At 47.3% G+C, this 60,948-nt stretch overlaps 2 protein-coding genes across 3 annotated transcripts; both read right to left on the bottom strand.

The window, feature by feature from the left end:
- Nucleotides 1–767: 767 nt before the first annotated feature.
- On the bottom strand, nucleotides 768–27,665 carry KDSR (3-ketodihydrosphingosine reductase). The gene is made up of 10 exons (XM_066579156.1): nucleotides 27,402–27,665; nucleotides 20,547–20,636; nucleotides 16,370–16,426; nucleotides 14,776–14,841; nucleotides 13,389–13,484; nucleotides 11,771–11,962; nucleotides 11,025–11,108; nucleotides 9,424–9,507; nucleotides 7,734–7,835; nucleotides 768–5,351 (listed from the first exon to the last, which is right to left on the bottom strand). The coding sequence occupies exons 1-10, from the start codon at nucleotides 27,507–27,509 to the stop codon at nucleotides 5,232–5,234; spliced, it is 999 nt and encodes a 332-aa protein (XP_066435253.1). The 5' UTR covers nucleotides 27,510–27,665; the 3' UTR covers nucleotides 768–5,231.
- An 18,781-nt stretch (nucleotides 27,666–46,446) lies between these two features.
- On the bottom strand, nucleotides 46,447–55,146 carry LOC136578943 (another transcription unit protein-like). 2 transcript variants are annotated; one of them, XM_066579155.1, is made up of 3 exons: nucleotides 54,221–55,146; nucleotides 48,010–48,549; nucleotides 46,447–46,682 (listed from the first exon to the last, which is right to left on the bottom strand). In XM_066579155.1, exons 1-3 carry the CDS (start codon nucleotides 54,864–54,866, stop codon nucleotides 46,627–46,629), a joined length of 1,242 nt encoding a protein of 413 aa, XP_066435252.1. In that variant the 5' UTR covers nucleotides 54,867–55,146; the 3' UTR covers nucleotides 46,447–46,626. The 2 variants fall into 2 exon arrangements, with proteins under 2 accessions (XP_066435252.1, XP_066435250.1); XM_066579153.1 differs by lacking the exon at nucleotides 46,447–46,682 and having other exon boundaries at nucleotides 46,691–48,549.
- Nucleotides 55,147–60,948: the final 5,802 nt, after the last annotated feature.

The raw sequence follows: 60,948 nt of genomic DNA, 5'->3' as shown, positions 1-60,948 counted from the left end.
TGTGCTCACAAGTCGTACACAATTGTACAGCAAAACTAAAGGCCCATTTAGACAACGATTATCGCTCAATAATCGCTCAAAGCCGTCTTTTGAGCGATAATCGTTGTGTCTAACTGCATAGACATTGTGCAGTTTTTGTTAAACAATCGCTCATCGATGTCTTTCAGCATGCTGGAAGACAATGATGAGCATTATCATCAGGGATTCACAGCGGGATACAGCTGATACTATTGTTTCAGCTGTATCCCGCTCCCTGAGGACAGGTGGGGTATGAAGAACAGAGCGGTCCAGCTGCGTTCTCCATACCCCGCACGGAGCACGCGGGGATACCCGGCTTGTCTTCCGCATCCTCCGCTCCGAGCCGCTCCCCCAGCAGGCAGAAATAGTACAACCTGTAGCTAATGCAGTACTGAAACCTCATGAGACCGATGTAAAAGTAAGAAGCAAAAACTCACTCTCAAGCTGGGGCCTGATAAGTATCAAACAGGGGGCTGCACTGCATGAAAGTGTGTGCATTGCACAGAAGAGACTTCCAGTGTGTGACAGGCAAGAATGGAAACATTGGTTTTTGCCAGAGTGTCCCTTTAGTATTTGGTTGTTTCTTTAATCACCTTCTTATAACTTGCTCCAGTATAAGATCTGTACTTCTTTTTGTGAAGAATACAAACACCTTTCCTTCTGCCCCATTTAAAAGTGAAAAAAAAAATCCCACATAACAACGAGAGCGGGCTTAAAATAATGCCAGTGAATCATGCAGACGCCAAACGTAGGGTGCAAAGCATTTATATAGTCTTTGGCATAAGAAAAGGGTTTCAACAATAAAAGCAGCAAAGATTATTTACTCCAATATTCCTGCATTATAAGTTTATGGAGCGGAAACAGGATGCGACTAGGTGACTGCTAGGTGGTCACGGCGGATGACAGCCGCCTATAGGAAGGAGGCAGCCACCTCTCCCACATCCCATAAATGTATAAAGCGGGGAGCATCATTAATAGGTTGTTACTGAATGATCTGTACAGTGATGTGAAATGAGAAAGGAGGAAAATGTACAACAAAAAATGAAGATGTCTATGTCAGCGCATCATTTCACATACAGAAGGATCCTGCATTAGACTCATGAAAGTCATTAAAAATACCAAGGGAATCCTGGGATGGAAAGCTACAACATAAACCCAAAGACTGTGAGAGAAGCCTTCCAGTGATGGTCCGGCACAGGCAAGTGGTGCACAACAAGTCATCAGTCTGTCATAATCCTATATACTCAAGGTGTTTGCTAGGAAAGTAAACTGAAATTAACATTTAGTACATTAAATCATGCAGATGGAAGCCATTAGTATTGGTAAAGTGGATTCCTTATAGAGATGCAGATTTCTTCTCCAGCATGTGTCGGGCTCATCGAACACATTACGGTAATCAATGTAAATACTAGAACCCCACATAGGATTAAGTATAGTTACTTGGCGGGATGAACTGCAGAGATGGACAACGTCTACTGAAGTACATAAACGGATTTGCCTTTAAAGGCCAACTACATTGATAGTGAGAATTATAAAAGCCTTCTCCAAACAGTTACAATAGAAACTATGTACCTAAAAAGGAAGGTTATTAAACACCTACCTTTCCGGAGGCCTCAGTCCTTCAGCAGACGTGTACTTACCGAGATTACTGGATACAGAAGATGCAGTGCAAAAACAAACATGGCAGCAGGCCAGAGAATGGAAGAAGATCAGCAAGGCTCGCTTTGCAGTACCATATTAAGCCTCTAGGGTGGTCCCGGCATGCAGCTATTCCCGCAATTCAAATAACAGAAACCCCAACTTGCCGTTCAAAAATGTACAAAAGGTCCATCTGTGGCCATTTAGGTTAACCTAGCTGTGCAGTAACTAATAAAGGGAAACCAAATCAGTAGTATGCGCAGAGCCTACGGGCTCCTTCACATGGGCATATTTATGCACCCAATACGCAGAGAATAGAACCCATTCATTTCATTGGGTTTGTTCACATATGTATTTGCCCTGCACATCTTTAGTCGCACAAAAAAAAAAAAAAAAAACTAAAAAAAAAAAGGCTGCGCGCTCTATTTTGGTGCACAAAAAGGGTTTCCATAGAAGACAATGGGGTGTGAGCAAATGTGCGCAGACTACACAAGGAGATGCCCGAAACACTGAGTAATTCCGCTGAAAAAAAAAAAAACAACAAATCTGGAACTCTGACTAATTAGCCATTTAAATCAGTGGTGCTTCTTTGTTTGCCACATGCAAATGAGCGTGCCTTGCAGGCGCAAAATCTAGAGCAAATTACACCAATGCACAAAAAAATATATATGCATACACCTGTGTGAAGGAGCGCCAAGGCTGGACTTACATCCAGTTTAATTCTGTGGCAAGTTTGATGCACATTTCACTCACTGCGGTCCGATAAACTGCTACCAGAGAGGGGAAGAACAAACAACTACATGGAGGCCAGGCTGGGGATCTGAGAACCCATAGAACCCCCATTATCTGCTGAACACCATCTACTCTATTCACTTGCATTGTATTGGCGGTACAGAAGTAGTTAGACCATTATTAATGCAATACAAGTACAAAACCAGCTCAATTACAAGAAATGGGAATACAAATTAAGCCTTCAGAAAGTACATCTAGTGTTTGTTTTCGACAATGATCAGCCGTTGCACCCTGAAGTTCGATGAAGGCCTGCAGAGGGGCCACATGTTTGCAGGCATCCCTACACATCTGAACTGGAAGGTTATTGAATTCCTCAGCGATCGCAAACTTCAACTCATTGACTGTTGAAACGGGACGAGTTGGGGTAGTACTATCATTTTTTTAATGTGATGCAACTATGAAACAAGTTCACCAACCGTGCTCTCGATACGTTGCAATAAAATAGTTCATGTTTAGAGTTTCGACTAGTTTATGCATCTGGCAACACAATCAGTAATGCAGAAACAAAATGGTGGGTGACCGATTGCTTCTGCGGCAGCGTGTGCAATATATTCCGCCTCCTAAAGAAGGGAGGACTGGAGGGACTCCTACGGATGTGACCCAGATAGTGAACAGTGTTTCTAAAGTAGTCAGTAGGGTTAGGGCAAGATACAATCAAGGCCACAACCAACATGTCAATCGCAGAACTGAAAGAAGTGTTGAAAGACAGGAATGCATGGAGAACATTGATCCATAGAGTGACGGAAGGTCGGAAGCGAATGAACGGATAATCATCACAGGGTGCTGCCAAGTCCAATTACAGTCATTAGGGGTTAACGGGGGCAAGGAAATGCTTAATTGTAAAAAGGAGAAAATAATGGCCTATGGGTTTAACCCTTATGATGTAAAGCACATTCAGACATGAAGAATTGGGTTAAATCCTTTTATGTGCTGACTATCAATCAATAAACGTGTTTCGGGAGGCACAGTCCATTCTTTAGAAACGGCTGGATGGCATTCAGTGATGCCCCTGGATAATTATACTTTGTACTCCAAGGACAGAAGAAGTGGCTAGTTAGACGAGATATTTCCAATGCTGGAAAGAGACATGGCCCAGTGGATGGTCCGGCTCACTTCCAAAGTAAAAAGTGAAGTGGGGTATCTTCTTAACGTATACACGTACCCCATGTCAACAGTCCTTGCCATCACTGAGGAATTCACTAACATTCCAGTTCAAACATGTAGGGATGTATGCAATCATCTGGCTTACCGTCTCCAAGCCTGCATGGATTCTCAGGATGCAATGGTTGGTCATGATGTCGAAAACAGATGAATTTTCTGAATCTTTACATTTTCGTTTCTTACCATTTATGTTCTTGAACTGGTTTTGTACTTGCATTAAACATGACTACTCCTCCTGCACCACCCTGTAGGAGGTTGTGGAACATCCATTGAAATATTGCATCAGATACCGTATGTGTTCGAACTACTTTAGCAAGCTAGTTCACTGTAGCAGCATTAATCACACTGGGTTAAATGGTGAAATACCAAACACAATCCAGTAACTTATCTGTAGAACCTCCAAAGCACATTTTCTGTACTTGCGCAAAACATCCCTACACAACGTCACATTTCATAGAAAATGAAATCTCTCTGCTTATACAGTATAGATGGAGCGTTCGTAGGCATACTAGGTTACATTCACAATAATTCTCCACTTCAGACATTAAGACCGGAAGCTGCATGTTTTATTGCCCTAACATGTTAGATTGGTAAAGAAAACCACCCAATAGCAGCCATTACTGCGCTCCAGTATCCATCAGAAATACTGATTACAGTTGGACTTTAAAATGAAAACAACTGCTATATTACTAGTCTACCAGGCTTGGAATTATCAAAGCAACCCATCTTATAGCCTTACCCTCCATGGTCATTAATCCAATGAAGTCCGACAGTCCGGGGTACCGCTTTAGTATGCCGAGGATGCATAGAGGTTGAAAGCAAACTAAGAGGTTAATACGAACACAGAACGTGAACATACAGGCCTAGAACAAAGAAAGGAGTTTCTGACCTACTCAAACTACAGCAGATCTTAAAGGGGTTTTCCAGTGAAATACTATGGATGACCTATCCTGATGATAGTGTATCACTGGAAAACCCCTTTAAGAACCTGAAATGCATCAATTCTTCTGAAATTGTATGAAACCAAGATTTCCTGTAGTGCTATTTTATGCATATACATGGTTAGTATTTTTATAAGTATTCGACTAATATCAAGTGAAGACGACCATCTCTGCGACAGATTACCACAGCAAAGAAAAACGGGCACTGGGAAGATGTGATCCATAGTCATCTTGGAGGCACGTGTGGGGGCACAGACCACGCCGTCTTAGTTTCTGTACCATAAATTTAGACTAAAACCAATTGTCTGGTCTACAAGACACAAAGTTGGCTACTGCGTTAGATCAGGACAACTTACTCTTCACAAGAAAAACAGTATATTCATAAATTGGAAGAATGCAGGGTAAGGGGGAATTAGATGAAGTGGCGCAGTACGCACCACCTCCGGGTCATTCATTTTCCTTCTGAAACAAAAGTCACTTGAAAAAAAAGTTTAGGCCTTTCAAGACAGTTTGCATAGTATGGTGCTGGTTGCCAGCAAAGAGTTATCAAAAACGCACTTTCTTGATCTTTTGTATACATAAGTGCCGTGTTGGGTAAAAGTAGATGAAGTGAAGGTTTGGGTTTTCATCGGGTCATGTGCTCTCTAGCAGCAAGCCTATTGAGTTCGTGGCCTTTGAACGTCAGTCCGTTTTCCCCTCTTTCTGACAGCGCTCCCTTTGCATCATGCAGCGACGAACAATGCTGTCAAAACTGCCAAGGTAAAACAAGGCAATCGTTCGAAAGAGTCCCATCGTGACAACCTGGAATGAAAGAGCAACTCAATGAGAAAATCAGCGTACACTACATGTAAACATACAGTGAAAAAACAATCGCGCCCCTAGAAGTTGTCATTTTGCTGCAAAGCTTGGCATGCAGTTCCATCTTAGATATACAAATCATGAAGGTTGTGGTGATTAGATGAACGGTCTTGTCACCTGAGGCCCTAAAAGTGGTTTCACCCTCATAAAGAGGCTCTCGGAGGCTCCTTGTGACCTCTTCCTCTGCTTGTGTAGAGCTTGTTGACCACTAGACGTCTCTACGATGCAGAGAAGAGATTTCACCCCGTTACCAGAGGCTGAGCGGGGCGCATTGTTAGGATGTGAGAAACTGGATGGCGCCATCGTTACAGGCCTCAGCGTCTGTTGGCACTATTTCCAGACACTTGGCATTTGGTGTCACAGCACCCATTACGTCTACGGCCTTTGACATCCACCCGTTGTTGTTTCCATTTGCAGTGGTGTCATGCACAACAAAACTGTACTGCTACAGAATGGAACAGAGTTGCCTTTAGTGATGAATCCAGGTTTTGCTTGGGCACTGATGCCGGATGTGTTCATGCCTGGGGACCTAGGTGTGAGCACCTCAATCCTGCCTTTGCTGTTGAGCGGCACACTGCCCCCTGCTGGTGCGATTGTCTGGGTGGCCATCGCATACAACAGTCTTTCACCCCTAGTAGTGGTACGAGGGACAATGACAGCTCAGTGATATATTCAGGACATCCTGCAGCTACGTGTTCCTCTCATGGCGGCTTCCAGCAGGATAATGCTCGGCCACACACACAGGAAGCCCCCCCAACATGGTCACACTTCTGTAGCAGCACTATTGGCGCGCCCCTTAAAGTAAAACATAACAATGCAGCCCTCAAACCAAGAATGACCCTGGCCTCCTGTTACAGGGTGTTGATGGGTCACCATGCCCTACGATTGCAGCTTAAAGTCCACTAATGTTAGTTAATAGTCACTTGGGGTAACTTAGATGTACTTAAGCAAGAATTGAATGGGTCAAGACTAAACACAAGGGGATGAAATTGGCTATATTTAAGGGGTAAACAAGGGTGATGAGATCTAGGCTGGTAACCTACATATAAACAGACGTGCCTCACAAGTCTGTACAATAATTAAACTGGAAATTATTTAAACAAATAATTAGAACAAAGCGTGTGCGCTCCAACGGGGTCAAGACCAGAAACGTATTGGAACGTACTTGGGGAGGAGGAGATCCCCCTTCATTAGAATAGGGTAAATCTCCTCTCCGGGATCCCAAAGTGACCGTTAAGGAAGAAATCCAGGTTCTCCTGAGATGGATGGTTTTCTCAGAAACATTAATCCACACACATTGGCGAGGAATCACAGCATGCAAACAATACAGGAACGTGCAACGCGTTTCGGAGCTGAAACAAGCACTAATCTGTGAGTAGTTGCTGGCTGCTGGAGTGATTCCCTAATGAAGGGGGATCTCCTCCTCCCCAAATTCCAATACATTTCTGACCCCATTGCAGCAGACACACTTTGTTCTAATTGCTTTCGTACCCCCACTTATTGGGGAGGGGTTCTTTTTGTTATGCATATGCTGCTCTCCACCATTGTGGATTTCATGAGAAGTTAAGAACCCATTAAGGAGCTTCCCCTTAGGAACTTCTTCGTTACAAATCCAAGGCGCTCTCCATTCCTCCTCTTATTTAAACAAATAAGGTAAGTGGGATGTGAGGCACTGCTGCATTTCCTTTAGCATCCTAAGGACTGGACTCTTCAGAGTATATGGAAAAGAAAGGCATAAGCCAAAAATGTAATGCCTACACAATTACTAAACATCTGCCAGTCCCGCAGTGGGGGAAGCATCTACGGACTCCAATGTTAAGTCTTTCTTCTAATTGTGAGTGAACCGTTTAGTGAGAATGACCACCACTCCATCCACCTCTATGGGACTCCGGGAGAGAGCCGAGCGCTCCACTTGGCTAGCTCCGTAGACAGTAAGTAGAGCAGTGAGCACACATCCACAGCGCCACTAAAGTCAATCCCCGGGTATGCGGCCAGTGGTCAGACTCCCAGCAGTCACACTGCTCATCTAACCAGCAAATAGGTGACAGAGGTTTCTGTGGGAATAACCTCTTTAAACATTAGGAGGGAAGATTAAAAATGCACATTTCTAGTGTAGATTGTACATAAGGTGTTGGTCCGGGTGGCTGTGCCCCATTTTTGGGAAAGTGGCTTACATGACAAAAAGCTGCAACATTAATTTGCGACTTTATTCCACTCCATTTCATTTGATAAATCTCCCCATTTAGCGACACGGATAGTTTATGTTCATTACTACTCAGGTCATCTAGGTCTTACAAATAGAGGGAAATGCCCAAGCCTTGTTACCTGCTGCAGGCCCTCCGTTATAGTGGTGACAGGCGACATACCGCACGTCAGTGATGACAGCATGTAGCCATCTGAACCAACAGAACTGTTGAAGTTACCTTGCTGCAAAAGAGAAAGTAAAATCATTACAAATGTTACACTTAGGCTACATTCATGCAGGTGGGTGTGATATCAGGCAGAGAAACCCAGCCAGCGACTGCGCTCGTCAATGTGTGTTTTACTTGCGGATGAGAGGACTACTTCTTGTAGGAGCACCTAACATTACTTCTGGGGAAATTGCAATCTTCCAGAGCTTGTTCACACGCGCAGGAGGATTGCCAAGTGTTTCCCATTGATTTCAATGGCAAACATGACCTCACACGGCATGCAATGTGTTTGACTGTCCCATTGAAGACAATGGGCAATATATTTCGAGGGAAGCAAAGCCCCCCCCCCCCAAAAAAAAACAGCTCATATGTATGACTCCATACAAAATAATGAGTGAAGTTCATACTTGCGTTATTTTCACGCTCGTGTGAATGTAGTCTTCAAATAATATTTTTTTTTTTACAAAACGTAACATGAAAAATCGTATATAATGTCTCAAGGCATATATTAATGAAAAAAAGTGAAGATTAAAACAAACGCTGGCAATCTTTTCCTTGTGCTATTTTGTGCAGCTTCCTTGTAAGGCTGCCTGTCCACGGTTGTCGCAGTATCCGCGGACGATCGTTGCCGCGGGAGCCGCTGCCCAAGGACAGGCACCCTAAGAGTACTTTCACACAGGCGAGCGCAATATAGGGCCGTTAATCCAGCTCCCATATTTCCCTCCTCACCACGTGAATTCCGCCGTTCTCATTGAAAACAATGGGCGCTGCGATGCGAGAGCACGCAGCAAGATGGAAGATGATGGCATTTGTTTCCCACATTGCAGGAAAACATCACTAATGTGCATGATCACATTCAAAAGAATGGGCTTCATATTTGTGCACCTCGCAGCGCACAAATCTCTTGCATGCGGATTTGATTTACGGACCGTTTAGTTCAGAAAACAAGTTGCAACATGTTCCATTTCGTTGAGGATTTCGTGTGGACGGCTCAATGGAAGTCAATGTGTGCCGACGATCCACAGGGCATCCACGAATACAATTGCAGATTCACTGAGGATTTGATGGTTGAAATCAGTTAGGGAGGTTGGCCGAGGGCTGGGAGGTGGGGTTGCGGATTGTTTTCTGCACAGATGATCCGCAGTGCATCCGCGTAGAAAAACCATTACATCCGCAATCTCCCGCAAATGGTTTGCGCAGGTCTCCCTCTGAGGAAATCCGCATGCGGAATGTGGACATGAGGCCTAAGGTAGTAGGAGTAAACAAGGCCCTGCAGCCACCACTTCTAGTGTAGTAGCACTTGCACCAGGTCTACCCACATTTGACAGTTCATATAGAGATGGACGGGCCTGCTGTAATGCCAGCTGCACTCTGAAGGCGTCAGACATGGTTTAGTATGTAAGAGTCGGTCACCAAAGAAACTGTAATATTTAGGCAAGTAAAACAGAGTTAAAGCTACATGAAACTGGCAAAAATTGGAATTTAAATGCGTTTCCCATGAGTTTCACTTTTACATATAAACACAAAAACAGTTTTAAAGGCACGTTTATTGAATGCTTTCAATTGGGTAACATGTGAGCCCATCTTCACCCCAACATACTTACTACAGCATCCTTAACAATTACTTTGGCCACTTGGTCTGCTTGACAAAGGCTTGAGGTCTCAGAGATTAGCTTGGTCTCCAACGGCTAGGGAAAGGAGACAGACACGGTAGACTTCTTCACATAAACCTTAACATTGAGATCAGTAAATCAAAAGCTGACAGGTCATTGTAAGCATTCACTGACTTGTATTCGTAACATACTAGCCCCACGCCATCACAGACCCTTCCTAACAGGAGGCACGCTACTTGTCTGCCTACAACAAACTTTCAGGAAAGCATGTGTGAAAAGATGTATGTGTACTAGAGATGAGCGAGCATACTTAAGGACAATTGCTCGAGCGAGCGTTGTCCTTAGCGAGTACCTGCCCGCTCGGAAGAAAAGGTTCGGGTGCCGGCTGGGGAGAGCAGGGGGGAACGGAGGGGAGATCTCTCTCCTGCTCTCCACCCCGCAACTTACCGCTCACCCGCGCCGGCACCCGAACCTTTTCTTCCAAGGTACTCGCTAAGGACAATGCTCGCTTGAGCAATTGTCCTTAGCGAGTATGCTCGCTCATCTCTAATGTGTACATCATGGGATATTACGGTCCCATGATGTACACATACACAATGGGTGGGAAGGGGTTCCCGTGGAATGCTGTACATTTGCGGCATATGAATGGCTGAGCCCGTGCTATATACCATCACTGAACCACGTGGCACAGATGGGTAAATGGAGTGCCTGACATGTAGGCAGCGGCTGCTACACAGATACACAAGCAGAAAAAACCCCAAAAGAATAGACTTACAATAAGTTACATGTGAAGATGCCTATAAGCTCTGCCTGCCACTATCACAGTAACTATAATCTCTACGGCCGCACAGCCCTCCTTTAGTACATCTGTCTGGAGAGAGCAAAGCAATTCCGTTATAAAGTAGAGTATTTCACAATAGGGCAGCTTCTAGTTAGCAGAAGCTGAACACAAGATGTGACCCTTTACTTGCTGTAACCGATGAATGCAGCCTTGTGTTCCTGAGATTAGAGACATTTGCCTCTCAGACAGTCAATAGGCAGATCAGCACTCCCGGGTTTGCTTGAAAAAGATCCATATAGGATCGCAATGTTGCAGTTTTTTACGCTGAGGAATAAAGGTATTTTACTATAAAAACCCGGGAGTGCTGATCTGCCTATTGACTGTCTGAGAAGCTTTACTTGGATCTTCAGGTCCGGATCTACTTTTAGAGCGTTCACTTTTGGCTGATTTATGCCTTTGTGAATATTTTGCTGCGCTCCATCTCATCATATAAACATCTGTCTGTCATTTAGGTCTCCTCTTCAGGAAGCTCTGGATTCTGTAGCTAGGTGTTATTCCACATCAGCTCAGTAGAAAGCATCCCCAACAGGCTACACCAGGAAGGGGAGTAATTTACCAGTAATTTCTAAGTTGTAACCGCAGGCTAGAGCAATGTGCAGCAGTCTGCCATAAAGCAGACTACATTGGGAGGGGTAGTGGAAGCTTCCGCATGTGTCTTGTCAGCAGAAGGGAGGAGTTCAATCATTTCTATTCCCCTACATGGAGTTTTCGTCGTTCATACCGGCTGAGGGTACATGTACATTGTGCGTACCTTAGATTTATTTTCCTCTGCAAACCCAGGCGTGTCTGTATCTGGAGGATAAGCAACAGTCACATAAACATTATATGGCTTTACCTAGAGAAAGAAAAGAAATGTTACACTCAAACTGGTGATGAAGGTAGGAGCCAATGCCATGTATGCAACAAGTCCCATTAGAATAGCTGTACATCAACCAGGTTTACATTTAGAGGGGCTATTGAGGCTTTACAAATGGATGGCCTAACCCTAGGAGGGACTCTGCACCCGTCCAATCAGCAGTGTGGAGGGCCCAGTGCACTTGTGCGAGCGCCAGAGCCTCTTTAGTGTTACATCCGCTATTTTTCGTAGCGGCTGTTCCAAGTATTGCAACTTTGTCCCAGTGAGATGACTGGGGTTGAGAAACAATACCACATACAACCTGCGGACTGGTGTTGCTCTGTTTCAGGGAGGAAGCTGCAATAGTTATCTTATACAAGCCTTTTAAAAAGCTGCAAAACTCCTTTAAGTCTTTGCAATATTAAAAGGTGGTAATGAGATTTGCAAAACATGGCTGCCTTCTTCCAGAAAGAAGCTCCCCTCAGTATCTGGCATTGCAGCTCAACCCCCAATTCACTTGAATGAGGCTGAAATGCAATACAGGATAAAAGAAGAAATGTCAATAGTACAACCATCTTCTGGAAACCATTAGATGAGGAAATCACGAGCTTTATTAGTGCAACATAAGATGGTTTATACATGATTTGCTGCCCTTACTATACCTCCATTTGTAGCGCTTCTGCAAGGCCTCGGAGTGCAAACTTTGTTGGAGAGTAGGCAGTGTAACCGAACAAGCCCAACTGTCCCGCCTGCGATGAAACAAATACAATCCTCCCCATCCGCCTCTCCTTCATAGTGGAGATCACGGCACGACTGGGGTATACACTGCCCAGATAATTCACTTCCATCAGTCTCTAAAGGATTAAAGACCAACAATCAATGCATTGGTAGAAGAGATCTAGTAGTATGGTAGAATGGGTTCAGATACAATAGACACACAAACTAGAAGTTACATCTATGGCACCAATAAAAACTTTCATATTAACCACAACTTTTAACCTGTTAATATGCCCCCCCCCCCCCCCGCCCATTTTCATTTTTTCTCCCACCCCCCCCTCCTTTAAAAAATTAAATAAATAAATAAATAGTAATTCCTTTAGTTATCCATCGATGTTGCTGTCTGAGGGATTGTATTTTGCGGGACAAGTTGTATTTTTCAATGGTACCATTTAATATATCAAATAATGTACTGAAAAATGTTTAAAAAAATTCTAAGTGGAGAGAAATGGGAAAAAAAACCCGACATTCTGCCATCTTTTTCTATGAGACAGTACGATTACTACGGTACCAAACATTTATTTTTTTTTTGCTATACTACTTTAAATTTTTTTAAATTATTTTTGCCGCCATCTTTTGTGTGCAATAACTTTTTTTTACATTTTTTCTGGGAAATAGGGTGACCAAAAAAAAGTGCATTTCTGGTGTTCTTTTTTTTCCGTACAACGTTCACTGTGTGCGGTAAATGTGTTACTTTGATAGATTGGACTTTTACGGATGCAGCAATACCAAATATTTATTTTTGTCTTATTTAGATTTTTTTACTATAAACACGGCAATTTTTTTTTTTATATTTAGTAGAACTTTATTGTTCATAGCGCATCTGTTTGCAGCTATTGCCAGCTGGTATCAGCTGTAATAAACAGCCCGCGGTGTATGGAGAGGTCGTCCCGCGCTCTTTCTTCATACATACCCCGACCCAGCAGGATGTAACTGTACATCCTACTCCACCACATTACATTTTTTTACCTATATAAAGCAGCATAGGCAATGATTAAAGAGTAATGTTGAAGCTCTTGTGCAGAAGAGATTTTGTTCATGTGCCCTTTATAAATTGGGCCCTTGTGATTCCTTCTTCCCCTCCGATATGGTTCTCCTAACAACTTAAATGTAGACTGTATTTAGTTTGGGTGGTTTCACATTTGCGTTGGGGATTCTGCTTCCCTACTCCGTTCAGGTAGCAGGAAAGAGGAATCCCCGCAGCCGAATGGTTCTGTCTCTGGACGAAACCGAACAGCGCCAGATAGACCCCATTGACTATGGAAGGGAGCAGCGCTTTTTCTTCTGGTAGTCTCAGCTGGTGACAGAGCCTCCACCCGGATTTCCAGACGCTGATGTGATTGATGATGCGGTTGCCCATATCCACTCACACAGGGAAGTTTTTCTAGAACTTTCAATAATTCAAAACCATACCATTCTTACAGGAGTTTCTTGCTGTGGAGTTTGATTTTTGCTGCACCATTAATGACTTGTGAGTAAAGACCTCAAAAGAGCCAAACTTACTTGGAAACGATCGATTTCTATCTCTTCAAAGTTTCCTGCAATGGATGTCCCCGCACAATTCACCAACATGTCCACTGGGCCGAGCTTCTCCTGAGCCTACAATAATGTAACTGAATGTTACTAGGCTGCAGAGATACAACAAGGCATCAGATGTGAAGCAGATCCTAACAGCCTTTTTGATAGAAACACCACTACAGTTTTTGACTCCGTTTGAGCAAAACCAATAATAAGATGCAACAAGTACAAGTCCTTCCTTTAGATTTACTGTTCCTTTCCAATCCACTTCTGCATTTAAGACTACAGAAAAGAAATCCATGAAAAAGTGCCACAAAAATGCTTTGCGTGAAAGCGCTAATAGCGCCGTCCTTTATTTTGTACAACACTACTGCCTTCAGGTTGGGTTGGCCCCCGTCCGGTACAATCTGCACCTAAATCTATTTGGTGCACACCTAGACATGGATGTTACTGCAGATTCTTCTACTGTGGAAAATCCGCAGCAAATTCACCAGGTTTGTGAATATATTATATATATATATCTATATCTATCTATCTAAGAAACACTAAATGATATCTACGTCTGCATAAGATGAACAGTGAACAATTTACCGTTTGTTGCTCGATCAATGGCTGCATTTGAACGATAATGGTTCCATGTACAAGGGCCTGAAGACGCTACATGCCGCTCATCTGACTGGCCAGCAACGCTCATATGGGCAGCAATGTTTCACAACGTGCATCAGGTAGTCGGAGAAGCTGGTGTGGCCATCTTTGTCTCTCTAGGCCGGAGGGTGACTATAGGCCCAATGCCCACGGATGGACTATCACTGTGGAATCCGCGGGTTAGACACCCGCTGTGAATTCCGCAGCAATGACTGTCCATAGACATGCTGTGGTAAATGATTCTCCCCTGCCCACGAGCGGAAATCAACTGCGATTTTCCGCTCGCAGGTGAGAATCACAGCATGCTTTATTCTGTGTGGAAAATTGCGCCAATGGCTTCCATCGTAGTGATACTGCCGCGGTGTGCACTTTGGAAGTATCACAAGAATCCGCGTCACTGCCAATGCGTCATTGCGCTGCACTGTGCATGCGCACCAGCTCGCCGGGCACACACAGATTTGCTCACAGAAAAGGGCCAAAGTGATGTGCGAATCCGCAGCCAATAATCGGCTGACAGTTTTTAGAGGTGAAATACACGCAGAAACATCCGAGTCGGATTCCGCGGTCTGAACAGCCTTAACCCTTCATGAAACAATCCAAAATTGGATCTAAAAGTGGTTTTCTGTCCCAAAGAAGACGAGTCACAACAAGCCGGGTCTGCACAAAGGCGTTGTCATCTCAAAGAGGTGGACCTATGGAAAGGTTTCACTGTACATAAGTATCTTACCTGTTTTATAACATTCTCTACTTGTCTGTAGTCTTTGGACACGTCAACAGATATACACAGCACTACCTAGGGAGAAAGAATATATATTTATGTACACATGTAAGCATTTAACTAAAAATGTGTGCGGATATAAAAAAAAATTAATAAATAAAGAGGCGCAAGTGAAAATGATCCATACATCAATCAGCCATAGCATTGAACTCCCCCACCCCAATCCAGGCCAAAACAGCTCTAACCCACTCAACACAAGATCTCTTATGGTGTCCGGCACCAAGACATTAGATCTCCATTATGTTGACAATCACCTTCCGCAGGGCACATTACTGAGAAAGGTCATCACAGAATTCTGTTAACATAGTAACCTAGTATGTAAGGCCGAATGAAGACTATGTCCATCTAGTTCAGCCTGTTTCAACCTCCTTGTTGATCCAGAGGAAGGAAAAAACCCCAAGAGGCAGAAGGCAATTACCCCATTACTAAACATTTGAAGGACATATATTCTCACGTTGCGCTATTACTGAACAATGCATGATTCTTAAATGTTTGTCTAAGCCAATGAGATTAATGCCGTGACTAATGACGCATTCCTTTCCTGTATTAGAACTATACTAAGTCAATAAACGCTCAGAGTACGTACGCCTTAAGCAGAGTGAGCTGTATACTTGCCGGGGCTCTCTCTACGTATCTGAGGAGAACTGGAAACCGACTCTGTGTGGTTCTTGGCCTCCTTGGTGTACCAGATACGAATTGATTTGGAACCCAAGCCTGAAAGGTTAATGTGACCGTGCAGCGGTCCTTAACACCCCTAGACTTATGTATAATTTTGTGTCATCTGCAAATATTGATATTTTATTGTGCAGCCCCTCTATCAGGTTGTTAATAAATATATCAATATATCAATGCTGCCATGAAGGCACTTACTATAATGTTTAAGTCTGTTGGACTGGTGAAGAAAACATCCACATGAACTCCAGGACCCCAGATTTATTAGCAGAGCATTACCTGAAGGGTCATTTACACAGGATGATTATCGCTCAAAATTCGTTCAAACGAAAATGAGGGATAATTACGTCTAAATGTACAGAAGCGGCGATTTTAAACATTTTTCAATAGCTTGATAAAGCGTGCTCCCTCTGTGACGTCATCGGACCTCCGCGACGTAATTGCAGTGGGTCAGTTGCCATGGTAACAGGGCGACAGATAGCAGTGTCTCGGCTTGCCATGGTCCACGATCGCCATTACAAGTAATAAGGCATTGTAGTACAGAAGTCCTGTAATGCCTTACCTTAGCGATCATAGCTGCTATTGTTCACATTCCCTACAGGGATATAAAGAGTGTAACAAACCCCCGAAATTCTGCCCTCTTGTTTCTATGGTGTACACATATAACACAACTTTATTGTAAGAAACAGCCGACACCCACATTGTGAGGAGTGGGTCATGTGAACTGGAGGCTAGAAGTGCAGAATACACAGCCTGGAGGGGGCGAGCTACAGAACGGGAGTCTTCACAGCACAGATCAGTGATATTGCGATGATTCCTCATGGAAGTAACAGTATGGCAGATCGATGCACTTCTCTAATACAATCCTTACCTGTTTGTCGTTTATTGCATACTTCTCAATTTCTTTTTTCGCCTGAACTAGTTTGCTCTGGAAAAAAAAAAAAAAAAAAACACCAGTCAGAAAGACAAATTACTTCTGGAATGTTTGGTCCGGTGTCGGTCAGATAAGAGTTGTACTTAGATAATATAGGCTGAAGTTCAGCCAGCAGCACTTTGTCCGTACTGACAATGTCCTCTATTGGGGCTACAGAGATCCCATCTCTAACACAGAGAACACGCATTCATGCTCTATGAAAATGATATTCTAGGCGATCCTGGACATTGTGTTTCCTCAGCTGAGTGGCTTCACATAAACCAATGACCTTATGTAAAGGAATCATTTTAAAGGGCTTGCCTGACGTTCATCCAGAAAGTGAGCCAGACTTGTCCATGAGCCGTGGGGGGGGCACTGTAGTCAGCCGTGCTCACCTGCATGGGGATGGGCACAATACCAGACACGGCCTGGGGACTAACTGAGGGGCTTTGTACTAACCATAAGCACAATGTAGTCTTACATGTTGGCAGCGGACGTGACGGTAGAATGTGTAACGGTATTTAGACTTGTGAAGGCAGCTGGAATATTACTAAATGCAACAGAATCCAATCTCAATATACATTGAAAGGTTTGGAGATCATGACTTGTACCACATTTAGACACTGTCTAGAGCTCACTAGACAAGGTGGCATGGCTTACAGAAAAGGGACATGGCTTTCAATGAGAAAGCGTGTACTAAAATTCTGACAATATTTTTCCAATACCCATCTGAGGGCCCGGTACAGTGCCAGATGCATTGCCCCCTTCCTATAACAGTACCAAGTTATTCATAAGTAGCCATGAGCACACTTTCCAAACTTCTGTTTGGTTCACTGAACGTGGGCAAAAAGTTCAGTTCTGTCCAAATTAGTTCAAAACAAGATAACTTACAGGTAATAGACTTTCCATGAGCTCATAACAGCACCCATGAGAGACCACCTCGCACATCTCTTTAAAGGCTACCCTATGGGTTTAGGTATAAATATATGAAGAATAGAAAAAAAGGCCTCAAATAGTCCATGGAGTCTTGTAAAAGAACTGAGGAGGTGAAGGGTGTTCCTACCTACCTAAAGCGATCTAGGAGGTTCCCATTTCATTTCAGATGGGTGCAGTCATGGCTTCAAGGAAAATACATTACTAGTAAGAAATCTTGTTGTTATTTCCCTTACGCCCATGACAGCACCTGTAAGAGATCACACTAGATTACTAACTGGGTGAAGGTTATAGGCTGAAGTACTGCACTACTGGTGGCTTCTAGCTGGTTGGGTTGGAGAATCCCCCAATAGAGTACTAGCGAAACTCCAAAGCTGGCTCATAGTATTCATATGCTTGCCTAATGTTGAAACCATGCCACACAACCAAGAGGACATCCCAATTCCACGAGCCCTACGGAAAGCACATAATCACAGACCATGAACCCTGGGCAAAGCTTAGAGGCTATTAGTATGTAAGCTACGCTCAGAGCCAAACAGGCTTTAGGCAAAACACCAAGGTAAGTGCACATATGTCATTAGCCAAAGCCCAAGGCCTAGTTTAGGCAGAGTACATACACTACTAGCCAAAGCCCAAGGCCTAGTTTAGGCAGAGTACATACACTACTAGCCAAAGCCCAAAGCCTAGTTTAGGCAGAGTACATACACTACTAGCCAAAGCCCAAGGCCTAGTTTAGGCAGAGTACATACACTACTAGCCAAAGCCCAAGGCCTAGTTTAGGCAGAGTACATACACTACTAGCCAAAGCCCAAGGCCTAGTTTAGGCAGAGTACATACACTACTAGCCAAAGCCCAAGGCCTAGTTTAGGCAGAGTACATACACTACTAGCCAAAGCCCAAGGCCTAGTTTAGGCAGAGTACATACACTACTAGCCAAAGCCCAAGGCCTAGTTTAGGCAGAGTACATACACTACTAGCCAAAGCCCAAGGCCTAGTTTAGGCAGAGTACATACACTACTAGCCAAAGCCCAAGGCCTAGTTTAGGCAGAGTACATACACTACTAGCCAAAGCCCAAGGCCTAGTTTAGGCAGAGTACATACACTACTAGCCAAAGCCCAAGGCCTAGTTTAGGCAGAGTACATACACTACTAGCCAAAGCCCAAGGCCTAGTTTAGGCAGAGTACATACACTACTAGCCAAAGCCCAAGGCCTAGTTTAGGCAGAGTACATACACTACTAGCCAAAGCCCAAGGCCTAGTTTAGGCAGAGTACATACACTACTAGCCAAAGCCCAAGGCCTAGTTTAGGCAGAGTACATACACTACTAGCCAAAGCCCAAGGCTTAGTTTAGGCAGAGTACATACACTACTAGCCAAAGCCCAAGGCCTAGTTTAGGCAGAGTACATACACTACTAGCCAAAGCCCAAGGCTTAGTTTAGGCAGAGTACATACACTACTAGCCAAAGCCCAAGGCTTAGTTTAGGCAGAGTACATACACTACTAGCCAAAGCCCAAGGCTTAGTTTAGGCACAGTACATACACTACTAGCCAAATCCCAAGGCTTAGTTCAGGCAGAGTACATACACTACTAGCCAAATCCCAAGGCTTAGTTCAGGCAGAGTACATACACTACTAGCCAAAGCCCAAGGATTAGTTTAGGCAGAGTACAAGGGCTCTTAAGCCAAACAAAAAGGCTATTTGACAAAAACACAAGATGCCTATAAATAAAGCCCAAAGGCATATAGGCAAAGTATGAGGCTAGGTTCACACAGGGCGGATTTGCCACGTAATGCCGATGCGGCAAAACCGCCTGCGGCGGCTAATCCCGGGATTAGCTAGCCATGTGGAAGAGATTTGTCAAAAATCTCGTCAACACAGGGCGAACAATTTCTTGCGGCAAAGCCGGTGCTGTGGCGCAGATTCCCCGGACGCAGCATGTCAATTCTTTATTTTTTTTTCAGTTGCGGCCTCGCTCCTCTCCATGGGAGAGCCAGCCGCAACAGTAAAGCATGCGGTGAACCGCTCCAAAAGCCCTGGCTTAGTGTTGCGGGTTTTGAAGCTGCACTTATCCCATGGAAATCTCACGTTTTTTCGCTGCAGCAAAACCGTGAGATTTCCATGGTGAAGACGTCATGTTTGAACCCAGCAATAAGGCTACTAAGCAGAATACAAGCCCCATTAATCAAAGCCCAATAGGCTACAGGCAAAGTACAAGCGCTATTAAGCTAAGCTTCTCGCCATAACAAGCCATTTTGTCTCCCTTCTAGAAAGTGGAAAAAAAATCCCTCTGTATTGGCTTTACACGGAGGATGTAAGTGCGGCTATCCGGTCCGCGGAGGGTGTAAGTGCGGCTATCCGGTCCGCGGAGGGTGTAAGTGCGGCTATCCGGTCCGCGGAGGGTGTAAGTGCGGCTATCCGGTCCGCGGAGGGTGTAAGTGCGGCTATCCGGTCCGCGGAGGGTGTAAGTGCGGCTATCCGGTCCGCGGAGGGTGTAAGTGCGGCTATCCGGTCCGCGGAGGGTGTAAGTGCGGCTATCCGGTCCGCGGAGGGTGTAAGTGCGGCTATCCGGTCCGCGGAGGGTGTAAGTGCGGCTATCCGGTCCGCGGAGGGTGTAAGTGCGGCTATCCGGTCCGCGGAGGGTGTAAGTGCGGCTATCCGGTCCGCGGAGGGTGTAAGTGTGGCTATCCGGTACGCGGAGGGTGTAAGTGTGGCTATCCGGTACTCAGCCCTTTGTGTCATGCCCACAATAGAGCCGTCTCCGTGGGTCTGGTTTGTTCCTGACTGGCAGAGCTGTCTGCAGGGTATTACGGACTACCCCGAGGTCATGTGATCCTTTCTACTTTCTGCCACGCGGCTTCCCTGAGACAAACCAACCGAGGCTCAAGTTCACACCAAATGCTTAGCAAAGCTCAACCCGAAACAGTTGGACCCAACACCATCTAGAAGTTCCCCACAATGGAGTTCTTATTCTTAGCGGCTGCATCTCGCTTATGGAAAAAGAAAGAGGCCGAGGCCCCCTGACGATGTGCTGCTGTAAGGGGAGTCTTGTGTCACTTGGCGGCCATTGTGAGGAGGGGTAACATAGGGATGGCTCTGACAGAACAGACTCCTGGAAGGGGCCCCCAAGTCCTATGACCAGCGGGTCCTTTTGGCACAACCCCTTTAGGTACAGAACATTCAAGCTTTGTATTATCATCTCACCTCATCACGAGCGACCAGCGTAATAAAAGCGGCTTGCTTGAAGCATTCAATGGCAATACATTTGCCAATCCCACTGGAGCCGCCAGTTACCTGCATGTGGGAAGACACAACCGTTAACTAGATGGCGCAACACTTGATATGAGCGATGTAGTAATGTCCGGAGCCCCATGACACATGTCTGATGTACAGCGGGTTATTGGGCATTTATCACAGCTAAACACAGAGTCTGGAAGCTCCTCGCTGCGATCCGTCAGGGCGCGTTCACACGGTGGTGATCTGGGCGCAGATTTGGGTGCGGATCCGCAGGGAGTCGTTTGTTGTGGATTTTGAAACGGATCCGCAGGAGATTCCCATTTTCTGCTGAAGGAACGATGTCTACACCAGATCCGAGTCACAATCCACAACGTGCGAATGCAGCCCGAAAGACGATTAACCCTTTTCTGTCAGTCACCAAACATGTACGCCGCAGCAGGCCGGTAGCTCCGGCATCGCCTCATCCACGCGCGCCGCAGCAGGCCGGTAGCTCCGGCATCGCCTCATCCACGCGCGCCGCAGCAGGCCGGTAGCTCCGGCATCGCCTCATCCACGCGCGCCGCAGCAGGCCGGTAGCTCCGGCATCGCCTCATCCACGCGCGCCGCAGCAGGCCGGTAGCTCCGGCATCGCCTCATCCACGCGCGCCGCAGCAGGCCGGTAGCTCCGGCATCGCCTCATCCACGCGCGCCGCAGCAGGCCGGTAGCTCCGGCATCGCCTCATCCACGCGCGCCGCAGCAGGCCGGTAGCTCCGGCATCGCCTCATCCACGCGCGCCGCAGCAGGCCGGTAGCTCCGGCATCGCCTCATCCACGCGCGCCGCAGCAGGCCGGTAGCTCCGGCATCGCCTCATCCACGCGCGCCGCAGCAGGCCGGTAGCTCCGGCATCGCCTCATCCACGCGCGCCGCAGCAGGCCGGTAGCTCCGGCATCGCCTCATCCACGCGCGCCGCAGCAGGCCGGTAGCTCCGGCATCGCCTCATCCACGCGCGCCGCAGCAGGCCGGTAGCTCCGGCATCGCCTCATCCACACGCGCGCCGCAGCAGGCCGGTAGCTCCGGCATCGCCTCATCCACACGCGCGCCGCAGCAGGCCGGTAGCTCCGGCATCGCCTCATCCACGCGCGCCGCAGCAGGCCGGTAGCTCCGGCATCGCCTCATCCACGCGCGCCGCAGCAGGCCGGTAGCTCCGGCATCGCCTCATCCACGCGCGCCGCAGCAGGCCGGTAGCTCCGGCATCGCCTCATCCACGCGCGCCGCAGCAGGCCGGTAGCTCCGGCATCGCCTCATCCACGCGCGCCGCAGCAGGCCGGTAGCTCCGGCATCGCCTCATCCACGCGCGCCGCAGCAGGCCGGTAGCTCCGGCATCGCCTCATCCACGCGCGCCGCAGCAGGCCGGTAGCTCCGGCATCGCCTCATCCACGCGCGCCGCAGCAGGCCGGTAGCTCCGGCATCGCCTCATCCACGCGCGCCGCAGCAGGCCGGTAGCTCCGGCATCGCCTCATCCACGCGCGCCGCAGCAGGCCGGTAGCTCCGGCATCGCCTCATCCACGCGCGCCGCAGCAGGCCGGTAGCTCCGGCATCGCCTCATCCACGCGCGCCGCAGCAGGCCGGTAGCTCCGGCATCGCCTCATCCACGCGCGCCGCAGCAGGCCGGTAGCTCCGGCATCGCCTCATCCACGCGCGCCGCAGCAGGCCGGTAGCTCCGGCATCGCCTCATCCACGCGCGCCGCAGCAGGCCGGTAGCTCCGGCATCGCCTCATCCACGCGCGCCGCAGCAGGCCGGTAGCTCCGGCATCGCCTCATCCACGCGCGCCGCAGCAGGCCGGTAGCTCCGGCATCGCCTCATCCACGCGCGCCGCAGCAGGCCGGTAGCTCCGGCATCGCCTCATCCACGCGCGCCGCAGCAGGCCGGTAGCTCCGGCATCGCCTCATACACGCGAGCCGCAGCAGGCCGGTAGCTCCGGCATCGCCTCATACACGCGAGCCGCAGCAGGCCGGTAGCTCCGGCATCGCCTCATACACGCGCGCCGCAGCAGGCCGGTAGTTCCCGCATCGCGTCATACACGCGCGCCGCAGCAGGCCGGTAGTTCCCGCATCGCGTCATACACGCGCGCCGCAGCAGGCCAGTAGTTGCCGCATCGCGTCATACACGCGCGCCGCAGCAGGCCAGTAGTTGCCGCATCGCGTCATACACGTGCGCCGCAGCAGGCCAGTAGTTGCCGCATCGCGTCATACACGTACGCCGCGGCAGGCCAGTAGCTCCGGCATCGCGTCATACACGTGCGCCGCGGCAGGCCAGTAGCTCCCGCATCGCGTCATACACGTGCGCCGCGGCAGGCCAGTAGTTGCCGCATCGCGTCATACACGCGCGACTCAGCAGGCCAGTAGTTCCCGCATCGCGTCATACACGCGCGCCTCAGCAGGCCAGTAGTTCGCGCATCGCGTCATACACGCGCGCCTCAGCAGGCCAGTAGTTCGCGCATCGCGTCATACACGCGCGCCTCAGCAGGCCAGTAGTTCGCGCATCGCGTCATACACGCGCGCCTCAGCAGGCCAGTAGTTCCCGCATCGCGTCATACACGCGCGCCTCAGCAGGCCAGTAGTTCCCGCATCGCGTCATACACGCGCGCCTCAGCAGGCCAGTAGTTCCCGCATCGCGTCATACACGCGCGCCTCAGCAGGCCAGTAGTTCCCGCATCGCGTCATACACGCGCGCCTCAGCAGGCCAGTAGTTCCCGCATCGCGTCATACACGCGCGCCTCAGCAGGCCAGTAGTTCCCGCATCGCGTCATACGCGTGCGCCTCAGCAGGCCAGTAGTTCCCGCATCGCGTCATACGCGTGCGCCTCAGCAGGCCAGTAGTTCCCGCATCGCGTCATACACGCGCGCCGCAGCAGGCCAGTAGTTCCCGCATCGCGTCATACACGCGCGCCTCAGCAGGCCAGTAGTTCCCGCATCGCGTCATACACGCGCGCCGCAGCAGGCCAGTAGCTCCGGCATCGCGTCATACACGTGCGCCGCAGCAGGCCAGTAGTTCCCGCATCGCGTCATACACGTGCGCCTCAGCAGGCCAGTAGTTCCCGCATCGCGTCATACACGTGCGCCTCAGCAGGCCAGTAGTTCCCGCATCGCGTCATACGCGTGCGCCTCAGCAGGCCAGTAGTTCCCGCATCGCCTCATACACGTGCGCCTCAGCAGGCCAGTAGTTCCCGCATCGCGTCATACACGTACGCCTCAGCAGGCCAGTAGTTCCCGCATCGCGTCATACACGTGCGCCTCAGCAGGCCAGTAGTTCCTGCATCGTGTCATACACGTGCGCCTCAGCAGGCCAGTAGTTCCCGCATCGCGTCATACACGTGCGCCTCAGCAGGCCAGTAGTTCCCGCATCGCGTCATACACGTACGCCTCAGCAGGCCAGTAGTTCCCGCATCGCGTCATACACGTACGCCGCGGCAGGCCAGTAGTTCCCGCATCGCGTCATACACGTGCGCCGCAGCAGGCCAGTAGTTCCCGCATCGCGTCATACACGTACGCCGCAGCAGGCCAGTAGTTCGCGCATCGCGTCATACACGTACGCCGCAGCAGGCCAGTAGTTCGCGCATCGCGTCATACATGTGCGCCACTGAGCCCCCAGTAATCAGAGCATTCACATGTAAATCCGCAGTTTGGGACAAACCCAATGGGCTCTATTCACTGGTAATACGCGGAGTGTTTACGCTTGTGTGAATGAGCCCCAAGGACACCGTCACACAGATTACATGGAGGAGGTTCCACCATGACTAGGCCACAACAGATCTGCATCATTTTTGAGTCAAGGACCAATGGGGCGGATTGTGAAGCAGAAATTATGTGAACCTTCCCTAATACAGCAGAAGTAATAATCTTTATTTGTATAGCGCCAACATATTCCGCAGCGCTTACATAGACAGGGGGGATACAGAAAGACAAAAGGACAAACATTACAGAACCACGGTTACATAGTAATCAGCTGATGGAAACAGTAGGGGTGAGGGTCCTGCTGCAACGAGCTTACATACTACAAATAATGGGGGGGATACAGAAGGTAAAGGGTCTGGAGATGTGCGCAGTATGGTGGGGTGGGGAGTGACGGATGCTATACACATAGACAATGGTCAGACATTTAGCCGTGTGACAGCAAAGTCGGTATGACTGCAGGGGCAGTTGATGGTCGCTAGCAGGGATTGCAGTCAGTAGGTCAGGGAGCATGTTATCAGGCGAAGTACAGAGGGGTTTGTTTAGGGAATGCGGTATGCCTCCCAGAAGAGGTGCGTTTTTAGAGCACGCCTGAAGTTCTGCGAGTCCTGGATTGCTCGGGTAGCCTTTGGTAGTGCGTTCCAGAGGACCGGTGCTGCTCTGGAGAAGTCTTGGAGGCGGGAATGAGAAGTTTGAATTAGAGGGGTGTGCAGTCTGGTTTCGTTAGCAGAGCGGAGAGCCCGGGCTGAGTGATTGAAATGAGGGAGGCGATATAGGGGGGCGCTGCACTGTGGAGGGCTTTGTGGATGAAGGTAACGAGTTTGAATTGAATTCTGTATTTAATGGGCAGCCAGTGCAGTGACTGGCACAGGGCAGAGGCATCTGAGTAGCGGGTGGACAGGAAGATGAGCCTGGCTGCCGCATTCAGGATGGATTGGAGAGGGTAGAGTCTGGTGCAGTAAGGCCGATCAGCAACCAGTTGCAATAATCGAGCCGGGAGTGGATGAGGGCAACAGTAAGCGTTTTTAGCGTGTCCACAGTGAGAAAAGAGCGGATTCTTGCGATGTTCTTGAGGTGCAGCTGACATGTTCGGGCCAGAGATTGGATGTAGGGGGTAAAGGAGAGATCAGCATCAAATATAAACCTGAGGCAGCGGGCATGCTGGGAGTTATGGTGCCGCACACTGAGATGGAGATGTCCTAATGAGGTTGGTTAGTGGAGGGTGTAAACACCAGGTCAGTTATTGAGAGAGGACATAGTGTTGGAGACAGCAGACAGACAGTCGGTGATGTTTTGGAGGAAGGGTGCAGAGATGTCACGGGAAGAGGTGTATAGCTGGGTGTCATCAGCATAGAGATGGTATTGGAGGCCAAATCTCCTGATGGTTTGTCCAATAGGGGCTGTGTAAATAGAGAAGAGAAGGGGGCCGAGGACAGAGCCCTGGGGGACCCCAACAGCAAGGGGAAGAGGAGGGGAGGTAGAGCCAGCAAAGGAGACACTGAAAGAGCGGTCAGATAGGTAGGAGGAGAACCAGGAGAGAGCAGTGTGCTTTAGGCCGATGGAGCGAAGCATACTGAGGAGGAGTTTGTGGTCAACAGTGTCAAATGCTGCAGAGAGGTCGAGGAGGATCAGTAGGGAGTAATCGCCCCTCGATTTGGCTGTCAGTAGGTCATTGGATACCCTAGTAAGGGCAGTTTCTGTCGAGTGATGAGGTCGGAAGCCAGACTGTAGGGGGTCTAGGAGAGAGTGCTCTGATAGGTAGCTTACAAGGCAGGAGTAAACCAGCCGTTCTAGTAGTTTGGAGATGAAGGGGAGGTTTGAGATGGGTCGGTAGTTGGCAGCATCAGTCGCGTCCAGAGTCGGCTTCTTTAGCAGTGGGGATATGATGGCATGTTTGAAAGAAGAGGGAAAGATGCCAGAGGTCAGAGAGAGGTTGAATATAGTGGTGAGATGGGAGATGACCACTGGGGAGAAGGAACGGAGGAGGTGTGAGGGGAGGGGGGTCGCTAGCGCAGGTGGTGGGGCGAGCAGATTAGAGCAATTTGGAGACTTCTTCCTCTGTCGCTGGTCCGAGTACAAAGAGTGAGCAGGAGCTAGATGCAGTGCTGACAAGACTAGGGTCAGGGCTAGTCTGGGATTGGGAAGTTATTTCCTGACGGATGTAGTCAATTTTCTTTTTGAAGTAAGCAGCCAGCTCTTCAGCACTGAGATCCGTCACAGGGGGCTGCGGTTTAGGGCTGAGAAGGGAGTGAAAAGTATCAAAGAGCCGTTTAGGGTTGTGCGATAGTGAGGAGACTAGAGAGGTGAAGTAGACTTGTTTGGCGCGGTGGAGGGTGAGGTTGTAGGTTCTGAGCATGAATTTGTAGTGGAGGAAGGCTGCGGATGTTTGTGATTTCCTCCACAGCCGTTCAGCACTTCTAGAGCACCGCCGGATGAAGCGCGTTTGAGGCGTGAGCCAGGGTTGGTGCGTTCTACATCGGATGGCTCGGGTCCTGGGGGGCGCCGCTTCATCCAGGGCAAGTAACGACACAATGTATTATGAATTTCCTCAGCGGGGCCCCAGAGGTCAGACCCCCCAGCATGGCCGCATTCTGCCCCCCTTCATTGTCAGGATCAGCGGGGGCCCAGAGGTCAGACCTCCACCATTATAAGGCGATGGCATGGCCTAGTGATGAACCCTCACATCATTGGATGGGGCCAGTACTATAAGGCGGCTTCACAAGGCTGTATGTGCTCACAAATATAACCCAGTAAGAAAACCTGTTATACACACACGGAAATGAGCGGCGTGAGGGGTACCAGCGCCCCGCCGCCGCAGGGGAACACGGGGCCCGACCGGTGACCCCCCGCCGCCGCAGGGGAACACGGGGCCCGACCGGTGACCCCCCGCCGCCGCAGGGGAACACGGGGCCCGACCGGTGACCCCCCGCCGCCGCAGAGGGAAGGGGGCAGGTGCACGAGGGCTGACCGATGACCCCCGACACAGGGGAGTATAGGGTTTAACTGCCGACCCCGTCGGGTGACCTTTGCACTAGTTGCCACAACAGCTCTACTGTACAGATGAGGAAGCAGCAGCACGTAACCCGAGGAGCACCTACCGGCTGTACTCACCACGACGTGCGCCCCGGCCAGCTTCAGCGGCTTGGGGCTGATGAGCGGAGACACCATGTACAGCAGCAGCACGAACGCAACGAGGAAGGCGGCGGCCAGCAGCAACATGATGGACTGCGTGAGGGAGTCCAGCCTGAAGGGAGACTGAGGCCGGCCGGGGAAGCGGGCGGGCACTGACCGGAGGGGGGCAGCCGGGAGCAGCGAGGTGACGGCCGCGGCTTCCTGGTTCTGGGCTGCTCTCTACAGGCAAGAAGGATCTGTGAGGCTGTGGGAGAGCGGATGCTGCCATCTAGCGGCAGCGCGGACAGCTGCTCAGCGTGCTCGTGATATTACTTTGTTTTTCAGGCAGTTTTCCCATAATGCTGTTCAAATTTAAAGAAGCTTTATTGTTAGAACGACATAAACATGAGCACAGGCCAGGCTGGTGTAGAGTAATGGCCGCTCCCACCTGCGGTTATTGTTACACGCAGCTTGTCCCATGGTGCATATAAGGCCTTGTGCCGGATGCATATTACCCTTTTCAGCCGCAGTTCTCCGGCGCGGCGCATTCCGTGCCGGATCTGTGCAGCCTTGGCAGTTGTAAATAGCGCGTCTGCCGGCAGAGGGCGCGCATGGCCACTTATCACACGGCTTCGCTTTGTGGAGGCGATCGTCACAACTACAAAACATGGCGAAAACACGTCCATCTGTTTAAGCCCTACCGCCCGCAATACAGGCCGTAGGGATTAACAGATGCAGCAAACATGCGTGTTACACGTGTATTATCTGTGTAAAATGAAGCAGGTCTGGTATCGTGCTAAGGCCCTTTTACACGCAACAATTGTCATTCAAAATTCATTCAAATGGCCAAAAATGAGTGATGATGGTTAGCTGGGCAGCGGCACTTATTGTTTGAACAATGATTTTAAGGTTAATTTAAAGGGGTTGTCCCGCGCCGAAACGGGTTTTTGTTTTTTTCAATAGGCCCCCCGTTCGGCGCGAGACAAACCCAATGCATGTGTTAAAAAAAACCAAACGTTTAGTACTTACCCGAATCCCCAGGCTGCGGCGACTTCTTCCTTACCTTAGCAAGATGGCCGCCGGGATCTTCACCCACGATGCACCGCGGGTCTTCTCTCATGGTGCACCGTGGGCTCTGTGCGGTCCATTGCCGATTCCAGCCTCCTGATTGGCTGGAATCGGCATACGTGACGGGGCGGAGCTACGAGGACCAGCTCTCCGGCACGAGCGGCCCCATTCACCAGGGAGAAGACCGGACTGCGCAAGCGCGTCTAATCGGGCGATTGGACATTGAAATTAGACAGCACCATGGAGACGAGGACGCTAGCAATGGAACAGGTAAGTGAATAACTTCTGTATGGCTCATAATTAATGCACGATGTACATTACAAAGTGCATTAATATGGCCATACAGAAGTGTATAGACCCACTTGCTGCCGCGGGACAACCCCTTTAAGTGATAATGTGAACACCTCCACCTCTGGCTGTTCTCCCAGGGTATGTTTACACTAGCCAGGAGAGGACAATGTAATCTGCCAACAGCTGAGGAGAACAATGCAGCCGTTGGCATAACCGTGCATGTTTAAACACATGCTGGGCTCTGCAAGCAGCATGTAGGTCTTTTTACATGCAAATAAAGATGATGAAGTATTAATGGCCATTAGCACTTTATGCAAATAGATCACTAAATCTTTCAGTTGTTTTAAAGATTATCTTTTAGCCAGTTGAGCAAAACGTGCTTGTTCTCAGCAAGAGAAACCAAGTAATATTGTAGATATGAGACCTTGTAATGTAAGAACCCCGAGATGGAAGCTGGCTATAACATGTATTATTGTTGGCCATTAAAAGGGATCATATCTACAAGATCACGTGGTTTCTCTCACTTACAGGTGTGTGTGAGCCCTAAGGCCGCCTGCACACGGGCGGAAATCCCACTGAAAGCCTGCATAGGAGTGCATTACAATACGCACTCCTATGCAGACGGCCGCGGTTTGGCCACGCGAAATCTCGCGCGGCAAACAAACCGCGGCATGTCCTATTTCTGTGCGGGGCTCGCAGAGCCTCGCACAGAAACGTCACTCACCCGGCCGCCGGCTCCGGTCTGCGCATGCGCCGGCACACGAAAGAGCCGGGGCCGCCAGGCGCGGGTGAGTACGCGCTCGTCTCTGCAGGCGCTCGGGTCGGGTCCCGCGGCGAGAATTCTTGCCGCCGGATCCGACCCGCTCGTCTGCAGGCGGCCTCAGGGTACCTTTACATGATAAATTGTGTGAACCAGCAAATGAGGACGCTCACACTTGCAGAAAATGAACAATAGGCAACCAAATTGCGATCTAGCGTTTATAACGATTAGCATTCAGATTCGAAGGATCCAGTGAATTATTATTTTTTTTTCTTTTAAATGATAATCGTTCCCTATAAACGCTCCTCAGGCTGGGGTCACACTGGCCGATTTGCTGCGGTTGTGCAAAATTGCTCTATTTCTTTTTTTTTCGTCTTGCGTGTTTTGGGTGCTGTTTCAGCTCGGAAAATCCTAAAAGTTTTTTTTTCCCGCAGTGCTTTTTTCTTTTTGCAGCGTATTTTAGTACAGACTTTGCTGCGTCCATAGAAGTCAATGGACAAAAAAAGGGCTGTGGAAAAGTCCAAAGAATTGACATGCTGCGTCTTCAAAAACCGCGCTGCAGCAGTGCTAAAAAATTCCATCCTGTGAGAACAGCTTTTTGCCAAAACACATGTCCTTTAACACAAAAACAGTCCTTTTTGCCCTGCGGCTGTAACTTGAGCCTTGTAGATGTCTTCTGCTGGTCACAACTGGTCTGACCTGTTTATGGACACAATGCACTGCTCCTTCAATTCTGGTGGGGTGGGGGTGGGGGTGGGATGTTCCCTTCCTCCCAGAGGTTTATATAAGAGACACAAATATCATCCCCATTTTAGAATCTTCACAACTGACAATAGAAAATACACACAAAATGGCGAACATCTCATGGTCATCTCCCACATGAGCGTCTCTGACCATTGAGTATCTAGAGCATCGCAGCAGTAAGGGCATACCCCACAAATTTTAACAACTGTAGTAACATGCATAGCCCTAGTAGCAATACTGACCCCAGTTAGTAGCTCTAGTAGTAGTAGGGAGCCCCTGCAGTTGCTCCAGTCTTAATACTACCCCCATATTGGTCATCCATCCAGCCACACAACAACCATTTAACTCATGTGGGGGGTCAAACTCAGACCGTTGAGCTGATGCTGTCTGCTTTCGAATTGGTCTTTAGAGGTGAGTACTCAGACGACACAAATGGACAGCCACATGCAAGATGGGATTGCCATGAGTGAAGTAAGTGTTTGTTCAGAGTTACAGAAGATATAGGAAAGGTTTGTTGACGTATTGATTTGATTACTGCGCATGCCCAAGGCTACATAACATCTGCAGATTTTAATTACAATACATATCTTTCAAAGACGTCTCCTACATGAATGTCCGTTGACAACTGTATCAAAACAAAATGTTCCTTGGACGCTTCTTACTAGAAGGGAGTGAGCTTTCTCAAGGAAAGGAGGCATGAGAGAAAGAAAGCTGATAAGACATATGTGAACATATTCGAGGTCATTATAATTGGGATCTAACATCTTTCTAGGTAAAAGTTGAAATTAATACAGATACATGTATTAAAGCAAACAAGCAAAGAGATACAAAATGGAGTCGCTGTAGTCTATTATTAAAGCGTCGGCCCTTACACGTATAAGCTTAAATCTTTAGCAGAAGAAGATGCAAATTATAAACACATAAGTATTCTGTGAAATACACATCAATTTAAAGGCATAAACCTGAATTAACCCCTCACATTCCCCCGTTTTGGACATGGAGTCAAGACAAGTATGACTCCTAGTCCATAAACACGTGATTCATATCGGCGAAGAGAAAACTTTTCAGTACATTTAGAAATACATGAAATTATAACCTTAATTGCTCTATAAATGCATAATAAAATCATCACAACCTGTAATATACTTTGTAGGATCCCCATAAACCAACCTCCTGAATCAGAAAACCAATTGGCAGGGTTCAAAGAACTAAATGTGTTACCCCACCAGCTATCTCTGGTTTCTGAGTTTTCATTTGTCCATGCAAACAGTTCTTTTGACGGAACAGGAACAGCCAAGAAAGGAAAACCAGTGGCACCAGGTGTGTGCACAAGTCCAACAGTACTTGGTGGTGTCTAACAAGGTGGTTCTGAGCATTGTCCCTTTGCACCCTCTCACAAGGGTGAAGCATGGAGTGAGGAGTCCAAAAGTCCATCAATAAACAAAATGTCCTTCATTTTCCTTCTCATGGGGGGGCAAAGGTAAGGCATGAAAAGTCCATTAGTCCCAAAACAAACAACAATTCCTTCAACCTTTACCAAAGTAGGTGCGATCAGCAGGACTCGATAGGGCCCCTCGAGTCTGGGCTCTAGAGATTTCCGGACAAGCCTCTTTACGACCACCCAATTTCCAGGTAGTAGGGAATGAGATCCCTCTAGGTTGTCTGGGCCTGGAATGGGAGAAAAAAGACTAGATTCCAGGCTACCATTAGTTGGTCACACAGGTGCTTTACATATCCGGCTACTATGTCATAGCCCTGCTGTAGGGCTTGTGGATGATACAGCCCCAATCTTGGCATAGAGCCAAACAACACTTCCTTTAACTTAAGCGTACCATTTAGTCTTTTAACTTTGTCTAAACTCTGCAGGTGTGAAGTGTGTACCTTTGTTTGAGTCAATCACTTCCGGTACCTCGTATCTGCGGATTACCTCATTCATCAGCTCCTGTGCAATTACCTGCTTATTTACTTTGGTAACAGGGTAGGTCTCCGACCTGAAAAGACATCAACAACAACAAGCACGTATTCATACTTCCCAACAAGTGGGAGCTGAGTGTAGTCAATTTGCAATCCCTGAAATGGGTAGAGTGGTCTAGGCAAGTGTTATGTGGCAAATTTACTTCTGCCCCGTTGCTTACGGCAAAGATCATGCAAAATTGGACAAGTGATGATGCAGCAGCTACAGAAAACCCAGTAGCCACCCGTCCTTGTTCAAGCGTCGACATCATTGCTGCTTTGAACGGGGTGCTGGATGAGGCAAGCATCGCCACCATGCTGAAGGAGGTGCTAGAAGGCCTGGAGTACCTGCATAAGAACGGCCAGATCCTCAGGGATGTTAAGGCTGGGAACATGCTCCTGGGTGAAGACGGCTCCGTGCAGATTGCAGATTTCGGCGTCAGCGCGTTTCTAGCCACAGGAGGCAACATTATCAGGAATAAAGTTAGAAGGACCCTTGTGGGCACGCCATGCCGGACGGCACCGGAGGCGACGGAGCAGGCCAGAGGACACGACCTCAAGGCGGACTTCTGGACCCCCGGTAGGTGTGTCTTTCCGTGCATTCGCTGGGCCATCATGGGGCACAGGGACCGTGGTGGGCAAGTTCTGTTGACTGTTCGCCATTCACCGTCTCATTTCTGCTGCTCCCATATTTAGTCCATTTGTCTTTTTCTTCCTTGCTGGCTTGTAACTGTAAAGTCTTTAGCATATCAAAGTCCAAAGTTTGTATCAAAGTCCAAGGTTTATATCAAAGTCCAAGGTTTAGTCAAAGTCCAAAGTTATTGTTGAATTCTTCTTTTCTTCTTTTCTTCCACGGCTTAAGGGCCGCTGCCTTTGCTGTGTGGTCTGTGATGGCGTTGCCTCTTGTTTCTCTGCTGTAGGAATTGGTATGAGCTTTCCACTTTGTCACCGCTGCACCTTTCTTAACAAGCTGTCCTGCTGAGGTAACAAGCTGTCTGGCCTTCCATGTTAGGCCGTAGTCATGAGCTATGCCAAATGCATACCGGGAGTCAGTGTAAATGTTTGCCGCCTTACCTTCTACCACTCCACACGCCTCAGTGAGGGCCTGTCCTGGGACATGCGGAGGCATTCTGCTTTTAGGAGATCTTGTTGCGTGACCACTGCATATCCAGCGTGGAGTCGTCAATTACCCTGGTACCATCTACAAAAACAACTCAGAATATGCATTATTAACAAGGGCTTTCAGTTAACATAAAGAAGAGACCGTGTCTGCAATTGCATCTTCCTGGACATGTGCCAGGGGGTACTGACGGACCAAGGGGCTAAGAGCTTGTTCCTCTGCGTACGTAAGAGTGAGGACGGGAGAGGTGTCGCTTGGTCTGCTGCCATCCGACATAAGGTCGGGTGACTTTCAGACCCGGGGTGTATACGAGCCTCACCGGACGGGTGAAGTTTGATACAACCTCCCAAGGGTCCCATCACGTCAGTTCTCAATATGCTTTCAGGACCTTCCAGCATAAGGAAGCGCGTGAGGTATCGTGACCCTTTAAACATTACCTCAAGCGGTTCAGTTTCTGCCAGCTGAATTCGCACTTCTGAAACCCCTTGCACCGATTACCGCTAGACAATCAGGCTGGTATTCTATTTCAAATAGATCATAACCTTGTTGTAAGAAGGAAAAGAAAAAAATAATTTAAAAATTTAAAAATAGCTGACCTGCAATACCTAGATCACCTATATCTTCTCTCCCCCCCTTTTGAACCAGGGTACTTAATTGGAAGGGTAACCGAGTTCAAGGTAGTAGCAACAGTGAGAAGAATGACACGAGCACATTGTAGCTGGATTTGACGGGCCAGAAATAAGTGCTTGGGTTGCACTTGCGTGTATATGCTCCGGGTGTCATGGGGGGGGGGGGGGGGTGACGACCACTAGGGGGAGGGGTTGGTTCAATACCAACTCCGAAGATTTGTTAACCATTACCTGTACTGCTGCCACTGCACAAACACATGAGGGAGCTCCTCGAGCCACTGGATACAGCTTCATGGAGTAGCATCCAAGTGGCCGTGGTTGTCCCCTGTGCTTTTGTGTCAATACTGTCGTCCCCTGGCCAGAAAATTCCGTACAGAAAAGAATAAAGGATAAAGTGTAAAAGGGTGAGAAATGAGCTTCCGGGGTGAGAGAAAAAAAAAAGAATGATTGAAAGGCAGTCATAGAGTAGTTGTATAAGAGCGAAAACAAAGTGGACCAATGGGCGGCAGTATGAAAACAAAGCCCAGAAAGGTGCGGAGTTTGGCAGCAGGTGTAAGTACAGGTATGGCCGTCCGCACGTTTCTTCTCTTTTTTTTTTTTTCCCTACAGAACATTCTCTCAGAAGCAGTATAATTGTGGCTTGTTGGCAGGCTTCCAAATTATCAGCACACAGCGCCTACATCACACATTAACTCTCATCCGTTCATGCAGTCAAGTCTCATTCAAATATTAGTAAGAGTTCACACAGGACGTAACGCGTATGATGCAACTGTCCTCATCTTGCAAACAAATGCATTCAATCACTTCCACCCCTCCCTGGAATCAGTCAAACTTTAACTGTCTGTAATACTAGAGAAGTATACCAGATTCCACAACAACCACTTTGTAAAACTCATGAAAAGAACACACATTTAGCAATTATGCACACGTCCGACCAGTTACAGAACTGACATTTACACAAACAGCAGCAAAAACAGTAAGATTCACTGGATTCATTACGGCTACTTGTCCAGTGTTCTCTGATCTAATCTTTGGCCTTGAAGCACGCATTCCTTCTCTGTAAATCTCACTATACCCCCCTTTCGGAGACAAGGGGGGGGGGGGGGGCGACTTGCAGCTGCGGCTTTTCACAAGAAGTACACATTAACCCTCTATCTCTCTTATATTCTTCCATTTTCAAAACCATACAATTCACACAATACATTGAACGTCTGTCTTTCTTCTCTGACTTTGAATTTTCATCTCTCTCTGGAACAGAACAATAACTAATATTTTTGGAAAACAGCCAGAATATCCAGGCTCCAAACCACACCAATCATTAGCAGCAACAAGAGAAAACTAATATTTCTCTGCATAGACTATCAAACCCAGATGGCAGAGGAATAGTTAAACACATAAAAGAAAGGACAAAGAAGAACGTATAGATTACATAACATGAAGACACACAAACAATATTGGTTATTTGACACATAATTATCCACAGATTCTACATGAACTTGCTTTATCTACACGTGCCTTACTCCATCTATCTAACATACGTTACCCAACTTTGGCTTATCTCTGAATCTTTTTGAGACTTGTGGGTCTCAGATTCCCAAAATTCTAACTTGCTTTTCTCAACAACTTGCTAGATCCTCTCCTCACGGCTAACTTGCTTTGTCTGTCCTTTGTTATTTCTCTAGCTGTTTCCATATAGGCATACTCCTTGCCTTAAACGTTTCTACTATTTCACATGAATTTTTGAGACAGGATTTGTAGCCCCAGTGTCTATAAGGAAGGGCACTTCCTCACCTCATATGGAAGCAGGCTCAAAAGTCTGAGTGCCTCTATCCTCTGTTTCCACGGTAGGGATACTGGGGCGGGATCGCCGGGGCTTATGAAAGCAATCCCTGGCCAGGTGGCCTACCTTGCCGTAATTATAACACTTGCGTTTTCCTCTATGGGGTCTGTCCCGGAGCTAAACCTTCCCCTCCTGGTTTCTATAGTATTTAACCGCCACTGCGGGGCGCTCCTCATCCATAGCAAACCCTACTGCCTTTTAATACAAGTCTCTGGGCTTGGCTTGTCGCCAGTCGGGGGTACATGCTTTTATTTTGTCTGCCAAAGATGGGCCAATGCCTTGCATGAACGCTTCACACATCATTGGGTAGTACACTTCATCTGCACAGAGGGTGAGACCCATGTCTCTAGCCTTTGTTTCTAGTCTGCCAAAATAGCATTCAACGGTTTCATTCTTTTCCCGTTTACACATAGTTAAAGCTGTTTGTTTTTGTAAAGGGTTTTGTTGTCCGCACCTGGGACAATGCCAATAAGGTTTTTCTCTTTGGGGCTCTTGTGGCGGATTTGCAGCGGTACAACTCTGATACTAAGGAAGAATTCCAGAGCTGTTTGCGGTTGGTAAGATCGGGTGCATTCTGGCTGGATCAGGCACCGGGGGTGCATACACAAGTATGCCCTCATTCCTCGGTTCACAATCCCACCGTTCTACGTTTACCTTTTGTACTGTATTTGATTATGGCCTCTATTCCTTTATCTAGACCGACGTCTTTGATAGCTTTCATGTGTTTTGTTCCGTACTGCCGCCATAACTCATAGTTAAAAGTTCCTGCTCTTTTAAGCCCTATCAGCTTGTAAACTTTACAGGCTTGCCTATAAATGTCTTCCCCCTCTCCCTGATTATCTCAATAGGGGTCAAGAAAGTCTTTGGCTGTCCGGACCCCATACTAATAATTGGACTTGCCGTTTTTGATTTACCACAATCACGGAGTAGTGAGGATGTACAAAACGGCCTCTGGGTAAATCTGGCGGTTGCAATGACCTTTTAGTCCCTTCTGCCAGGTCGCGGCTGGCAGGACACGAATGTTTACTATGGACTTGATGTCCGCTGTTTCTACCTTAGTCCTTCGGGTAGATCAGGACAGTCCCTTCTGCCAGGTACGCGGCTGGCAGGACACGTATGTTCACTTATTAGTAGACCTTTTTATGGAGAGAGAGGAGACCACGGCTCACCTCTATACGCGGCTTTTGTAATCTTATAACAAATTACAGCTAGGAAAATGAGTGCGGCAGTCAAAGTACAACAAAAAGCTATCAGTTCAATGCTTGCAGCAGACAGCATGGCAATATACACATGTGGGTTCTTCCGTCTAGCACGGTTACCAAGAACACCGTAAATAACAGGCAGAAGTATCCTATAAACATGCAGCAACAAACCGTACTGTCGACACGTGACTTTGAAGACAGGGGAACTCAGATCTAGGGCGGTAAGTCAAGGGCTTACCTTACACCGGTGTTTTGTAGATCTGGGGTCCCGTGGCCTCTGGTCCAGGTGGTCGGCAGGCAGGGTTGTCAGATATCGGCTGCAGGTAAGGAGTTAAATTCTGGCCCTCGTTGATGCGCCAAGTAATGTGGGGGGTCAAACTCAGACCGTTGAGCTGATGCTGTCTGCTTTCGAATTGGTCTTTAGAGGTGAGTACTCAGACGACACAAATGGACAGCCACATGCAAGATGGGATTGCCATGAGTGAAGTAAGTGTTTATTCAGAGTTACAGAAGATATAGGAAAGGTTTGTTGACGTATTGATTTGATTACTGCGCATGCCCAAGGCTACATAACATCTGCAGATTTTAATTACAATACATATCTTTCAAAGACGTCTCCTACATGAATGTCCGTTGACAACTGTATCAAAACAAAATGTTCCTTGGACGCTTCTTACTAGAAGGGAGTGAGCTTTCTCAAGGAAAGGAGGCATGAGAGAAAGAAAGCTGATAAGACATATGTGAACATATTCGAGGTCATTATAATTGGGATCTAACATCTTTCTAGGTAAAAGTTGAAATTAATACAGATACATGTATTAAAGCAAACAAGCAAAGAGATACAAAATGGAGTCGCTGTAGTCTATTATTATTAAAGCGTCGGCCCTTACACGTATAAGCTTAAATCTTTAGCAGAAGAAGATGCAAATTATAAACACATAAGTATTCTGTGAAATACACATCAATTTAAAGGCATAAACCTGAATTAACCCCTCACACTCACTTGTAATCCTGGTCCAGTGGCACTGCTACTGTAATCAGTGCGACCTCTGACCTCTCTGTCATCATCGGGACAGCATCCCAAATCTGGGACTGTCCTGCAGAATTCTGGCTGGTTGGGAGACATAGTAAGAGGACCTCAAAAAAGAATAGATAGATAACAGGACGTCCAGCAGTTTGTCAAGCACACCTTGGCCACCAGTGCACAATCCAAGAAAGGGATCCAATGCAACAAATCCACAAATGAATAGATAGATCAGCACTTCTGGGTTTTCTTAAAGGAGACATCTTTATTCCTCAGACAGAAAATCATTGCGCCGTTTCGATCCTATATTGGATCTTTATCAAGCATATGTGAAAATGCAGACAGCACTAATATATAGCACAGAATGATTTACAAACAGCCAATCACATACAAAAAAGTCATGGCAGACACACCCACAAGTGGTTGCAATTGGGTCAGGAACCAGCAGCACAGCAGACAATAATACTAATAAGAGGGAAGAGGAAAGAAGGCTAAGTAAAACACCTGTAAAGAGCTGAAAAATAAAGCTCATACCGCCCGCTGTGCGCTGCTGCATCCAGCGTCCCATCTACACCTCCACGCATGCGCAAGGGCACAGCCACTGACGGCTATACCCCATGCCCATTCTCGGCCTAATGTGCAGACTGCGCATGCGCCAAGCACGTCACCGGAGCACATCGGTAGCTAAGACTGCCTCCTCCTTACGTCAGGGAGTTTGCCCATACCCGCGCTCAGCATCCGCTCACAAGAGCGCATGCACAAACAGACCTCCATCCTGTCAAGGATTAAAGCGATGTTTTGGATACCACTCCACCACGAAGTAATTTTATCTTGCACAAATTACACTTTATCATATTACCGTATATACTCGAGTATTAGCCGACCCAAGTATAAGCCGAGTCAATAGGTTTTACCACAAAAAACTGGTAAAACTTATTGACTCGAGTATAAGCCGAGCTATACTCAAGTATATACTAGGAAAAAAATGCAATACTCACCTCCCAGCCGGCGACTGTGTTCCCGATGCGATGGTCCGGCAGTGCAGCAAGCTGCTTGAGAATTCTCCCAGCTGTCATCGGCTTTGTATTCCCCCGCCATCAGCGCTGTGTAAGTAAGCGCTGTGATTGGATCGCGCGCCAGCCAATCACAGTCGGCGCTCGATAAACCAAATCACAGCCATTCAGTGATGTCATCCACTGGATGGCTGTGAATGATCGAGCACCAGTTGTAATTGGCTGGCCCTCAATCCAATCACAGTGCTGACGGTGGGGGAATTCAAAGCTGAGCATGGAGATGACAGCAGGGAGAATTCTAAAGGAGCTTGCCGAACCACCGGGGAGACCATTGCGCCAGGGACACAGACGCAGGCTGAGAGGTGAGTATTGCGGGGGTGTTTTTTTTTACCGCACTCGAGTATTAGCCGAGGGTGGCTTTTTCAGCATTAAAAAATGTGCTAAAAAACTAGGCAGTATTTATAGAAAGACCTTTGTAATAACAGGTATATTATAATCCCCAAATTAAATTATGCATGAATGCAAATCCTTCCATAGGGGGATGTTCAGCATGATAAAAACATGCACCCAGAGCATAACCCGTGTAGCCAAATTTGTTGACCCAATATCTGAAGGAAATTAGCATTGTAGATTCATGAAAGTCCCAACTGCAAGAACGATATTAGATAATTGACACTGCTTAAGTGTTTAATTTTATTCAGACATCCAAACATATTAGTATGTAAATATATGTAAAAATACACACACACATATATATATATATGAAATGGAAGCCTGCGGCATGGTCCTATCCCAACGCACCACTTGTAGATAAACAGAGACAAAAACATAGAATACAATTAAAAACATGATCCAAAATGACTGTGCACAAGTATACAAATGATCAGAGAATGTCAAAAAATGTGAGCATGATAATGTTAAATAACCGCATACCCCCCCCCCCCCAAAAAAAATAAATTGATAAATGATGTAACATTATATTCCAAGTTGAACCCCTCTGGTGTCAATGTTTTGAGCTCATGTATCCATTTCAACTCTAGGAATTTTAATTTTCCCTCTCGGTCACCTCCTCTCAGTGACTCACGTACCTCATCAATTATTTGGTAACGTAGCTGACTTATAGAATGGCCAGCCTCCAAAGAATGTTTGGCGACTGGCACATCTTTGTTTTTAGTACGCACTGTGCTTTTGTGCTTAGAGATACCTTGACGTATCTCTGTTGTAGTTTCCCCTATATAGAGCAAACCGCACGGACAGACTACCATATAGATCACGAACGATGATCGACACGAAAAGTGTCCCTTAATTCTGTATCTACGACCCGTCCAGGGGTGGGTAAAGGTATCTCCTTTCAGAAGATTACCGCATGATGCACACCCCATGCAGGGAAAACATCCCTTTCTGGATGTAGCAGAAAGATTACGTGTATCCATAGAGACTGTTCTATTTGTACGAACAACTTTGTCACGGATATTGGCCCCTCTTCGGTAAGACATTAATGGGAGTTCTTGAAACTCTCGAATTTCAGGATGGCTCACAGACAAAACATGCCAGTGTTTCCTAAGGATGTTGGAAATAGATGGACTGATGGTACTAAATGTCGTGACAAACGGAACCTGATTATGCGGCCCCATTATTTTTTTTTTGAGGGGGGGGGACAATAAGGTCCTCTCGCTTTTTCTTATGTGCCAACGATCTATATTGTTGTACCACATCCCTCGGGTAACCCTGATCTAGAAACCTAATTGCCATCTTATCTAGCCTTGCCTCAGCAAACTCCTCATCCACTATTCTTCTTACCCGAAGCATCTGACTCCACGGGAGAGATTTAAGAGTCCCTGAGGATGGAAACTAGAAAAGTTTAGAACGTTATTCTTGTCAGTAGATTTTCGATACAGGTCAGTAATCAATTTACCATCTTTTTAATGACCTTAACGTCTAAAAATTCAATCTCAGTATTTGAGTATGTAACTAAATCTCAGGGAGGGCAGAATATTATTAAGTTCAGAATGGAAAATCTTTAAGTCCTCCTCAGTCCCTGTCCAGATGAAGAACACATCATCAATATACCTCCACCAAGCCTGGACAAAGGTCCAGGCTGGGGAGGTATAGATGTGTGTCTCAACGTACGCTAAAAACAAATTAGCATAGCTGGGGGCCATGTTAGACCCCATTGCGGTCCCTCGTCGTTGCCTGTATAGATCGCCATTATACATGAAAACATTCCTACAAAGCACGTCTTCAAGTAAACCCAGAATAAAGCTGAGCTGGTGATTAGTCAGCTGGGACTTCATTAGATGCCATCGAACTGATTCAATACCTTCTTGATGTTCAATAATCGTATATAAGGACACAACATCAAATGAGCACAAGATGTGGCTATCATTAACTTCTATCCCCTGTAGTTTGTTCAAAAAAATGTGGTCGCGTCACGAATATACGATCTACTGTTTTCAACATAAGGTTTCAGTACCTTATCCAGGAATTTAGAAACATTGAAAAAAAAACAATGAGCCATGGCCCGAAATTATGGGACGTCCTGGTGGATCTTGGAGGCTTTTGTGCACTTTTGGCAAAGTGTACAGAATTGGTAAGATCGGAAATTTGGGACATAAGAATTATGCCAATTTGGCGTCAATCACCCTATTAGTAAGGGCTTCATCAAGATCCAATCGCAGTTGCGTGTGAAATTGCATTGTCGGATCCATACTCTGTGGTTCATAAACTTCCAAATCACCAAGTTGTGACATAATCTCCTGGTGGTAACTAGATGTGTTCATAACCACCCCCCCACCCCTTTGTCTGCTGGTCTAATTGTTATGGTGGGGTTACAACTTAATGATTTCAGCGCTGATTTTTCACACGCAGTGAGATTAAACCCACTATTTTTCCTGGCTGAACTTTTTAGTTTTTTTTATATCCTTCTTAACCAAATTGCTATAAACTGTGATAGCTGCATCTTTGGAAGATGTCTCCTTTTAAGAAAACCCAGAAGTGCTGATCTATCTATTCATTCGTGGATAGTAAGAGGACCTCATCCGCCACAGCCTCCTGGTGGCACTGTTGCCTCAGTCTACTCTTTGACGCCATCAGAAGCTAGGGGTTTGACAGGGCTTGTATGGAAGAACGCTCCCGATTGGCTACAGTTGTCTGGCTGGCGAACATACCCCCCGCTGCCACTGGAAACACTGTTCTTGCCTGTCCTAGATGTGGCTGCTGAAAGCTACTCTGCTCCCCATCTGCCTCTAAGCAGCGGAACTGGTGACAGCTGCTGAAGAGGGAGGAGGCAGGGGAGCAGAGTAGCAGTCACCACTCAGCTGCGGTGATTGTATGGCCGCCTAGAGCAGGAGGTGTTGCGGCCCTCCATCTCCCAGCCGATCTGAGAACTGCTCCACTCCTATTTCCCCCTGTGACTCTGATCCTGGACTGGCACTTCCACTCTCGTTCCCTAATTGTCTGACGAGGGGACAGAGATGAAGAGCCACTGCGCGTACATTGTCAGCCGCGGAGGGGGAACTGCAGTGGAGGTGCCAGTCCGCTGGCAACAGCACTCCCGCCTGCAAAGGGGAATCTAGTTAGATTATACCTCGCTTATGTTACTAACCTCAGGTCAAATAACTAGATGGAAAAAATATCTTTTTCATGTCTCTTCTGTTATATATTTATGTTTTTGAGAAATATAGATACTAAAATTTTTTGCAGAAACATCAGACATTTTCTCTAAATACCAACGAGATGATATTATAAATCTCAGTAATGCCACATAAAATAAAATGTTATGACTTCTATGTTTGTGATTTTATTCTGTGTCATATGATCCAATTTTCTCCATCCTATTCTATTAAATATTACAGGGAAGGCAGGTGGTGAAATCTGAGTGTTCAACCTCTATAGTCATGAAGAACACAGTAATGGCAGGGTTCATTAGGGGAGGGATCCTCCTTGATATTTTGTGCAGTGGTAGTCATTGCTAAGCTACTGAAAATAATGAAGATGCGGGGAGTGTGAGTGTGTGAGTGAGCGAGTAAAAAATATAAGAGGGTCTAATTTTCACAAAAATAAGACCCTCTTATATTAATTTTTGCCGCAAAAGAGGCGCTAGGTCTTATTTTTGAGAAGTTTCATCTACTATAAAAACGGCTCCCGGATTTTTCGTGCACCACATTTTGGTGTCATTAGATTTGTGACATCCCCACCGTAAAATCCTAAAATGTTAGTGTGATACATTGTGTGACCTATCAGGCAAGGTTCAAGTTCCTATGTTATGTTTAATGGCGCGCCGCCAGGGAGAGTCAGGACTCCCTCACACTGGCGAGGGTGATATCGGCCTCACAGTCCCTGTGGAAACCCCTGGATATGAGGGGTTTTCATATGGAAACAGCCTCCCATCCCTGCGGGTTTCTAATGTAGATGTATTTATAAGTCTGTCCATATCCCTTTCCTATACAGGATCCGTGCCGTGGAAACAGGCAGCCATATAGCTCATTGTAAAGGGAGGTCCATACCAGCTTCCAGTGTCCAGTAGGATGCTGGGTGTGCAGATAGGTTATGTCCATGCAGGGCGCAAATATGGCGCCCCTCACAGGCGCCCCTTGTATGTCCTACTCGGATGTTTACAACAGTCCCTTGTGTTTAGCTTAAAATTATACTTTAACAAGAACAGGTTAATAAAGATAACAAAAGTGGGAATAGCAACGCTAACACGAACCAAACTGGTGTGACGGAACCTGTCTAAATTGGGGCAATCACCCTAATGAGGGTAGCCCTACCGTCCGGTACCTGGGGGCATCTATAGTGTCCATAGGTGGTGATAGGGGAGGTAACAATTGATAGAACAGCACTAGGAAAAGATGTTACTAAAGATGCCAGGGACTTATCTGATAGCGTGCGGATGCCGAGACCAGAACTCTACAATGAAGATGAATACCCAGTGCCCTCTGAGAGGACATACATATACCTTCACACTGGCTGATTGGTGGACAGGGAGGGGGCTCACCTAGCTGACCAATCAGCCCATATATACAATGGGGAGATGTTTTCATGTTGGCACCCAGCATAGAAATGAAAAGATGTTTGCACCAACTCTGCGCTTCCATGGGGTGGGAATAATGCTGTGATGTCACCCTGGACCCACTTCACGATCGCAGCTGGCGCACCACAATATGAGTTCACTGCAGAGAATCACAATGCACATTAGGGGAAGGGGAGAGAAACGAGCACCGTAAAGGGCTTTTTACACGGTCAGATGTTCGGACAAAAACATTTATTAGTGTTTGTTGCCCGCTCATCAGGAGATGTGTAAGTGCCGCCAATAACATGATAGGTAAGTGAATGTTTGTCAGGTGATCACCTTTCATGTGGCATAAAAATCATGGTCGGCAGCACATTCCCATGTAAACAGGAGATGTGCTGCTGGTCGTGATGAAGCAGCATGTGGGACTAAGGATCGCATGAACAATCCTTCGGCCTCCATACTGTGTGAATTGATCTGTGAGAAGACCAGGTAAAATAAGCTCCAGTCTTATTGATCGGCACTCGTCGCCACGTTTAGACACGGTCGCAGCTTCTCGGTCATGAAAGTGTCGTGGCATGTCACTCTGCAGGTCATTGAGTGACATACGTTGTGCGGGGGCTGCTATTAGGCAGCACGTCATCTGCATGCTGGTATTCTGAGAGTTCTCCTTTGAGAGAGGGTTGGTGTCTTCTCTGTGCTACCTTTCAGCAGGCGAGGGCTTTATATTCCTACCCCTCCCCTTGTCCATTGCTGTTTATTCAGTTCAGTTGGTGGTTGGAGCCTCTATTATTAGTGAAAGTTGTCTTCTTACAGGTAAACACAGCGAGAGGAACGTAAAGCAGCACTTAAGTGTTTCCCTCCAGGTATTTTAATAGGCATAGCCAGGTCCTAGGAGAAGACCATTGGGCCGTCCTTTTCAGGACGCTAACTCCACATTTAGGCAGGGGGTACTAGTAAGGGGCAAGTTATTTCCATCTTCTCATGGCTGGTGTGGTGTAGTTTTAACCAGCATTATACGGTGTCCTTTTGTGGTTCTGTGTGAATGCTGCTCTGTGCCCGTTGTGTTCTAGTGCCACATGAACGCAACAGACACCTTCTACTTCGCTGCTTGGTGTCACGGCTCGCCTCATGTACCTATTTGCTATACATGCATATCTTGCTTTTTCTTTTTTCATTGATCTTGTTTAGTGCAGGTTGTGTTTTTAACATTAGACACTCCTATTGTTTATTGCAAGAAAACGCATCACTGCCACTCAGACATCTCATGAGTAAAACTGCGATTTTTCTTGTGGTGGTATCGTGATCACCAGGGTGAAGGTGCCCTAATGGTGTGCATACCCACAGTAACTATTGTGAATGAATGAGACATTTACGAAGTGACAATCTACCTCACTTTCAAAGTTTATTGGGCTCCTGAGGACCCAAGTACCGGCTTGGTGAAACGCGTTTAGTCATAGACAGAATCTAACAACTCTTGAACCTTCATCCAGAATCCGGTTGGTTCAGCAGGAATTCTATTTCATTTTGGCTAAATACCACCTGAAAAGTTTCTAGTCCTAGACCAAATCTGTCAAACTCGCCTAGAATGAGCTTCGTTTAGCCAATATTCCACTTTATGCAGCTAATACCACCTGGTAAATTTCTTGTTGAGTGTTTGACAAAAGGCTGAGTTGAATGGACTGATGTCTTTTTTCATCCTACAATACATATTAAGCCCATTTACACGCAACAATTTTTCATCCTACAATACATATTAAGCCCGTTTACACCCAACAATTATCACTCAAAAGTCCTTCAAACTATGGCATATGGGTGTTAATCGTTGAGTGTAAATGCTGCCATCGTTCACTCTTCGGTTAAACGAGGATTTTAATGAGAGCTTAAAATCCATCGTTCAGCCGAAGAGAGATAACAGGGACAGCACACTGCATTCTGCATGAGTCGGAGATTACATTGTATTCTGCTGACAGCCCATGCGAGAACAAAGCACAAGCTGGAATCTGCAAACCGCTCCTATAGGCCCTTTTACACATAAAGTGTCCATTAGCACTTTATGCAAAATGATCACTAAAACTATCAATCTTTCACAGACTGTCTTTGCGTGTAAACGGGCCTTTACTTACAACTTTTGCAGGTAATTTTAGGGACCGAGGGTGGTAGGGCACATTCTAAAACACCCACCTTGAAGCATCAGAAGAGGTTGTTCCACCTTTAATCTGCACTAGGTGTTAGTTTAGGATACAATCAGACTAGCAATCAAATATCCTGACACAATAGTCTATACACTAATTGCTTCAGATTGTACAGACTAGATATAACACTATAGCAGCAACTGAACATATATTGTGAATAACTGCAAACAAAACACAATTCTCCAAGTTGGGTTTTCAAGAGCGTTTATTAGGAAACTGAATTTGGAAAACTTCATTATAATGAAAGCAATCCACTGAATATAGGAAACCAAACAGACTGAACATTGCCAGTTACACTTGGTAACTCAAGATGAAGAAATTGGAACTAGAACTAGATCTTTTATGCAACATTTCATTAGTTGATATTGTGGAACCTTAGTCGAGCGCTCCAGTGTTAACAAGGACCTGGGCAAGAATCTCAAGGTTTACTTCTGTAATAAGAGAAAAAAAACTATGACAAAAAAACAAACAAAAAACACCACAAGTATACTGTATTAATAATATACACTCAGGCACCCGGGAGAAGTTGTCGGAATCTAATGAAATTTTCTCTTTGGGATTTTAACGCCGATGTAATTGATTACAATATCTGACCAAAAGGATCATTTATTGTGGAGAACTGACCCCTTGTACGGAGGCTCTAGTACCCTGTTGTACCACTTCTAGCTTGGATACAAGATGTTATACAGGTGGGCACGGAGGCTCTCGTACCCTGTTGTACCACTTCTAGCTTGGATACAAGATGTTATACAGGTGGACACGGAGGCTCTAGTACCCTGTTGTGCAGCCTCTAGCTTGGATACAAGATGTGATACGGAGGGCATGGAGGCTCTAGTATCCTGCTGTACCGCCTGTAGCTTAGATAGAAGATGGGATAAGGGGGCATGGAGGCTCTAGTACCCTATTGAATCGCCTCTAGCTTGGATATAAGATGTGATACAGATGGGCATGGAGGCTCTAGTATCCTATTGTCCCACCTCTAGCTTGGATACAACATGTGATACAGATGGGCATGGAGGCTCTAGTACCCCGTTATCCCGCCTCTAGCTTGGATACAAGATGTGATATAGGCGGGCATTGAGGCTCTAGTACCCTGCTGTACCATCTGTACCTTGGATACGAGATGTGATACTGGATGACATGGAGGCTCTAGTACCCTGTTGTACTGCCTCTAGCTTCGATACAAGATTGGATATGGGGGACATGGAGACTCTAGTACTCAGCTGTGCCGCCGTTAGCTTGTCTCTTTGGACAATGAAACATTTGGAGCTGCTTGTGCTTGTCGGACAATCAGATGCTCTTCTTCAATGATGGTCTGTCAGTGACGTCCTGAGCCCGGACCCCTTGTGTGGCCTCACACATCCACTGGTCCCAGCATAGTCCGATGGCCAGTCCTATCAGTGATTGACAGCTATCTGTGAAGGACTGTATATACAGGGATGTCAATCACTAATAGTACTGCCTTTTGTGCCATTACTTGGCTAACTATCGGCTAGTGTAGAAGCATCCTGTGCCAAGGACTGCGCCATTTTATAGAACATTCTCTTTGCATATACCAGTGGTGACGAGAAATGCAGCCAACCACTTTTATACACTCTAGAGATGTGCCTACATATTACACGGCCACGAGGTGGGCGCTATATACACATATCTACTGCCATCTGATTGGCACAACTATATACAAATCTACTGCCATCTGGTTGTTTCCCTGGGTTTCATCTGATGCCGTGCAGTGTGGGTTGTGTTTCTTACACTTACCTTGAAGAGCAGGATAAAAGGGAGAAAGTGTCCGCAGGATATTTGTCACAGTATTTGCATCTTTCCCTTTGAGGAGATGAAGTATGTCCGGACTTAGGGTTTTAGAGGTTTTTCCTTGTGTATGGCTGGATGAAGGCCTCTCAGAACGAGGTTCAGAGAAGCAGTTGCCATCCGAGGACGATGGTCCAGGATTAGCAGGATTTTCCACAGCACCTACTTCAGAAGTTTCTGCTGTATAAGTGCCTTTTAGCGAGTCCTTTTCTTGAATTTTTGAAGTCTTGTCCTTTAAACTATTCTGCGAGATATGAGGCGTATCCGTTACCGTACGCATCTCTCGCCCAAACATCTCGGGAACATAGGATCTTTCTTTGGGATTGTTAACATTTGTGTAAGTGGCTGCAATGGAAGAGGAACGTGAAGACCCTCCAGATGAGTTCTGCTGGTGGGATCCCAAGACATTCGTGTAGGAAGAAGACGAGGAACGCACAGTGGGAGGATCGTCACACTCCTTGTGAGGTCTCTTTTTTCCGCTCCGAAAGTCTAAAATAAATGATCGTTGTTAGAAACAATAAATTTAGGTTTGCAAACATTCCTCATTTACTAAACTTTGTACAAGAAAAAGAAATCTGGACACGAGCGGATTTGAATTACCAAATCTGGAGCGGGTGTCAACCTCCGCATTCCGTAGCAAATGCCGCCCATAGTTTGCAATACAAAAGTGATTGCACAAGAGTGGAAACCAACTGCATTTTCTGCTCACGGATGGGAAAAAAAAAAAAAGCAGCATACTCCATTTTCCTGTGAATTCCGCATGGAAATCTGTACTGCGCATGGCCGACGGCGAGCCGTGCGGACCATCCACAGTACAGAAAAGAACAAGAAAATAAAGGTATGCGCGAACACCGGCCGGGGAGGGGCGGATTCTGCTACGGGCCTCCGCATGTGGAATCCAACCTGCCTGTGTGCAGCCGGCCCAAAACCTATTTCCATTCAAATGGTTTTATGTAACTACTTGAAGGAAGGGAAGGAGTCTGAAAGGCGCAGAGGTTTACATTATATCAGCCCATATGTTAAAGATCACTAGAAGCAGGTGCCTTCCGGGACTTTTAGTATTGATGACCTATCCTCAGAAAATGTAATCAATAATTGATTTGGCAGGGGTCACCTGCTCAAGATCAGCGTTGGAAGCAGATAAATTCAATGGGAGCGGTACCAAACTGGGCAGCTACGGACAAGTCTGTTAGATAGAATAATGTGGCCAACTGCGCTACTCTGCCCAGACGCATACCGTAAAAAATATTGGGCGGTATGCAATTTTATTTATTTTTATCATGGGTAACTAAAGACAACCGTTCTTCCAATGTATACCTGCAATATACTGTACACCGCAAATGCAGTGCTAATACACCCTTACCAGCAAGTATGTTTCCAGAAGTCTCATAAGTGTCATTGTTGCCCAAAACAACCAATCACAGCACAGCTTTAATTTCTCATAGTGCTCTTGAAAAATTAAAGCTGGACTCTGATTGGTTGCTATGGGCAAGAGACTGGTTTTCTTTTGGACAGGTTTCATAAATCAGCTCCTATGCTTCAGACTGGCTCTGATCACTTGACACGAACGAGGGGCTTTTAGCCTTCTAACAATTCTGGAGCAATTGCCCTGAAGAGCAATAAAAGATGCCGGGCAGATTTCACAAGTGCTGCTATGAGACATCCTGGAAACCAAATCAGTGTCAAGTGCTAATTCCAATTCCACCTGAACACAGCACAACACCAAAGCACTACGAAAGATAAAAAGCAAGGCGGGAGAAGTTGGATTAAGATATCTAACAAGTGGAACTAATCTACCATTTACAGATGATCTACCAATCTAAAAATGAAACTAGTTATAACAATCAAAAGTTTCAGTGTGTCCCAAACTTCCCAGAGTCCTCCCCCTAAGATGGGTCATGTGAGACTGGGGACATAGCTGAAACCGAGTGCTCACTTATTCTATAAACAACAACCCACCACAAACTTCTTGCTGTAAATGTGGGGTAGGCCACAGCTTTATTGAACTTTAACATATGATATTAAAATAACTTTATTTAACCAACACAACCTTTTTCCCATGCCTTCATCCGCTGATCCTTAACTGTGACAGTCCCAAGGACGTTCGTAAGTCCAAATATCCGTGGGCTTGCAAACCTTCCTTTTCCGTAGCCAGCATGGGAACCTCCCGGCACCTTACGCCCCACCCCACCAACCCTTAACTAACACCAACTCTACCCCGCCCTGCAGACCTGAAAGAAACGTGTCCATTCCAAGGTTATTGAGCTGGACACCATCTTCCCTCAACGCCCCTCTTTCCCTATCTTCTAACTTCCAATGATAAACGGCGACGCCTCCCATTGCCCTCCCGAACTTGGATATCTTGAGGTTGACTAACTTTCGCACTCTTTCGATCACTTCTGGGTCTCTTGCCCCTCTCCAACAACGTATCGCAACCATGTCCTACCATACCAATATGGCGTCCTGAAAACAGTCATGGAATCTTAGCATATCCTGCTTCATTAATACGAGCAAATCGCCCATTTTTATGTTGCCTAGGTCATTCCCCCCGACATGTACAACCAGAATAACCCTTCGGGGGGTCCACCTGCTGACTTGTAGTACGAATTGTAGCATCCTGGGCCATTGTAGCCCTCGTATTCCGAGCCAATTCACTTCTGTTCCGGCCAAACCCAGATTTCTTCCCAACAGCCGTACAGCTGCCCTTTTTTTCTGCCCAATAAACGAATGAGTGGCCGATTATCCATACCGTCCAAGGTTCTAAGGCTGTAATGAAACAATAACAAGAGAACTCTACCTGTAACCGCCTGTCATATAACCGAATTGAAAACCGATAACTCAGGCCTTGTGGCTTAAACTGCAATTAAATCCGGTCTAACATAAGATTTGCATGCCTGCGACTTCCATCTACCTAAACGTTTTAACTCGGTTTCGTTCATACCATGTGCTTCTGCCATGGTCGTTGCAGCTATTCTGAAAGAATGAGTGCCGAATTAGACCGGGTCCAAATCCGCTTTACGCAACACCGACCACAAAACCGTCGTGAATTGAAAACGTGTTAATGGAAGTCCCGACGCATGCGCCAAAAACTGGCCCGTGGGGGCCTGGGTCTCAGCATATTGACGTACCAAATCTACTGGGCACCATCTTGACCCCAGTCTGCTGATCGCGAGCCATTCTACTCGTCCGTAAATATCGGTTTTGGATTTTCTGACGCGCACTCGCAAACCGTCGCCTGTGAAAACCACGTCGTTGGATAGTAAGCCTCCAGGCTTATTTGTGCTGGCTGAAACTAATTCGCCGATGCGCAATGCTGCGAAAAACGCTAACGAAAAAGCGGTTCAGAACAATAACGTTTCCGTGCTATCTGTACATATAAACGCTAACACTTCTAATAACTTGGTCAATAGCGCAAAAGTAATGGGTCGCCTTTTGTCTACTCTCGCTCTGTCCTTCCTCCATCCGCGAATGATCTGCCGAAAGACAAAATCTTTCGTAATGTCCATCATGCCGTGTAGCTTCAATAAGAACGCTACCCCCGACAGGTGCTTTTTTTGCTACCCCCACTGATGCCGCTTGGAGCATAGGCACGCTAGCATATCCAGCGTGGCTGACCGTGCTCCGTCACCTCCTACCACCCGATTTCCCAAAAACGTTAACCACGTCGACCAGATTGCATTGTAGCCTTTCCAAGTAGCGACCGCCACTGATGCTTGCACCAGCTTCAGCAACACTCTTCTGTCAGACTCCATAAGAAAGGAGGGCAGCGTACTCCTTCGGTATCCGCTTTTGAGTGCCGCTCCCTCAACAACTCCATCTGTAAACGAGAGAGTGCATCAGCCGCGCCATTGCAATGTCCTGAAACATGTCTAGCTCTCAAGTGAATATTCTTTTCCAGACATCCAAGTACTACGTGTCTCAACAGAGCCAATACCTGTGGTGAACCCGAAGACTGTTCATTAATCGTTTGTACCACTGCCACGTTATCCGACCAGAAACCTAACTTACAATCTTGCATTTCGGAACTCCAAAGCAACCACTACTGGAAAAAACTCTAATAACGTAATGTTCTTTGTCCACCGATTTTTATGCCACTCCTTTGGCCATTGCTCTCTGCACCAGTGATTTTTGAAGATGACCCCGAAACCGCCGGAGCCCGCCGCGTCCACAAATACACTAAGGTCAGAGCTTGCCAGCTCCTCCTTCGGGCACATTACTTGCCCGTTGAAAGATTGTAAGAAAATTTTCCATATATGTAAATCTGCTTTCATGCCTCTCGTCACGCGTACAAAGTGGTGGGGTTCTTGCACCCCTGCCATTGCAAGGGATAGCCTTCTGGCAAAGGCTCGTCCCATTGGGATAACTTTACAAGCGAAATTTAATAAACCCAATAACACTTGCACCTGATGCAACGTAGCCTTCTTGCAACCCGACACATCATTTAACGACCGGCGCAACTTGTCAACTTTTTCCTCCGGAAGCCTGAAAACCATTGCCGCTGAATGTATTTCTATGCCAAGGAACGTCAAGCAGGTGACTGGGCCCAGAGTTTTTTCCTCTGATAGCGGTACCCCCGCGCGATGCATAAGCTTCTGGAACGTGCTCAATAACAAACCGCAGTCGCCAGACGCTTGTGAACCGATCAACAAAAAATCATCCAAATAGTGTATAACCGATAGGATGCCTGTCTCAAATTTGAGCATCCATTCTAAAAAAGAGCTGAATAGCTCGAAGAAATAGCAAGATATGGAGCATCCCATCGGTAAACACATGTCGATGAAAAAACGGTTATCCACCCTGCATCCCAGCAAATGGAAACAGTCTGGATGAACTGGCAGTAGCCGAAACGCTGACTCAATGTCAGCCTTCGCCAACTGTGCGTATCTGCCCGCCTTACTAATACCGAACCGCCCAGTCAAACGTTGTGTAGGCTACTGTCGCTTGCTCCTTTGATATACCATCATTAACCGACAAACCTTGCAGAAAAGATAGGTGGTGTATCAGGCGGAATTTGCCGGGTTCTTTCTTGGGTACAAGCCCCAGTGGGGAAACCCATAAATTCGCAAAAGGTGGCTCCTCAAACAGGCCTGCCATGCGGCCCAGCTCAACTTCCTTGAGTAGTTTTTCCCACACCAGTTTGATGTTATCCGTCGCTGATTTTAAATTAGGGCAGAACATGGATGCAGGCTGGTACGAAAACGGAATGACAAAACCTTCAGAAAAACTGCACTTATGAATTTTTGCTTCCCGTTTCTTGTGGTACATTGCGAACCACAGATCCAGGTAATGACTTCTCACCGGGGTTCGTTGCTCCACTGGCACCACCCACCGCGGCAGATTTTTGTTTTTGGAAGCAGCGAATCGCTGCATGTTGCCCTCCGCAAATCGAGCACTCGTGCCGAAACTTGCAGGTGGCGTAGAATCTACAATGACCTTCATTGTAGAGCCAACAAGATCCATCTGGTCGCTGGGAGACCGCCGGCGGCGCCCCCTGGAAAGGACGGCCTTACCGGGTGCTGCGCTAATATGAGCTGGATCCACACATCTGTGGCCTTAGATGCCCAGCTTATGTGCTCCATTCCTAAAACCCGACGCCTAAAGTCCTCATCATATCTCCACCAGGCTGACCCTCTGTGCAGCTTGTACGCACTAAAAATGGTGTTCAAGTACACCATCATCTCCGGGCCCTTAGCGGGCTGATGTTGACACACGACGTGAGAGAGCACCAAGTATGCTTGTAACCAAGTGCCAAATGTTTTGGCGATCTTAGCTTTTTTAACAGGTCCGCGTTCCGAAACGCGTTCCTTATCAACCATTACATGGTCCACTGACAACAGGGACCAAATATCCACATAAATACCTTTTTTAATTTTATCCACCAGATCCTCTGACAAACCTACCCCTAAAAGGGCAACACCACAGAAAAGCGAATCGGCATATTTTAAGCCTTCCGCCGGATCACTTCCCGCATTCGCTGTTGAACCAATACCACAATTACTCGCAGGCGGGACCGAACCCCCTGGAAAGCAGGACACTGAAAGCCCTTCTTTGGGATCAACTTTGTTCAACAGCGATTTCAAGACTGTGACCAAATCTCCCGTGTCAACCGCCTTAGCGGGATCCATAACATTTTTCCAAGCATCCACAAAAACCGACTCACCAGCTCGACCGACCTCCGGCGATGCCAAGGGTGTGGTCCTCGCTGTGATTCCTTTGCGTCGTCGCATATCTTGTCCGGGCGAAGGCTGCCGTCTGACCTCGCGCGGAGCCTCTTGCGCCCTTCCTGCTTGCGACGTTCCAGGGTAGTCCCGATCTGACCTCTCCTGCGAATAAATGTGCCTCCTGCGGCGTATTATATCCCTATCGTGGCGTGACAGTTGCGGAGCCAACCTTATGCGGTGGCTTACCGACTGCTGTGACTCCTCCGGACTGCTGCTCCTGCCGCCTCTAGCTGACACGTGCTCCCTAACGCTGCTGCTGTACCCTGCCCACTCCTGCTCTAGACCTGTAGGCTGCCTGCTACTGCGCTGCTTGAGCCTGGCTCTCTCGCGCTGCCTGCGCCTAGCGCCCTGACCTTGCCGTCTGCTGGCGCGATGTTGACCTGACGTTTGGGACTGCATGTGCTCGTGCCCGGCTAGGGCGCCGAGGTAACGGGGATTAATAAAGCAACTGCGCTGAGTGCTGGATCCCGCAGGCGGTAGCTGGCGTGGGCACGCGCTGCCTGCCAGCCTCTGGATACTAGATGCCCCAGTTTCTTCTATTAAGCTTTCCCTGTCTCTTATGCTACCCTCTATGCTGCACCCCATGCTGCTGATGCTGCTGGCTCTGCTGCGCTCTGGGCTAAAAGGCTTCCTTCCCCCTCTGCCTGCTCCTGTAACCTCTTCCCCCTGCTCTCTCCCCTCTATGCTGCCTGCTGCTCTTTCCTTCTTAGTTCTGCTGGCTCCGCTTTTCTCCTGGACTTCTCTCTTCTGCCTTTTCTCTTTGCTAACTTTACTTTCGGATTTTTCTTTCTCTCAGTCTTTCTGGCGTCTTGTCCCGCTCCCTCCCTCTCCACATGTGTGCTGCCTCTTCTGACCTGCTCCTTCCTCTGCTTCCTCCCCCCTCCACTTCCTGTCTTGACTCCACCCCCCTAAATCTGTTCTCACTATTAACCCTCTAACTCCCATCTCCCTCCCAGTCATTTGCCGTTTCATTATACATTTTACGGCATGCTAAAAAAATGACCTCTAAATGTATTTACTGTGTGGGATCCCCAAAAAATAAATAAAAGCCACACCTATGACCTATGGTGAATGTTACTTATTAAACTATTTTGTGGTGTTTCTCTAGAAGTAATACAAATATACATATACCTGCGAGTACAATAACACCATATTGTGTATCAACACAGAAAACAAATACATTCTGCATACTTGGCTGTAACAGGAACAGCAGGAGCGCCATCTTGCCCTTCTGGATATTACACAGATAACTGCAGCTGCATGTTGGTTGTCGCATCTCAATGACATTTACGTTGGAAAGTCGGATTTTGCCGCATAGCCAAAAAATTCACATCGCAGCCAAAACCTGCAGGACCGGCTGTTCAGTGCGGAATACAAATTATTATTAACCGCGGGGTTTTGTGGCCAAACTGCTGTTTACCTGAAAAACAGCCTCAATGGCGGCACAATGTAGTAGTTTCCCTGCTAAATCCTGCGGCCATCAACTAGCAGCTGATAACCACACAGGACCGCATGTCGGGAAGGATTTTTGGCCACAAATGTGAACTTGGCCTAAGGGTGCCTTTACACTTGTGAGAAAATCGTGCAACTTTTGCGCAATGTGCGAGTGCATACAAGCACAGAATTATAAAACCCAAGATTTTATTTTTTTTTTTCACATTTGCGATGTTTTCACTCATACGATTTTGCGTGAAGAAAAATTAAAAAAAACAAAAAAAAAAACAAAAAAACGCAGCGTCCCCCATCGTTCTACGTTTTTTAAAATCTCCCATGTTTTCCCCTGTAGCCTCCTTTTTATCGCATCACATAGCACAGACTTGCGATTGGTGCGATGCATTTTTAACATTAAAAAGTACTATTGAGAAAAACGCGCAAAAGGCAGCAATGTATTAGCTAGAAAGAGCAGCGCCGACGCTCAAAAGTTGCAGAAAAAAAGGCGATTTTACTGTGGCAAAATAGTGATCCCCAGTTTGAAGGAGCCCAGAGGCCGAAATCAAACTGTGTTGTACGACTTCAGCCGATGATGGTTACTGATCATATACAGAAACTACGGTAAGACCCTGTGAGGGCCGGACTGCCGAGAGTCTGCGGATTACTACCATCGGAAGGGGGCTGATATGGGCCCTTTCATTACTATTGGAAGGGGGCTGATATGGGCCCTTTCATTACTATCGGAAGGGGGCTGATAAGGGCCCTTTCATTCAGTGCTTGTGGGGCAAGACATAATAGTGATAGGCCTCTGAACAGCGCAGGGCTGAAGTGGGTGGAACCTGGGGTGGGCGGAGCCTACAGTGGGAGGAGCCTGACATCATAATGCTTATAGGACATAATGACAGTTGGTGACTCAGACGTCATCTTGAAGCTAGATGAGAACTGCTGGGGACATTGACAAGAAGTGAACCTAACTGGGTTGGATTTTGGTGCTAACGGCCAGAGAAGCTAGAAGAGGACTAGATATGGCGCCACCGGCAGATGAAGAAACAAGAGGCGCCAGCCAGAGGAAGCGCCACTGCCGGCCACAACGCCAAAGCCTCAGGGACGACCAGCTAGAGGGAGCACCATTGCTGGCTACAACGACTGAGTCTCAGAGACCACCAGCCAGAGAGAGTGCCATTGCTGGCCACAACACCAAAGCCTCAGGGACCACCAGCCAGAGGGAGCGCCATTGCTGGCCACAACGCCAAAGCCTCAGGGACCACCAGCCAGAGGGAGCGCCATTGCTGGCCACAACGCCAAAGCCTCAGGGACCACCAGCCAGAGGGAGTGCCATTGCTGGCCACAACGCCAAAGCCTCAGGGACCACCAGCCAGAGGGAGCGCCATTGCTGGCCACAACGCCCGAGCCCCAGGGACCACAAGCCAGAGGATCACCTGAAATAGTAAGAGATCAATTCATGTAACAAGAGTTTACAGAATCCGTCATTTAAGTCGGACTTTCATGTTGTGGATTTTGTCTTGAACTTTGGCGTTTGCCGCTGATTTCACCCTTCTTTTGTAAAGCGTGAGATCTGCAGCAAACAGTTATCAGATGACAGATATTACATATCCTGCAGAGATTTCTTCAACACTATGGGGCAGATTTATGAAACTGCCTAGAAGAAACACTGTCTCCGTTGCCCCCGGCAACCAATCACTTTACTAGCACAGAATACAAGATGAAAGCTGCGCTGTGATTGGTTGCCGGGGGCAACGGAGACAGTTTTCCCTTTAGATATACTCATGAATCCCCCGATGTAGATTTATTACAATATCATCCATCGGGCTTGTCTAGTAAATGCTGCACAAAACATTTGGAGTATTGACACCCCGTGGGAAATGTACCCCAATGAGGGGCAGACTGGGAGACCCCGGGGGCACATCACTCCCAGCCCGCATACAATATCACCCCCAGCCACATTGCAGAAGAACAGCAGGTCGCTGTGAGATAATATTACTGTTATCTGCTGGGTAGATGCAATACATCAGGGCTCCTCAAGAGGTTTCCACTCTGGCATCACCAGCTAACAAGTAGTATCACACAGGGCCAAATACCACCCTGCGGTGTCCAAATTACCCTAGATACCCCGCATCGCACAACGCCCCCTGCAGCACCAGACCCCACAGTGCAGTGAAAATACCTCCCTAGTAGTGCCACCAATACCAAGAGGCCCCAAATACTCCCAGCAGCACAAAGCCTTTACCTGTGGAACTACAGATCCCAGTAGGACCTATAGAACAGCGAGGGCATGCTGAGAGTTGTAGTTCCACAAACTGATGTGATGCAGTCAGACACAGAATACACAATGACACTGAGCGACTCCCAGGAGACGTCCTACACCGTCACCTCGAAATTATTATAAACTGTGTCGCCAGGCTATATTCCACTACACTGTGCCCCAAAACCAAAACGCCGTACGCCCAAAATATATTCCACTGCACTGCGCCCCAGAACCAAAACGCCGTAACCCCAAAATATAATGCACTACACTGCACCCCAGAAGTAAAACGCCCTACCCCCAAAATATATGCCACTACAGTGCGCCCCAGAACCAAAAGGCCATACCCCCAAAATATGCCACTACACTGCGCCCCAGAACCAAAACGCCATACCACCAAAATATGCCACTACACTGCGCCCCAGAACCAAAACGCCATACCACCAAAATATGCCACTACACTGCGCCCCAGAACCAAAACGCTGTACCCCCAAAATATATGCCACTGCACTGTGCCCCAGTACCAAAACGCCGTACCCCCAAAATATATGCCACTACACTGCGCCCGAGAACCAAAACGCCATACCCCCAAAATATATGCCACTACAGTGCGCCCGAGAACCAAAACGCCCTACCCCCAAAATATATGCCACTGCACTGTGCCCCAGAACCGAAACGCCATACCCCCAAAATATATGCCACTACACTGCGCCCCAGAACCAAAACGCCATACCCCCAAAATATATGCCATTGCACTGTGCTCCAGAACCAAAACGCCGTACCCTTAAACTATATTCCATTACACTGTGCCCCAGAACCAAAATGCCGTCCCCCCAAAATATATGCCACTACAGTGCGCCCCAAAACCAAAACGCCCTACCCCCAAAATATATGCCACTACACTGCGCCCCAGAACCAAAACGCCATACCCCCAAAATATATGCCACTACACTGCGCCCCAGAACCAAAACACCATACCCCCAAAATATATGCCACTACACTGTGCCCCAGTACCAAAACGCCATACCCCCAAAATATATGCCACTACGCTGTGCTCCAGAACCAAAACGCCGTACCCCCAAAATATATGCCACTACACTGCGCCCCAGAACCAAAACACCATACTCCCAAAATATATGCCACTACACTGTGCCCCAGTACCAAAACGCCATACCCCCAAAATATATTCCACTACACTGTGCCCCAGAACCAAAACGCAGTACCCCCAAAATATATTCCATTACACTGTGCCCCAGAACCAAAACGCAGTACCCCCAAAATATATTGCATTGCACACTGCACTTCTGAAATAATGAAGTTATGTAAACTGTCCCAGAAGCTCTATTAATATATTCCAGGGGAGCAGTATAGTATATTTTAGGGGCACAGAGTAGATTTCTGGGGCTCAGGGTGTATTATAATATATTTGAGGGGCGCGGTATAATATAATGCACACGGTTCCTCTGAAATAAATTCTAACATGCATCGTGTCCCAAAATTAAATGTGCTCTACGCCTCCATAATATTATAATATACACAGCAGAGCTGCCAACTTACCTTTCAATTTTTTCTTGACAACTGTATAAAAAAGAGAGTCAGGAATGGTCCAAAATTTTTGAGGACATCCACCACACCACTTTTTAGAGGCCACACCCACAATTTAATGCTGCTTCATGTGATAAAGCTGTACATCGCCCACATAAGTACGTTTTTGTCGGGTTTGGAAACATCGAACATAACAAACCAACTTCTAAAACTGAGACCAAGAGAAGAGCGCAGCTCCTGAGACACTGAATGCAGTAATCAGCCCTGATACACAGGGACCCTCCTCCACTGCAGCTGCAGGACCCCTCACTCTTCTCCCAAGTCTCAGGACCTTGTGTGATGGCCATGTGATGGGGAGGAATCAGGATCTGGCAGCCATGTCTGATGTGCCGGTCTCCAGTGTCTGAGCAGATAATACAATGTTCTTCATGATGTGTACATATGCAGTAGAGCCATGTGTGTATAGAGCCTGCATGTAGCAGACGTGTCAGATATACATATGACACACTCCGCTCTACTACATGTAGGATATATCCACACTGCATTATACATATATAGTGACGTGTTCATGCATGTAAGGGGCACGGAGACACAGCTGTGTCACTCATGGGTCAAAATATTCCAAAATGTGTCTTTATTGTAACTCCCAGAAGTGGCAATAAAGAGCTGCCTGGGAGTGAAGAGAGGCCAGAATACCCACCACTAGTGCCCCTTCTGATCTGCCCGCAGACACTGCAGGCGGCACAGGGGATTCCACTTCTAAAACGCTCGCCCTCTTTCCAACCCCCTTCCTTTTCTGCCCAGAGACGGCTTATTTGCACTGCATAAAAGAAAAAAAAGTCACAAAAATCACAGTTTCTCTCTACCGGGCACTACTGAAGGTCTGTAAATTTATGGAAGGGTGGCAACCCAAGACACTGTGCCCCGAAAATATATTATACCATACTATACCCCTGATCAATACTACACACCGGGCCCCAGAAATATATTATACCATACTACACCCCAGATCAATACTACACACCGGGCCCCAGAAATATATTGTACTACTATACCCCTGATCAATACTACACACTGGGCCCCAGAAATATATTGTACCATACTATACCCCAGATCAATACTACACACCGGGCCCCAGAAATATATTGTACCATACTATACCCCTGATCAATACTACACACCGGGCCCCAGACATGTATTATACCATACTATACCCCTGATCAATACTACACACCGGGCCCCAGACATGTATTATACCATACTATACCCCTGATCAATACTGCACACCGGGCACTAGAAATATATTATACCATACTATACCCCAGATCAATACTACACACCGGGCACCAGAAATATATTATACCATACTATACCCCAGATCAATACTACACACCGGGCCCCAGAAATATATTATACCATACTATACCC

This window comes from Eleutherodactylus coqui, chromosome 9 (assembly GCF_035609145.1).
Source record: "Eleutherodactylus coqui strain aEleCoq1 chromosome 9, aEleCoq1.hap1, whole genome shotgun sequence".
NCBI lineage: Eukaryota > Metazoa > Chordata > Amphibia > Anura > Eleutherodactylidae > Eleutherodactylus > Eleutherodactylus coqui.
The sequence above is the reverse complement of the archived record's forward strand: the minus strand, read 5'-3'. Positions and strand labels throughout refer to the sequence as shown.

What these genes read in the sequence shown, in the direction of transcription:
- KDSR (XM_066579156.1), bottom strand. Translation starts at nt 27,509, where the DNA reads ATGTTGCTGCTGGCCGCCGCCTTCCTCGTTGCGTTCGTGCTGCTGCTG. An exon ending in ATGCAATAAACGACAAACAG is followed by an intron (nt 14,842 to 16,369) that starts GTAAGGATTGTA and finishes CTTTCTCCCTAG; the next exon opens with GTAGTGCTGTGTATATCTGT. An exon ending in CAGAGGAAAATAAATCTAAG is followed by an intron (nt 9,508 to 11,024) that starts GTACGCACAATG and finishes TCCTTTCCCTAG; the next exon opens with CCGTTGGAGACCAAGCTAAT.
- LOC136578943 (XM_066579153.1), bottom strand. Translation starts at nt 54,866, where the DNA reads ATGGGGTGCAGCATAGAGGGTAGCATAAGAGACAGGGAAAGCTTAATA. An exon ending in GCCGGAGGTCGGTCGAGCTG is followed by an intron (nt 48,550 to 54,220) that starts GTGAGTCGGTTT and finishes CATTTATTTTAG; the next exon opens with ACTTTCGGAGCGGAAAAAAG.